The sequence below is a fragment of the Alexandromys fortis genome, unplaced genomic scaffold (genome assembly GCF_014885135.2).
Source record: "Alexandromys fortis isolate MF-2015 unplaced genomic scaffold, M_Fortis_MF-2015_v1.1 scaffold_194, whole genome shotgun sequence".
Classification (NCBI taxonomy): domain Eukaryota; kingdom Metazoa; phylum Chordata; class Mammalia; order Rodentia; family Cricetidae; genus Alexandromys; species Alexandromys fortis.
Genome location: NW_026068075.1, coordinates 643889 through 715977, shown reverse-complemented (window position 1 = coordinate 715977; position 72089 = coordinate 643889). Strand labels below are relative to the sequence as shown.

General features: G+C 40.3%; 1 protein-coding gene across 1 annotated transcript; it reads left to right on the top strand.

The window, feature by feature from the left end:
- The first annotated feature begins 18103 nt into the window (after window positions 1-18103).
- Phf6 (PHD finger protein 6) lies at window positions 18104-59530 on the top strand. The gene is made up of 12 exons (XM_050121671.1): window positions 18104-18289; window positions 20351-20440; window positions 22477-22660; window positions 22882-22983; window positions 36558-36691; window positions 36945-36988; window positions 44751-44917; window positions 45061-45204; window positions 47269-47373; window positions 50548-50681; window positions 56069-56195; window positions 56519-59530. Exons 3-11 carry the CDS (start codon window positions 22523-22525, stop codon window positions 56193-56195), a joined length of 1095 nt encoding a protein of 364 aa, XP_049977628.1. The 5' UTR covers window positions 18104-18289; window positions 20351-20440; window positions 22477-22522; the 3' UTR covers window positions 56519-59530.
- Window positions 59531-72089: the final 12559 nt, after the last annotated feature.

The following is a 72089-nucleotide window of genomic DNA, read 5'->3' as shown; positions in this document are numbered from 1 at the left end:
ACTTGTTCTTGCAGGTGGCCCGGGTTCAGTTCCCACCACCCACACGGCAGCTCAAACCCACCTAGTACTCCTTGTTCCAGGGATTCAATGTTTCTTCTGACCTCAGAGGGCTTCTACATGAACTCGGTGCACATACATACATACATACATACAGTCACATACACATACAATTAAATACAATATTTTAAAAGGTGAAATGGATTTTTTAAAAAAAAAACTAACAATGACAACAGGGGAGATGTAAAACTTGAAGAGTCAGAGACTTTGACACATAACTCTCATTGATGTGTCAAATTAGAGAAAGGGTCAAGGAAATAAAAATCTTATTTTTTTCAGTGATGGGGTAAAATACAAGGCCTTAAACATGCAAGGGACACTTCACCATTAAACTACACCTTTGTTGTGTTTTTAAAAAGACTTATTTAAGCCAGGCAGTGGTGGTGCAGGCCTTTAATCCCAGCACTCGGGAGGCAGAGGCAGGCGGATCTCTGTGAGTTCAAGGCCAGCCTGGTCTACAAGAGCTAGTTCCAGGACAGGCTCCAAAGCTACAGAGAAACCCTGTCTCGAAAAACCAAAAAAAGCATTTATTTTATATGTATAAATACTTTTCCTGCATGCATACAAGCACGTTACATGTGCCTGGTGCCCTCAGAGGCTAGAAGACATTGTTAGATGCCCTGGAACTGGAGATACAGATGATTGTAAACCTCCTGATACTGGTGCTGGGAATCAGACTCAGGACCTCTGCAAAAACAGCAAGTGCTCTTAACTGCTGGAACATCTCTCCAGTCCTTAGCCCCCAGTGTTGTCAGTCTTACTATGCAGCTATATAGACCAGGCTGGCCTTGAGCTCACAATACTCCTACCTCTGATTCCAAAGGGCTAGAATCCTAAGTGTGTGCCACTATACCCAGATGAAATAGAAACCTTAAATAGTGCAGTAAATAAACTAGCAGTTATTGCAGAAAAGCAAAATACACATTTTTTTGAAGTACAGATGGAGTGTTCTCCAAGATATACCATATGTTAAGTCTTGAAATAAGCTGTACTTTAAATATATTTAAGAGGATTGAAACCGTGCGGAGTGTGTTCTTTGATCACAAGGGAATGAAGTTAGAAATTAATAACATAAGGAAATTGGAAAAGACACAAATATGTAGACATTAAACAACATATTCCTAAGTAAACAATGAGACAAAGCAGAAGCCACAAAGGAAATTGTAAAATACTTTCAGATGAATGGAAATGCAGACACAGGCTATTAAAATTTATGGGCTATGGCTAAAGGAAGATTCACAGGCAACTTTATAGGTATAAACACTTACATTCAAAACAAAACAAGAGTCAGGGCTGGAGAGATGGCTCAGTGGTTAAGAGCACTGGCTGTTCTTGTAGAGGCCCTGGGTTCAGTTCCCAGACCCCACGTGGTGATTCACAACCATCTGTAACTCCAGTTCTGGGGACTCTGACACCTGTTCTGACCTTGGTGGGCACCAGGTGCACACACAGACATGTAAGCACAACACTTATACATATAAAATAAGTACATCTAAAATAAATAAACAAATTTTAAAAAACAAGATTCGGGGGCCAGATGAGGCAATGCCTACCTTTAATTCTAGAACTCAGGAGGCAGAGGCAGGTGGGTCTCTATGTGTTTGAGGCTAGCCTGGTCTACAAAGTAAGCTCCAGGACAGCCAGGGATATACGTTGAGACTGTGTAAAAACAAAATAAAAACACAACAACAGGTTCTGGAGAGATGGTTTAGTGGGTAAGAGCACTGACTGCTCTTCCAGAGGACTCAGGTTCAATTCCCAGCACTTACATGGCAGCTCACAACTGTCTGTAACTCCAGTTCCATGTGATCTGACATCCTCACACAGATGTACATTCAGGCAAAACACTATGCACATAAAAAATAAAATAAAACCCACAACAACAAAAAGCAAGATTCAGGACTAGCGAGATGGCTCAGGGGGCAAAGGTATCCACCTCCAAATCTAATGCCCTGTATTAGATTCCCAGAAACACATGGTAGACAGAAACCACCAGCTCCCGTATGTTGTCCTCTGGCCTCCACACATTGCTGCCGTAGCGCATGTGCACCCACGTGTGCACACTAAAATAAAATAATTAGTTGCAATTAAAAAAAAAGATTCAAGTGAAAGTGAGGATACAACTCAGTAATAAAGAGTTTACCTGGAATGTGTGATGCCCTTGGTTTGAGCTACAGCAAAAACTAAAACTAGTAAAAATAAAAATGAAAACTCAAATAATCTAGCAACAGGAGTTAACCAAACACAAAGCAAAAAGAAATGGGTAATGTAGACTAAACATTAATGAAATAAAGAATAGAAAAAGAGTACAAACTGACAAAATTGAGAATAGAAAAGTAATTGAGAAAACCCAATAGAGACAAAAATGGTAGGATTTTTTTGGGCAAAGTTCAAGAAAAATGAAAGGGAAGAAATCAGCACAAACCTTGCAGACATACAAAGAAATCTAAGGGTGTAATTCAGACAATCAAAATGTCAACAAATTTGACGATTTAGATGAAAGGGAGAAATTAATAGAAAGTCATGAGCCACAACTGATGGAAGAGAGAACAGAAACAAATCTAAATGCACTCAAGAGTTAGAGATCAAAGTCATTCAAAAGTTGCTACAAAGAAAGATGCATAGGTAATTGTTATCAGGTCTTCAGAGAGAATTTCACACATTCCTACAAAAATTAGAAGCTCTTACTGCTTTGACACCAAAATCAGACAATGACATATCAGGAAATGAAGACTAAAGACTAATAACTGTGAAAAAAATAGAAAAAAAAATAGCCCTCAACACGATAACCTTCAAACTGAGCCCAGGAACCTGTTAAACAGAATACACATAACCAAGTGGAATTTGTTCCAGGATTACCAGGTTGTTTGACACCCAAAGAGCAATTAATACAGAAAATATAAAACTCACAAGGATTTCTATGCTTTTCTTGAGTCAGAGTTTCACTATGTAGCTTTGGCAGGCCTGTGGGTAACTTAGCTATGGAACCGGGCTGGACTGGCAAGATGGCCCAGCAGATGACAGGCTCTCCTCTGAAAGCTGAGGGGGATCCCCAGAGCCCACATGTGGAAGGAGAGAACGGAACCCTCACAGGTTGCTCTCTCTGATCTACACATAGATGGATGGATGGATAGATAGATAGATAGATAGATAGATAGATAGATAGATAGATAGATAGATAAAAAGAATTATCCCACTTATCATAGCCTCTGAATAAATATAAAACCCAGGTGTGTGTACAGGATTGTAATATCAGCCCTGTGGAGGTGGAGGCAGGAGAATTAGAAGTTCAAGGTCATCCTGAAGCACATAATTTGTTTGAAGCCATCATGTGCTACATGAAACCCTGCCTCAAAAACTAAGCATAATATTTAATTATATTGGCATAAGTTTCATACATGAATCAATAGAATAGCACTGGGAGTACAGAAATCAACTCTCACATTTATGAACAATTGATTTTCACAAATGTTGCCAAATCAATTCAGTGAATGAAAAGAAATGGCATTTGCATCAGGTGGTGCTGGGCCCAACTGGAAGTGCCCGTGTGAATGAGTTCAACTGGACCCTACCTTCCCCTGTGCCCCCAAAAAAATTCACCCACAGTTGACCGGTAGACTAAAAGCACTTGAATATGGAATCAAAAGATTTTACAAAGTAAAGCCACCAGGATCTGGGGTGCCTAGGTGTAACTCGGTGGTAATGTATGTGCTTAGTCTGTTTAGGGTCCCTGGGTTTGATCTCCGACACTAAAGGGGTCTGATTTGTCGCTGTTGTGACATAAAATACCTGACGAGACAACTGAAGAAATCATTTATTTCATTTCCGTTTGAGAGTGCCATGTGTCATAGTGGGGAAGGCATTGTGTCAGGATGCTGATACTGTATTCACAGTCGAGGAGAAATAGGAGCAAAATAAATACTGATAATACTACTCAGCTCTCTCTCTCTCTCTCTCTCTCTCTCTCTCTCTCTCTCTCTCTCCTTTTCCCTGTGTAGCCCTGGCTAGCCCGGAACTCACTAAGCAGACCAGGCTTGCTTGTAGTTACAGGGAGTCTGCCACTCCAGAGCTGGAATTAAAAGCATGTGCCACCAAACTTGCTTTCTCCATTTAATTCAGTCCAGGACCTCAGCCTCAGCCCATGGACTAGACTGGCCCACAGTTATGGCCGGTCTTCCCACCTCAGTCTCAAAACATCCTCATAGCTTAACAAGACGTTTATGTCGTCAGGGATTTTACATTCTCCTAAGCTGACAATCAGTATTGGCCATCACAATAAATGAGTTTTCAGGCTTATAGGAATTCTTTTATACATCTTCAAAAGAGTCTGTTCTTAGGTATCTTCTTATTGCTTTTGGTAGACCAGATATTTGTTCAATAGCTCCTCTGCATCTATAAATTCCATGTCATGTTATTCAATATAGAATCCTACGGTATTTAAAGATCACATTTCACATAAGCGAACTTTCTCTTTCAATTAGAGTAGCCATGCTAAAGTACAGAACTAACATGAAATTGTACAGTCAAAACTAGATTTCAATTAATTTAGAGTTGTAGTAAAGGATTTTTGAAAGTCTTGTTTAAGTTGACTGCCCTTTCTGGTGACATTTTATTTTCACTTCTAAAACTGTCTGATTTCCAGAATTTACATTTTCACTGTCTGCTGAATATGCAAATAGAGGAGCAAAGTTTAGTTTGTACTTGGACAAGATGTCAACAATCTTTCTTGGCATTATATATTTGGCAGGTTCTTTATGATCTTCAGAGAAATCAGGATGATTTGGAACTTGCTTTTTCAAAATGTAAAAGCACCTAAAAAGGTCAGAGAAACGGTAATTTGACACATAACTTTCCATACAGCTGAGAGCCCGCTCTTCGGCTCTTCGTTAAGATTCGACGACGGAACCAGCTCTACACTGGAGTAGAGCAGCACATCTAATACCCTGACTTCCCGTTGTTCACCCACAAGAAATTTTGGTTGTGAAGTTTAAGTCAGGAAATGGAACCTTATTCCATGTCCTAAGTAACCCGAGGGGGCGGTGCAACAATGCACGTTTGTTTATGTGGTGTGCATTGGCTGAATATAGTAGCCACCAATTTCCATTACACATCAGTGGTTTTTGAAAAATAACAGACATTTAAATGATTTGTAAATATTTGTCAAACGTCACGGAATTTTTATATATGTCCTCTCATCTGCTATTAAGATGATGTGGTCATTTCCTTTTCTAAATGTTTTCTGTGACAGTCTAGAGCGTGTCACAATTACATCCTCTTCTTTATCTGGGCACATGGACCACACAGTCATGATATTCACAGTGTTAAAAGAATTAAAGAACTGGGCGTAGTGGCACACACCTTTAATCCCAGTACTAGAGAGCAGGGGCAAGTGGATGTCTATGAGTTTGAGGCCATCCTGGTTTATATAGAGAGCTCCAGGACAGACAGAAACACATAGATGCAGTCTCAAATAAAAAAAAAAAAATAACTAATAGGCTAGAGGGGGTCTTAGTTGGTTGTTTTTGTTTGTTTGTTTTTGTTTTTCGAGGCAGGGTTTCTCTGTAGCTTTGGAACCTGTCCTGGAACTAGCTCTTGTAGACCAGGCTGGCCTCAAACTCACAGAGAACCACCTGCCTCTGCTTCTCCAGTGCTGGGATTAAAGGCGCGTGCCACCACCGCCTGGCAGTAGTTAGTTGTTTTTCATTCTTGACTCTTTACTCTTTGGGGGTCTGCCACCAAACTCCCAAATATGTACAAGGATACTTATTCTTATTTATGAATGTCCGGCCTTAGCTTTTTCTTAAACCCGTCTACCTTTTGCCTCTGGGATTTTACCTTTATTTCTATATATCTTTTCTTTCCTTCTTATTTCATGTCTGGAGGCCTCTAGCCTCCTCTTCTCCTCCTTTTCTCAATCCTTGATCTTTTCTTTTTCTCCTATTTATTCTCTCTGCCTGGCAGCCACACCTATCCCTCTCCTGCCTTGCAACTGGCCATTCAGCTCTAATCAGGTGTTTTAGACAGGCAAAGTAAAACAACTTCACAGAGTCAAACCAAAGCAACACAAGAGAATGCAACATATCTTTGAATCTTTAAGCAAATGTTTCACAACATTAACGAATATAACACAGCTTTAGCCGATAATCCACAGCAGCGTGTAGTTCAGTGGTAGAGTATACCACTGAATGTATACGGTCCCGGGTTCACTTTCCAGCCCGACAAACAGCACCATCTCTACGCAAAGCACAGTAGTTCGTTCACAGGCAAAGTCAAAGCCAGAAAGTTAAAGTTTGTGATTGAGAGATACTTTAAGTGAACACTGAAGTTGCAACTCTGGGAGGGATGCAACCAAGGATGCCTTATTATCACACTCAACAAACCCTGAATGTCAGCATTAATAGTCAAGTTCAACAAACAACAACTCAGTCTGGACCACCTAAATCACGTCTCTTGTGCTCGATTGATTTCAGGTTCTGTGTAGGTAGACATGACATGGATATGCTATACCTCTTCTTTACAATTCAACCAACACTTTCTGAAAACTGAGAATTTTTGTACCTGAGCAAGGGTTTCTCGGGACATGGACTTGCAAAACTGAAGGTGGACCAGCGCTGTATTAGTTACCTTTTGTTGCTGTGATAAAACACCATGACCAAGGGTGTCTTACGGAAGAAAGTTTTACAGAGGGGTAAGAGTCCGCTGTGGCAGGGAAATGTGGTAGCAGGAATGGCAGGATCAGGAAGCTGAGAGCTGGCATCTTCCCAAGGCAAGTTTGGAGCAGAGAGAGCAAACTGGAAGTGGGTGGACGCTCAGAAGTCTCAAAGGCCACCCCCAGAGACATTCTTCTTCCAGCAGGGCAGTACTTCCTAAGAGTCTGTACCTCCCCTCCCAAACAATGCTACCAGAAAGAGACCAAGCTTTCAATTACACAAGCCAATGGGGGACATTTTCCAGTACAAGTACTAAGAAAATCATGCTGACTGATCCTGCTCTTAGAACTTTGGTGACTCCCAGAGCCCCAAAAGGTGCTTCCTGCATTAACACTGTCTGTCTGGCACAGCTTTGTAGCTGTACTTGGAGATGACAGTTAACTTCACTAATGCTACATGGCAAAAGCCAGCCTCTCATATGTTTTTATTAGCTGTATTCTCTTTCTGCCTCACTAAAATGTAAACTTCATGACAATACGGTTGGTTGAGAGGTTGACATTTCAAGAGGCTCATTAGCAATGTCACTGAACACGGTGGATTCCCAGAGCTAAATCAAGCACAGCCAAGACAAAAGAGTGCAAGGAGGGCAGGGGAATCTTGGCTAAGGAGTTGCTCTTCCAGGACACAGGAAGGGTAAGGAATTTTTGAGGGAGGCCTACACATGTTCATATCAGAGAGGCACTTTGGGGAGAGTACGCATGTTCTTGTACATGCCCAGTTTTCACATAAATTTTTAGCTGAAAACAAAGAAAAGGATATTCCGAGGTTGCATTAGTACAGGCACATGTCCCTGAAGGAGCCTACTTTGTTTATTCACTAACAGCGAGTTAGGGGAGTCCCCCACATTAGAGATGATAGAGATGTTCATAAGCTTGGGAAGTGGCCTTCTGCAGTGCCGCTTAGAAAGAAACCTTGCCTTGTTGAATGATAGAGTAGAGATCTCAAGAAGGCTCTGCGGTCTTGAACTTGCAGGCGTGGGTGGATTGAGGTCCCGTTCAGGAAGGAAATCATGGAGCAGCACCGCTTTCATCCACTTTCAGGCATATTGAGATTGAAATGCCTTTGGGGTGGTTGAAGCAAAAGTTTCAAACAGGCAGTTGAAAAAAATCCAAATGTGGAATTAGATGCATGGTCCTAAAATTCAGCAAAGAGCATGATGGCTTGAGAGGCAGCGGCTGGAGAGATACACAAGCGTGCCACCAGTTTCAGCAGATGTTATATAATATGATGGCTGCAGGCCATTACTAAAGAAGAGAGAGGACAGCCTAAGGTTCCACCGTCACTGCTATTCATTCACACAAATGAAAGGATGTCACTGTAAACTGGACGCTGAGTTAGGACTTGAAATCACAAAGTTTACAGACTTGGAAACACAACAGTTAGAAGAGATTTACTCATTGGATTCACCTGTCCCTCCTTAAACCTTTTATTCTTCCAGCTCAAGATCCTCCCTTGTATTCCAGAGGGCACCAAGACCAGCCACTCTTTCTCCAGTTCCAGAAAAACAAGTCTCATCACTGTACTCAGCTCTCCTGTGCCCAAAACTCCAAATTCTCTCCCTCTTCTCTTTCTCCTATCGGCTTTACCAACTTCTCTCTATCTCCAATGTCATGCTTAAATTTCCAGTTAACCACTCAGCTGTTATTACAGGGACATCACTAAACATAGAGCCGGAGGTACAAGGACCGTCAAAAGCCCAAGTGGTAAGAAACAATGAAGAATTTAGGGACATTCACAGCCCCAGACTCCAAAAACTCACAAAACCGACTTTAACATAACAGCTTTATCACTGACTACAGCAGAGTCTCCTGGATGTTAAGGTAATGGGTAATGCCGTGATGCTAAAGAGAACAAGTGTTTTTTTTTTTTTTGTTTTTTTTTTTTTTTTTTTGCTTCAAGTAAAACATTAAGGAAGCTCAGGAGACCCCCTCAGCAGCAACAACAAAAGGATTCCACTCAGGTGAAGCTTGTTGAACTAAGGAGTTTTACAGAGCAGTGCAGGAACACGGATGACTCAGGCAACTGCATCACTGAGAAGTCCATCCCAGCATGGCTGATGATAGCTCACAAAAGTTATATTTCTGGAAGTCCCTGCCCGATTTGCAGAAGTCTCCTCTCCCCAGTCCAACTGTCTAAGTGTGGTCTCTGCCCTACCTTTTTGACCTTCTCCAGCCTAGTAAGTTTTCTTGGAGCTCGAGTCTCCTGAGCTTCCTTCTTCCCTTCAGGATGGAGGCTTCAGTTCAGAGCAAATAGCTATGGAGCAGCATTTGCTTCTGCCGACTAACAGTAGCTTTCACAGGGCCCTGGGGATTCAGTCAGTAGGCAGAGTTGATTGACAGCTGGGTGTCCCTTACATCTGAACCATCGACTACCATTTATATTTAATTTCTTCTCCTTGGGCCTGAAGGAAGACAATATAAGTGGTGGGTTAACATATGAAGCAATTAGAAAATAACATGCAGTGTGCTTACTGTATACAATTAAGTGCTTAATTGCCTTGCGTGACTGTAAGTACCACAGGGAGGCAGAAGACCCAAAACCCAGAGTACCAGGCAGCAGTCTTAGACGGGAGAAAGCTTTCCAAACACAATGGCTGTCACATATTTATTCGAGAACATTAGACATTTATCAGGCCAGACGTGTGCTAGGATCTTGGGATATGAAAAGCAATAGGATATGATTTCTTTTCTCAAAGAACCCACTGTCTAGTGCAGAAGGAAGCAGAGGTAAGTTCAGTAAAACAAGGACAATTGTAAGATAGAGATCTGGGGTGGGACCAAACTGGAAGGAAGCCTCACCTAGTCAAAGGGTCAGGGATGGCTCCAGGGACTCACCACTGAATCTTGAAGACGTCCAGGTGTTAACAGGTGCAAGCCATTTGTAAAAAGGCACTTTAGGGAGTAAGAAGTGCTGTGGTCTCTTCATTTCACCGCCCAGAAAAGCTGGGGACACTCAGTGACTTGTATATAGAAGAAGAAAAAATGATCCATTCCGGCAACTCCAAAAGTAACTCTTTTACAATTCACTGAGTGTGTGTGCCCACATTGGCTAGGCATGTTCTCCCACACGGAGATCAGAGAGCGACGTGTGTAAGCTACTACCTGCCAGGTAGGTCTGAAGGAAACTCTAATTCCCCAACTATACACATATCTAAATTTAAATATCCGGAAATAGGCTCAACCTGGACTTGTAGGAGACTTTCTGGAGGTTAGATAAAAGCCAGCATTCCTCAGGAACTTTTGGATCCCCTCTGCCAAAAGGAGCTATTTACCTCATCTCTGAAAGAAGGGGCCTGTGGCTACCTGTGGCCTCTATTAGCATATCAAACTCACGCTGGTCTCACAAGTGCCTGTAAAAGTTTCAAACTCTCACCTCCTCCCCGGCCTTAAACTCCCTCCTGCTCAAGGGCTTCTGCCCCTCCAGCTCACTGGCTTCCTTCCTGTCCCTCCAGCTGCTCATTCTCCTTAGAGCCCTGTGACTCTTGCTGTGCTCTCTCCTTGTTCTTCTCCTGGTCCATTCTGCCGGCCATCTTCAGCCTACTTCTCTCTCTGCTCTGGACTCCTCCAAATGCCTCTCTCTCTCTCTCTCTCTCTCTCTCTCTCTCTCTCTCTCTCTCTCTCTCTCTCTCTCTCTCTCTCTCTCTCTCTCTCTCTCCCTCTCACACACACACACACACACACACATACATCTGCAATAAAAACCTTTCCATTAACCATACCATGGAGTGGTCGTGCCCTCAAGTTTATAAAGTACCCTCCTTTTCCCGAGTGAGTTTGGGAAAATTGAACTCAGTTCAACGGGCGGGCTTGGAGATAGGGCCTTTACCATCTTGTTGGCCTAGGCCTAGTTAGGGAGCTAACTCTTGTAGCGAATATTTATGGAGTTCTTTGGGCCAGAAAATATGTCAAAGATTTTTTTTGTTGCTCTTTAAGAATTTTTTAAAATTGTGTGTGTGTGTGTGCATGCGCACATGCGCACATATGTATACATGTGAAAGCAGCGCCCTCAGAGATCATAAATGGGCATCAGGTCTCCTGAAGCTGGAGTTACAGGCAGTTGTGAGCCACCTAGCATGAGTGCCGGGAGCTGGACTCCGAGCAGTGCACACTATTAGCTCTTGAACCATCTCTCCAACCCCAAAGGTTTTATAAATATATCCTCACAAGACTCTTATAAAAAGTGTTGAAAAAGTTACTCCCACAATTCTCAATTTATAGTTTGGAGAAATGATAAACACTGAGAAGCTGACCTTAAATTATTATTTGTGTTCTGTTCATTCCATTCTTTGCTCCCACGTCTTATGATTCATTGGGAATATCAGATCCTTAATAATTATTATCCAGATACAGTTTTTCAATACTCTAGTTTCATCAGTAGTCAGCCCTTGAAGTAGTGTAGATCCATCTGCCTGGTCATGCTAAATAACCAGCAATCAAAATCGGGCCAAATCCAGTGATAGCAGCATGCATTAGTGCATAGCCTCACTAAACTATGTGTTTAGAGATGTTTAGGGATGAATGAAGTTCCTTGGGCCTTGCAGTCTTACAAACAGATGAGATGCCTGAGATTTTCTATGTGTTACACTCTAATGGCAGCTGGTCAACACCTCTCAAACTTTTATGCTCTCTGAGCTTCACAGCCTCACTAGATAAATGCATAGCCCTAGGGGCGGGAGAAATGGCTCAGGAGTTAAGAGCACTGGCTGCCCTTCTAGAAGACCTGGGATTTGATTTTCAGCACCCACGCGGTGGCGGTTCACACGCAGATGTAACTCCAGTCCCAGAGGGTACATTACCCACTTCTGGCCTCCTTGGGTACCAGATATGTTTGTACTGTACAGACCTAACATGTAGACAAACCGCCCATGTGCATAAAACAAAGCAATACAATTTGAAAAAGAAAATTGCAAAAAAGGAGCTTTAGGAAGCAAGAAATGATGCTTGGTGAAACGAAAAGCTTTTGTCTCTTTTCCCTCTTAGAAAAGTTGGAAATGGCTATTTGTACTCAAAAACAACAACAACAAAACTCAGCAACTATAAAGAAAACTCGTGGTGTGTGTGTGTGTGTGTGTGTGTGTGTGTGTGTGTGTGTCTTGGTCAGTTGCAGAAGTCAGAGAATAACTCTTAGGAGCTGGATCCCTCCTACTGGAAGCCTGGTCCTGAACATAAATTTTGTAGCATTGGAAACAGTTTCTTTCTTTTGTTGTCTCTGTAACTTTGAGTGGTAGTTACTTAATTGCTTAACAATCTCTTCCTCCGTAAAATGCTACAAACAGTACCTGTCGGGGCTGTGGGGAAGAAGAAAGGACATCTGGGCAGGTGTCTGTTACACTGTCAGGTCTGTTACACCGTCACGTTGCAGACTTCCGTACTCTGCTTTTCAGTTACTTCTGCGAGATCATAGCAATATAGTATATTAAGTTCAGCTTCTGCGTTAATTCATCAGTCTTTAGGGGACCAGGGGTCTCTAAATAATTCCTCTGACCACAGTCACTAGTCTCCTGGGCAGTGACTCTACCAGACTAAGCCTCAAATTGTCAAGCAAGGAATGTGTATATAATCAGGTCCGTTAGAAATCCTAGCTCCGAAGTGGGTACCCGAAGAGCCCCATAGACTGGCAGACTTAGGAATGTTGCAAAGCCTCGATGATAAACTTGATGGAAGATTAAAAACGAGCAGTAAAAGCTAAGGGAATTATAGGCGCAGAATGCTTGGGGGCTAACACCAGTGGGGAGATGAAGTAGAAGATACGACAGTCAGAGAAGCCCTAAAAACTGCCTGTCATATTTGTTGGAGAAGAGACATCGTCTAAATTATTATCTGTCTTTGCACCCTCATAGAAATCTTGCAAATGGCATTTCTCTTTTGACTGATGTAGAAATTAAGCTCAGAATTTGGTCAGAAATTGCCCAAGCTTTCTTTTTTAATTAGCTTCACCGCAATGATTCAAATTCAGGCTCCTTTTCTCTTGCACTTCATCTCAGACGGAGAAATTGCCCGTTTGTTCATGGGGGACATCTACAATATTTAACCCAGGCACTTCAAAATTAAAAAAATGAGAAATATAAAAATGTCTGGTATAAAATCCCAACTAGGACTGGGAACTGCAGCTTGGTGGAAGAGCAAACAAGGGTATAGGTTCAATCCCTGGCCCCACAGAAAATGCAAACAGATGTTAGTTTTACCTCAGTTTTTAGTTCTATTTCAAGTGACATTTAAATTAAAGCTAAATAAAAGAGGCAACGCTTCTGTCATGGGTGACATTTGTTTACGAGCTTCCTCAGTGTTGCCTCTGCACAAGAATGTGCCTTCTAGGTCCCTTTCTACTCTAACACAGAGGAGGCAATTGGTGTGTCCTTGGTGAATGAATGGTGTTGATTCTAGCCAGAAGAAGCTCATAGGTACATAGGCAACTTTAGATTACAGTCTTCTGAAGAAAAAAAATGGAAAGATATCTTAACTGCGAGTTTCTTCCTTGTGAGCCTCAGGGGATGTGCGGTAGAAGAATTGAGAAGTTTAAGGAGGCTTGTATCTAGACTTACACTTTCAGCATCCAGAGGAGATGGCACAAAACAAATGTGAAAATAAAAAACTTTATTTGTTAGCACGTTCCCAAGGGCTCATTTCCATGACTTAAGAACTGCTGGCCAAGACCCAAAAAGAGGAACATGGGATGTACTCACTCATATTTGGTTTCTAGCCATAAATAAAGGACATTGAGCCTATAATTCGGGTTCTTAGAGAAGCTAAATAAGAAGGAGAACCCAAAGAAAAACATATAGGCATCCTCCTGAATATTAACCTTCATCAGGCGATGAAAGGAGACAGAGACAGAGACCCACATTGGAGCACCGGACTGAAATCTCAAGGTCCAAATCAGGAGCAGAAGGAGAGCGAACATGAGCAAGGAACTCAGGACCGCGAGGGGTGCACCCACACACTGAGCCAATGGAGATGCTCTATCGGGAACTCACCAAGGCCAGCTGACCTGGGTCTGAAAAAGCCTGGGTTAAAACCGGTCTCACTGAACATAGCGGACAATGAGGACTACTGAGACATCAAGAACAATGGCAATGGGTTTTTGATCCTACTGCATGTAGTGGTTTTGTGGGAGCCTAGGATGTTTGGATGCTCACCTTACGAGACCTGGACGGAGGAGGGTTTTCCTTGGACTTCCCACGGGACGGAGAGCCCTGATTGCTCTTTGGGCTGACGAGGGAGGGGGAATGGATTGGGGGAGGGGGAGGGAAAGGGGAGGCGGAGGTGGGGAAGAGACAGAAATATTTAATAAATAAATAAAGAAAGAAAAAAAAAAAGAACTGCTGGCCAGGGAGGAGCAACAGCAGCCCTGAACAGGAAGTGGCTGTGACCCGGGAAGGTTCTACTTTACACCAGAAAGGGAAAAGAAGATGGAAGCCTGAGAAGAAGCCAACACAGCAGTCAGAGTGACAGACCTAGCGAACTGTTGTTTGGGGCCAAGGAAGATGGAAGAAGATTCAGGGCTGGAGAGATGGCTCGGTGGTTATGAGCACGCGCTGCTCTGGCAGAGAGAAGTGTTCAGACCCCAGAACCCAAATGGCAGCTCACACCACCCGTAAGTCCCATTTCAGGGAGTCCAATACCCTGGTCTGGCCTCTGTGGGCATCACGCACACAGGTGGTGCACAATACATATCAGTAGGCAAAACACCTATGTGCATAGAAAAAAATTAAAAAATAACAAAAGATGGAAGTTCCAGGTCAAGTAGATGGTCCAAAGTGCACAATGTAACAAATATGGAAAGAAAAAAAATTAGTAAAGAAACGGGGGAAAGATGCATCATGGGCTTTGATCATATTTTTAGTAAATGCGTGACAACAGAATGTAGACTTTTCTGGACATTTTACCTGTCCTTGAAGATCCAAATCAAAGGAATGCCTCTCGGGGATGTTTTCCCTAGTTTTTCTGGGCGGAGTACAAAAATCCTTGGGGTGTGTGATTATGTTAGTGAGGTTCACCTATTTATTGCATAGAAACCCAGTGACTAGACCAACTACCTCCATTGTTTAGATCGAGAAGTACTTGAGGGCGGGACCTGTGGTTTTTTCTCTACTTTTAGCTCTTTTATTCCCTCGGTTTTATTTAGATATACCGAAAATATTTGATATATTTAAGTTGTAAAACTTGATGGGTTGTGGGGGTTTTCTTTAATTTATTTTTTAAAATTTATTCATTTTTATTTTCTATATTTGAGTATTTAGCCTGTATGTTTGTCTGTGCACCGTGCGCATGCCTAGTATCTTTGGAGGCGAGAAGAGGGCATTAGACTCCCTTGAGCTGGAGTTCTAGGGGGTCGCGAGTCAACGCGTGGGTGCTAGGAATTGAACCCAGGTCCTGTGAGAAAACAGCAAGTCCTCTTAACCACTGAGCCATCTCTCCAGCTGCACATTATTTATTTTTAAGTCAGGGTCTGGTCGTGTAGCCACATTTGGAAATCTCAAGGTCCTGCTTCCTCGAACTCTTGGGAGCAGGGACTGCAGGTGAGCACCACCACTCCCAGCCTCGGCTTGCTGTTTTAATTAGTAACTATGTCGTCGTGTTCCCTTTTAAAGCTCTAGCATCTGCCATCCGACTTGCCATTCAGAAGCGAGCTCTGTAATGCCCATTGACTAGGTGCCTGGAGAGTAAGTAGATGGATCTCTTAAGAGCGAGGGCAAGCTGGAGCAAAGCAACTGGTGCTCCAGAGCTGAGCAAGGAAGTCGGGGCTTCCAGGACCCGGGAGAGGTGGCGCAAAGCACAGCTCTAGCCGCTAAGATCAGGGGCTGAGATCAGGACAGACAGCTCTGTCAGTTTTCGCGGCTGCATTAGAGGATGCGGGTACGGAATCTTAGCTCAGAAGGTCCTTTTTAAAGTTAGTCGTGAAGTTGGGGCCTCTGCTGAGTGTGAAGTACACAACAGAAGCAGTAACTGGAGCCTGAAGGGGAAGACCAAAGAGCTTTGGTGGGAGTGCACTGGTGAATCACTAGGAGATCGGTGGTGCCTTTGTTATATCCCCAGGCACTAAGCAAGTGAGAACAGGCTGTATCCATCAGTCCTGATAATAGGGACTGACTACCAGACCTAGGCCCGAAAATAACTGAATCCACTGATAACTGTCTTTGGACCTCTGCATTTCTGTCTCACTGTCTAAGGTACTCACTGCTAACATCTCCTGTTGTGGCCATTTGTCTTTTCTTTACTAGACTTTAATCAGTTGGAAGGAGAAGCTGTGTCTTCCTCATTATTGAGTTGTAGCTCGCCACAGTGCTTTATACGCATCAAGCAGTGGACGGCTGCCTCGGGCGTGCACCTTTATCAGATTGTACTGTATTGGTTTACTTGACAGCCTCGGTATTTTCACCCTGAACTCAATGGGCTTGTACTGGATTCATCTTTGTTTCCTTTCGGTTCGGAACTTAGTTTTGCAAGCTTTTATTGAATTAAACTGTGTTCAAATAAGTGTACGAATGAAAGAATGAATTAAAGTCAATAAAATATGGGTGGGGGGTGTCAAATAAAAAAGACTACACACTGTTTAGCCACTGCCTTTTCTTTTACATCTGTGTCATTGTGAACTTCAATAAGCCTGTAAAACTTGGTGGAAGACCGATGATTTACATACAGTTTAAATGGAATACACGTTGTGGATCTTCTTATGCAAATCTCTAGTCACTCCCTGGAGCGAAACTGTAGGCAAAGGGCAGGGGAAGTAGATTATCTTTTTTTCTTCTTTGTTTTGTTTTTTCCGAGACAGGGTTTCTTCTCTGTTGCTTTGGAGCTTGTCCTGGAACACGCTCTGAGTTGGCCTCAAACTCAGAGATCTGCCTGCCTCTGCCTCCTGAGTGCGCCACCACCTCCCTACTTAGACGTTATCTTTTAAGAGTGAAGGCGGAATAGATGAATCTTTTAAGGGTGAAGGCGAGCTAGAGCAAACCAGCTGATAGCCCTGATTAAAGCCAGTCAACCCGCGTTTCAGAGCACGGGAGGGGTGTGATTAAGAGCACAGCCTTAGTTTCTGAAATCAGGACAGATAGCTCCGAGCTGAGCTAGAGAAAAGTTCCTTGTAGCTAAATGATTGATTTGTAGACCCTCATTGGGTTTCATTTGAATGAATCAATTTTAGATCACTATGGTTACTGTTTTCTTGGGCGTTGAAATTTAAGGTTGACCTTGAAAAAAAAAGGTTGATGAAACACTATGTAAAAAGCATTGGATCCAGAATGTAAATCTACTTCCATTGCTGGAAAAACAGTCACGTGAAAGACATCTTTAAAGGCTCACTGGTTTGTGACTTTTTTTCCCCTGTTCTTTCTTTTTTAAAAATGGTTTTCCTCTCACAGAGGCCAGAAGATAACAAAAGTAGACCCTCATAGAAGGTATACTATGTCCCCAGGCATTTTTCTCCTGTGCTTTGCATAAATTAACTCATTTCTTACACTCTTTTGAGAGGGATACCGTTATGTTCTCCATTTTAGAACTGAAGTCTGAGGGACCAGTGGTACTACAACGTGACCAAGGTCATGGAGCTAGAAGCGAGGGCGCTGAGATTCAGGCAAGACTATGGCTCCAATATGCCAAAAAAGAGCGCCGGTTTAGGTCTTTGGTTCATCTTTGTGGGTTATAAAGAAAATCACTCGTCTTAATCACTCGTCTTTTTTGACTACGGCAACCCCAGCATTTACAAAGAGCCGGCTATACACGGGAGACGGTAATACATGCTTCAGCCGCATCCTTATTCTCTCCGCAATAAACTTGGGAGGTTATTTTATCTTCCTTTCCAAGACCAAGAAACAAGCAAACAAAAAAATTAAGGTTGAGGAATTAAAACGATTGGCCCGAGGATTGCCGTACGAACGGGAAAATTACACTGGAAGCTCTGTCTTTGCTAGCAGTGAAATCAGGCAAAAGGAGGACCCCACAGGGATGCCAAGAAAGTACAATGAAATAATGGATGTAAAAAGGCCTCGAAGAACAAGTGCAAGGGCTAAGGCCTGTGCATTTGAGTCACTGGAAAACCGGTTCCCCAAGACCTGGTCCCAGGGTTTCTGGCCCCAACCCAGCGCCTTCTCCTCCCAGTGCCCAGCTTTCTCTTCAAATTCCTTTCTCAGTCTCCACAGATCCTGCCCCCAAAGCCTCAGCCGAGCGGCAGAACGGAGAATAGAAGGTACGCGCGCGAGCAGGAGGCGGGGCCGCCGCCCCAAGCCTTTGGGGGGGGGGGGGCTGGTCTGCGCGCTTGCGCTGTACTTCGGCGGCTTCAACCGCCCCGGCTCGGTGGCCAATCAGAGTCCCAGGCGCGCTGGAGACGTCTTAACGTCCTGTGGGTCGTGTGCGTAAGGAGGGAGGTAACGTAAGGGCGCTCGGCGAGCCCGTCTCTCCTCGAATGAAAGGAAACAACCCCCGGCGACAGAACCCCGCTCTTCGGCTGTGCCGAAGAACCGACGCCCGCCTTCCTCGTCTTCCCTCGTGGGCGCTGTCCTCCCGTCGCCCGCCCATCAGGCCAGGCTGGTGAGTTCCCCGCTGGAGCTAAGGGCCCCCCATTCTCTGTCTGGCGGGAGAAGACGAGAAGGGTGGCGGTGGCCAGGCCGCCGCCCCTGCCCGTTGTTAGGGGGGTACTCGCGGTGGTCTCCTTCATTGTCAGGGACCCCCAGAGGCGCCGCGCTTTGTCGGTGAGCGCTGCAGAGGCTGGCGACCTAGTGCCTTGGGGGCGCTGAGGAACACGCTAGGCGGCAGTCTGGACTTCAGGGGAGGGGGCTTCACAGTAGAGGAGGGAAAAACTGGGATGGGGGTTTAAAAAACTCTATACTGTTGCTTAGATCGTTTTAGGGGTAAGGAGGGTGACTCCTAGTTTCGAAGTGTAAGAGAAAAAAATGGTTAGGATGGCTTGAGGCTGAGCCCTATGGAATGAGGGGGAGAAAAAGAAAAACTCCCGGGCGAGGGGAATCGGGTGAAAGTGATGGATAAGGAGATGCTCTGGAGTAAGATCCTTAGAGGACTAACTCCTGGAGGAGGGAGGGGTGGGAAGAAAGTGCTACGACGCTATTTTCCTGAATTCCAGAGATTTGGCCAAGGACAATCGGTGTGTGGGGGGGCGACCCCTGATTATCTGGTTGAAAGGAACCTGCCGAAGTGTTGGAAAAGAGGATAGTTTTTCGAGTTTATCCAGCGCTTTGGTTAGAGGGAGATCTAGGAGTCTAGTGTGTGATTGGGGAATAAATAACGGAGAGAGTCCGCTCTGTTATGTGCCTGATCCTTTATTACATGAGCGAACAGCACGGCGTTCTTTTACAATTTCTATTCGTTTCGATATTCTGCATGAAAGTGAAAAACAAATCTTTTGATCTTTGAAAAGCCTTTAATTTTCCTCTGGTTCCTACGTAATATCAGGTCTTCTTCATACAGTTCAAATTTTTTTTTCACTACCCTTTGGCTCGAAACAACTGGAAAATTCCTTTAGTTTCCTTTTGAATAACCGCAAAAAGCAGTGCGAAGCATGTTATAATATCGTGCAACCAAATTCAGGTGCCTTTCTGGTACATCTCTTATTCGTTTATTTCTCTCTTCTGGAACTTTCCTTATAGAAAAGCTGTGTTATCTTTGGAGGATCATGCTTCTATCTGTACATTTCAACTGGCTTGCAGGCGGAAGGGATTTCATCTTCCGGAACTGCAGTTTTTGTTTTGTTTGTTTCTCTGTGGAAAACGTTCTTTTTAGATACCAGCCATTGAACGAGCTCTCGAGCTGGTTCTCGAATGCCCTCCTTGGTTGTCCAGGTGATTTTCTACCTTGGTGCTTCACAGCATCTTGAAAAAACAGCAGAAATGCATTCATTGTTTCAGCTGCGTGTGTTTTTCATACGTTTAAACAACGTATCCCATAAAGATGCTGTCTCTTTCTGCTTTAGACATTATCTTTCTTCAAAGGGAAAGGTCTCATTATCAGGGAAAAGTATTGAACTTTGAGCTGTGCCTGCTCTTGAAAATATTTAAATTAAAACGAAAGCGCTAAATAGATGCGGATGATTATGAACCCTATAGTAGTGATGCTTTTGAATGGCTGTATTCTGCTTACCCCGAGACCACAAATGTGACAGCAGTAGATAAAAATCTGTATTTTTATGATAGACAGTTTGCTGGGCGTCATTGTTTCCATGATGGTCTCTGCTGCTGCGTGTTTTAAGAAGGCAGATGTGAAAATCGGCAAGCTATGCATACATGCATTATTTGAATTTTAGTGGAAAAATCCAATTAGTCATTGCATAGCAGGGCAAAAATTTAATCGTTTGTTGCACATTTATGTGTTTCTGCTCACTTTACAAATAAAATATAAACTAATTACCAGTAAATAAATAAATATTTTAAAATGCAAAATTAAGCATATGTTTGTTCTCCTTTAGATTTTGGAATCATTAATATCTAGAAAAGCAGGTTCTGAAAATTAAGATGAACAATGTACCTGTTTATTAGTGAAATGAGGCAATATTTTTTTAAATTTATTTATTTATTTATTAAATATTTCTGTCTCTTCCCCACCTCCGCCTCCCCTTTCCCTCCCCCTCCCCCAATCAAGTCCCCCTCCCTCGTCAGCCCAAAGAGCAATCAGGGCTCTCCGTCCCGTGGGAAGTCCAAGGAAAACCCTCCTCCATCCAGGTCTCGTAAGGTGAGCATCCAAACAGCCTAGGCTCAAATGAGGCAATATTTAATAAGAATAGAATGGGGGTATGATTTCAGAATCAATTTTGGGAATAAAGAGTGATTTTTCCCTCTAGGAATTTTGCTTAAGTCAGTTTTTTTAAAAGCCAGTGGTAGGATTGTATAGGGACGGCACATTAAAGATGTCTATGAAAATTAGATTTATTTATAATGTACCATCCTTTCAGCTGGCCTGGATGACCTGGAGAAATGCTGAATACATCATGGTGACTTCACAGTGCTATTATTCATTGCACGGTAGTAGAAGAAACTCATTTAGAACTCCAGGAGTATATCTGGGTGCTATTTATGAATCTTGGATGTTTTTGCATAGCTGTAAAAACTGGAGCAGCTATATTTTTCATAAAGCAACTGGACACATACTTGCCTGAGCAAATGCAAACACACTTCCCCTTTTGTTTCTCTGTTGTCCTTTTTTTTAATGCTAAAAGATTAGCTACCTATTTTCAGTCTGTTTCTCAGTGTTCTGAAATCAGTACTATTGAGAAGTACCCTGTGGCACTTGGGAGACTGAGGCATTTAAATTAGAGATAGCATTAGCAGTTTGTTAGATCATCAAAGCAGAGACTGCAAGACCTTTGAAGTCTTGTTCAAAAGAGAATATTGGATGTAAATTAATGAGAAGAAATGTTTTCTTTGTGGCTTCCCATTACATTACATCGAGATGATCCACGTTGAGCAGAGCGGAGTGGTTGTAGATACTGCATCACCTTGCTGCTGCTTGCCCTGGTGGTGGTGGTGAACAGATGCTTCTCAGCACTAACGACTGAATTGTTAGTGAGCCAAGTCTCCAAACGCAATGTCATGAAATGTTCACCTCTATATAAGTGGCAATTTAATAAGCTAATTTGAAGACAGAAGTTTGAGATTCTATCGATTGTGATGTATGTTATGGCAACCTGGGCCTAAGCTGCTTATTCCCATTAATTGGGTGAATTATACAAATCAAAACACTGATTTGAAATTTGTTGAGTGATGGCATTGAATGATCTGTGTTAAGAACGATGATGCAAATCTGTAGACGTCTGTGTTACAGTTTTTCTTCTTCCCTTTTTTGGTTTGACTGTACAACCTATAATTATAATCTGATCAACTGCAAGACTCATTCAGAAGCATTTTCCTTCCACTGCACAGTATTGCTAACTTCTGTATAGAAGTTACTGCATGTAGAAGACCACTGTTGGTTTGGCTTTTAATAAACAGACAGGATAAATCTCAGCCAAATAAAATGGTTTGGTAACCCATTTTAAGGTCCTAACGACTGTATTTTTGGTACAATATTAGAAGCTTTAGTATTTTATTACATGGAAAAGGAACAGAATAGCAAGGATCTGAAGTCATAAACATTTTCTTAAATTTGAACTCGATTTCAAGTGTTAAAAGTAGTTGTTTCAAAGTTATGGTTAATTTTGCTTCTAATACTTTATCATTATGTGAACTGGAAGAAAGTAAGCAATTAAATCAATTCTCATTATTTTCTAGTTTAATTTGTAGTTTTTAATTGTTCATAGATCTTTATCATTTTGTTTCCTTGATGGCCATCTACCTATACTTGAAAGAATTTTTTTTTATTAATTACTAGTGTGTCGTGGTCCAGTGCCAGCCTGGACCATAAATTATTTCTCAGGACCAGAGGGGAGGCCTCATACTCATGATCTTTTGCCCGAGACTCCTAAATGTTGAGAATCTCGCCACGCACCACTGTATGCAGTAGCTTTGCTATACATTCTTCTCCGCACAAAAGTAGTTTTATCCACATGGCTCCTAATTGGAACTCATTTTGATTTCTCTCATTCGAGACTTGATTGCATTCTCTATTTCCCTCGTAATACGTATTACATATGGAAGGCATCTTGGGCTTTAGTATTTATACTAATGTTTAAGTAACTTTTAAAATCTAGGTCAGACATTAAACTACTTGCATAGAAATGTATAATGTTTAAATGAAATTAACCATTTTGTTGCCATTCTTATTCTCTGTAGCATTTCTTGAGGCTTAAAGTGGCATTCTAAAAGCAGTTTAAAAATCATGTCAAGCTCAGTTGAACAGAAAAAAGGGTCTACAAGACAGCGCAAATGTGGCTTTTGTAAGTCAAATAGAGACAAGGAGTGTGGACAGTTACTAATATCTGAAAACCAGAAGGTGGCAGCACACCATAAATGCATGGTGAGTATGTTATCAATCAAGTGACTTCAACCCTTCCTGGGAGAGAGTCTTAACACATTAGCGTTACTGGGTATGAAAGCAAAAATGCTGTTAAATTTTTAAGAAATAGTTTAATACTATGCAATGTCATTTTAATAGAAATTTCATTTTTAAGTTTAATATTTTATTCGTTGTCTTGATGTAATTCTATATGAACCTTACTGTTTCCAATGTATTTATAGCTCTTTTCATCTGCTTTGGTGTCGTCACATTCCGATAATGAGAGTCTTGGTGGATTTTCTATTGAAGATGTCCAAAAGGAAATTAAAAGGGGCACAAAGCTGGTGAGTTGGTATTTCTGCCTCTTGAGCATAAAAAATATTTTAAACTCACAAAGAAGGAAATTGCTTATCTTAAAGTGTACTACTTCGTAAATTTTAGATAAATTTAAACTGTGGGTTCTTTTTATTTTCTAGCCATTAAAATCTAAAGCTTGCTTTGTTTATAACTCAAGCAAAAGAAGTGGATCACTATCTGTACTATTGGAATATTTCTCCTTCAAAGGAAAATCTTAAAGGCTGTGATCACTTACAAAACAGATAGTTCATTTAATTTGCATGTGTCATGTTTAGAATCTTCATTCAAATGTATTTTTCATAATTCTGGTATGTCTTTCCTTTTCATCATAAGATTAGTGTGGATCATCACAAACTAAGACGGCAGTGCCTCCTCCGCAGGAAAAGGATAACTTGCTAACAAAATACTATTCTGTGGTTTGGCTATATGACACAGCATTTATGACTTTGGATAACTTTGGTGAATTTTCCAGGAGTTTTCTGAAGCTGCGCTAGAGTTATGTTCCTGTAGTTATCTTCACCACCAGTAACCAGATTGGCAGAATGGTATATTTCTCCTTGGGAAAAGTAGCATCATCTCCATTGGTATTTACAACACACGACTTACCACATAACATTTAATTGATTGACAGATTGCTTTCTCTTTGGCTGTTTCTCTTGCTTGAGCTCTTTATTGAAATTATATCCATTGTTGTAGTAAGATCTTAACTGTGAAAATATCATTCCAGCCCTAAACTGTATGTAATAATAGAAAAGATCTTTTTTAATGTGATTTTTCTTTGGTGGTTTTATATTACTTCATAACTGTAGTGTACTGTTTTTGTTTTTTTTTTTCTTTTTTTTAAGAAACAGAACATCAGTGTTTTTATTTCATGGTCCTTAAAACAAATTAAGATGCAACAAGAAAATGTTATTTACTTAAAATTATTGTTGTAAACCTTATTGCTTCATTTATTCTTTGTCATTAGATGTAAAAACCCTTTCTCTTCTTGGTGTTAGAGATTGCACCACTTAACATGCCTCCTGTAGTCAGACAGGTATGGTATTGGCCCTTGATACTGAAATAGAATTAAGAAACTCAGTGCCTTCTTTTTTTTTGCATGTTACATGAAGCAGAAGTACACATCTGTCAGTATTGCTGTAGTTAATCTAGATTCAATGTATTTGAACCTGTTTGTAAAGAAAATACCAGAACGTGATACAAGTTTTACTATTAGGAACTATTTTGTTTTGAATGTGGGGTGTTAATCTGTTAATCCCTACCCCCAGGTATAGTGTGCTATAAATAACTCAACTTGTTTCTTGATCTATTGAGTGGGATAATATGAAGGGTTAAAAGCCCAGAAATAGGAATAAACTTGGGCTTGGATCCCAGCTCTGTCACTAACTGGGTGACCCTGAATATATTATTTACCTTCCTAGCCATGTATCCTTGTTCAAGGGATAATGAACATAGTTAGTTGTTCCACAGAGTTATTATTAGGATTAAAAGAGCATATACAGGACTAAGCATGGTGCTCAGCACGTAACATAAGTTAAGACTTGGTAAATGCTAGCCACCTCTGTAGTTATTCCTTATAGATAAAAGTAAGATTCTGCTAATATCATTGAAGACTTCCGAAAGCATGCTAGGCAGAGAAGTCATGAGATCAAATATTTCTTTGGTGTTTGAGCTAGAACCCACAGTCTTAAAGATGTTAAGCATGTGCTCAACTATTAAGCTACTTCTCCAGCCCTGTAGCCTTCTTCCTGGATAATTCCCACAGACACATTGATGTTACCCGAGACAAGTCATTAACTTACTTGTGTTTTTGCCACCTATCAGTAGATATTGTTTTACCATCACATACTAGACATCAACAACAAATAGTTATAAAAGGTAGAACTATTTCCCATAGGCTGGTGGCATAGCTCACTGGTAGAACGTGTTTAAAGCTTGCATGCTGTTGCCAAGCATTAACTCTCTAAGAGCTATGACTTATTTCAAAAGCTATTTGACACCCTGGGCATCTTGAATTGTGGAATAGTTACAAAAGAGGAGTGTATCGGAGCCCAGACAGTTCTCTTCTTCCTTCATCCAAAGTGTTAGAATTTAAATTACTTATGTAATGAATTGGAGAGCAGCATTTGTTTCACCTTGAAATAACTTTATAAAAATTAAAATTTTTGTTTTTATTTTGTGTGCATGAGTGTTTACCTACTTGTATGTATGTATATATTATGTATATGCACTATGTGCATGCCTGGGGCCCATGGAATTCAGAAGAGAGTGTCAGATTCATTCAATATTGGTAACTCTTGAGAACCTGGATCCTCTGAAAGAGCAACAAGTACCCTTAACTACTGAGCCATCTTGATAGCCCCTTAAAATTTATCCTGATACTTTTATTTTTAATTATGTGTATATCTGCATTTGTGTAGCGGTATGTGCATATGAGTGCAGTTACCCATGGAAGCCAGAAGAAGACATTGGATTTCTTGGAGCAGGAATTATAGGCAGTTAGGAGTTGCCTGATACACATGCCAGTAGTAGAACTTGGGTCTTCCGCAAAAGCAGAATATACTCTTAACTACTGGACTTTTTCTCCAGGCTCTGAAGTAACTTTAGCTTTCAGGTTTTTTCCTTGCTTATATTGTTTTCTTTTTTATGAGGTATACTGCCAAGTAACCAAAATTCTTTACTGTTTTCTTTACTTTTCCCAGTGTAGATTGGTCTAGGCAATAAAAGGACTACAAATCAAATAGGAAAGAAGAAAAAATAAAGAGTTCTATATATCTTAAACTACATATAAACCAAGTAACTAGTGTCCCTGGTCAGCTTTTTAAGGCATTTGATTCTGTGAGCCTTTCTGCCCTGGCTCAAGGTCATATGCATTTTGAGATGAAAAGGGTCATGGATACCCACTGAAAACAAAAGCAGGAGCCCAGATTCATGGCAGATTTTAGTCGGTACCTGGCATTGCTTCCAAAGGTCTCCATTTGCCCCAGGGAAAAGTGGGTGCAGGTGGCTAGATGAGAGTCTTGCAAAGGTGGGAACACAAGCAAGAAGTATGTGCAAGTATGTGATTCCTTGTAGCCATGGGCAGTTCTTCACGATTTCCATATCAGCTTTAAGGATCACAGAGGAAAGCTATTTTATACGAACATGTTCATCTCTTTCCATTATCTTAAATATATAGACCCTAGATGTATGAAGAGAAAAAGAAAAAAACTTTTTGTAGTTTAGTCATTTATTTTTCCACAGTGATTTCCAGTTCTTATTGGAGCTATAAAGACACCACAACTGTACCCTGCACCAGCTGTGTTTTGTTTTTGAGCTAGAGTCTTCTGTGTCCCAAGCAGGCTTCAAACTTACCATGCAGTTGAGGATAGCTTTGATTCCTAATTCTCCTAACTCCTCTTCTCAGGTGTTGGGATATTATAGATTCTATGCTCACCTGTAAAATTTATCCTTAATTGTCTAGCCATATAGAAAAAAATGTGATTTCCAAGTAAAGCTATTAGTTATCATTGCTTTTTTGAATCTCACGAGGAGACACTTGAATGTGGTATTTGAAGAATGTATTCTTTCTGAAGCTACATGGTGAGATCACTAAGATCTACACTGATAGTTACTTTTACTAATTGGTACCTGTGTCAGATAGATCACAGATGTTGTCAAAAGAATCCAGGAGGTCATTTAGTTTACCTTCCTTACTCCTAGGCAAGATTACCTAAGTCCCCAAGATGATCTGCCCCTCTGCTCTGTTCTGCTGTTAGGAAATTGTGATTCTACTCAAGTTATATGAAATAAGAACAGCAATATATTTGAGAAACTCATCCCTTTTTAATTCAAGTATGTTTCTTAATTTCTATGTCTGTCTCCATTAAAGAAATACTTATGGCTTTTTCTCCCTTTACTTAAAAAGAATCCTTCCTATACACAGCGACCATCCTCACATGATTCCCAAACTTGCCTATTTTCAGATGAGAATTTTTGCCATACCTCATGAACTCCCCTGAATGTTTTACACTTTTTATAGTAGTAGAACTAGCTGGCACTCATTGAGTGCTCAGTATGTGCTAAGGACTAGGCTAAGTGTTTTAAATACATGATCCTAATTAATCCTCACAATCATACTTCAAGAAAGGGTTCATTCTTTTTTTTTTAAAGATTTACTTATTTATTATGTATACAACATTCTGCCTCGATGTATGCCCGCACGCCAGAGGAAGGCGCCAGATCTCATTACAGATGGTTGTGAGCCACCATGTGGTTGCTGGGAATTGAACTCAGGACCTCTGGAAGAGCAGCCAGTGCTCTTAACCTCTGAGCCATCTCTCCAGCCCCGAAAGGGTTCATTCTTGCCGTATACAAAAGGAAGCAGCCTCAGAGAAGCAAAGTAACCTGAATGTCTATGGCCATAGAGCTAGTATGTGACAGACCTCAGATTTGAATCCAGGGCCCGCACTCCTAATCACAGGTTATGCCAACTGTCCTTTTAAGCTGCTTCATGTCAAATTACATTTTAATAAAGTATGATGATAGTTTTCTAATAAAGATTGCTGATTTTAGGACATACTCAGGCTCCTATTGCTTAATCTATTCTATCAATAGCATTCATTATCTTGCTTACTGTTAGGATAGACCCTTATATACATCCTAGGTAAAAATGGTCTATTATATCGGAGATATTTTTGTAGGCTCCGACCATAAGACAACTCATTCTATATAGTCTTTACTCAGTAGCAAGGGAGTGCGTGGCACTGCAGAGGTAGGGTGTCTGTATTTATGATCTAAATAGATAACTCCTAATGTGTGTGTTCCTTCTTTTTCAGGGGGACTCTTCCCTGCTTAAAATGTTAAGAGTTTTCTAGAGGCAGTCAGGTATAGGAATGAAGTAGACTTGAGTGAGAATGATTACAGGTAGTTTGGTTGGTTGGTTTTTGGTTGTTGTTTTGTGTTTGGTTTTTTTTTTTTTTTGACACAGGGCTTCTTTGTCTAGCTCTGGCTATCCTGGAACTAGTTCTTGTAGAACAGGGTGGCCTTATCTCAGAGATCTGCCTGCCTCTGCTTCCCCAGTACTGGGATTAAAGGCATGTACCACTATTGCCTGGCCAGGTTTTATTTTTCTTATAAATATCAGATAAGACTATTAACTCAATGAGGAAAGGCAAACAGGATTTTTCTGGAAACACGTTACATACAATAGGCACTGTGGAGAATGAAGCATAATGGGAATCGGAAAAGGGGTAGGTGTTCAGACAGGCACATTTGAGCTTTTATAAAATAGGGTCTTACTATATAGTCCAGGCTGGCTTTGAACTTGGAATTCTCCTGTCCCAACCTCCTGAGTGCTAGGAGCACAGGTACCACAAAGCAAACTTTTTCTATAAAAGACCAGATAATAAATCTGTGAAGCTTTCCTCCAGCTATGTGTAATCAAAGACAATACAGAAAAAAATGGTTATGACTGTGCTCCAATTAAACTTCATTTACAAATTCAAGAAGTAGGCCATGTTGGGCTCACAGGACATCTGCCTTAGGATATTTGAGGAGGAAAAGAAGTAAATTTTCATCATGAAGATTTTTCACTTCTATGTAACTATATGTACATGCATTATGAAGGTATTAATGCTAGTGGGAATTCTTTAAAAAGCCAGTTATGGCATGCGGGTTAATTTTAATTTTGAGGTATTTTACCAGAAATTTGTATTAAAGTGAACTTTGCATTTGGGATGATTAAGTAGAATAAGCAGTGATGGAGAAAACTGTGTCTTTGGCTATTATGGAAATGCATTTATTTAAATGCAGTCTTTTTCTTTGCCTTCATTTAGTATTTTTTATAATTGGAAACACTAACTTTATATCATCTAATTCTCATTTGTGTTTGCTAATGGAGGAGACCCAAAACCAGTAAGATAAACCCAGAGCTTGAGGAGGTGTGCTCAGTGGTAGACTGTTTGCACAGCATGTTCAAGGCCCTGGGTTCCTTCCTCAGAACTGCAAAAACAATTGAGCAGCAATGGCAAATAATTTCTCTGTGCTTTAGGGGACTGTCTTGGTGCTTGAGTGTGGCTATGTTTTTGGCATTCTTCACAGATTAAATATAGCAAGCAGCCTGGCAGTTCACAGTATTCTCAGCTGCAAAGACCATAGCTGAGAAGAATCTAAACAAAAGGTCTATGCTTACAAAATGGCTGAACTTTTCAGCTGAACAGAAGGAGAAAAGAAACTTCAAATGCTCCAATACAAGAACCTGTTTTTCTTATCAGCCATTCCGGTAATTGGATAGAATAAAGTCAGAGGGGTTAGATTAGGCAAGAACTTCATAGACCGAGTTTGTTGTCCTTTTTTTTTTTTTTTTTGGCTTTTCGAGACAGAGCTTTTCTGTAGCCTTGGAGCTTGACCTGGAACTAGCTCTTATAGACCAGGATGGCCTTGAACTCACAGAGATCTGCCTCCCAAGTGCTGGGATTAAAGGTGTGTGCCACCCCTCAGCTGTACTCCAATTTCTAAGACTCCCCCCCCCCCATTCTTTTGGTTAGTCTATATGTACTCTGGTTTAAAAAAAAAGTGCCCAGAGCTTTTCATTGGCCCTATTTTTTTTTTAGAGGCACCTGGAAATTTAAAGTCTAAATATGTCTTGTAAGCAAGATTATCCTCTCATTTTTCAAGAATTTGACAATGTTCAGATTTGATTGATTTTTTTTTTTAGCTTCTTTTTAGACCTTCTAAGCAAGTTTTTATGTGCTATCGTAATAACACTGGTTTTGGAATCAAGAGTATAGCTATAAGATCACATAGAAACATTTTTGAGTTCATGCTGTACCCTTCCTGGCAGGGACAACAAGTAATTTGGTTACTGTCAACTAACTAGGTAAGCCAGAGACTACTCTTGTCCATTTTGGATATGTGAGGTAGTATTCTAAACTATGATCCTGGAGATAATACAGCATTATTGAGGCATTCCCGACTATTTGCCCTAACTGTACTGTCCTGCTTTCTGGTTTTTATGGAAGATATTGTTATTACTGTCAAAAGAAGGAGTCAGACCACTGTAAGGTGAACTTGCCTCTTATGAAAATATCCTAGATACAGTGTCCCTTTCTTTAGGTGCTTTTGACAATTTTCGTCTTTGCCTTACAGGCTCAGGACTATGGCTACTTTTCACATCTTCTTTTGCATTTTCTGTATTCCAAGCAGTTTTCTGATGCGAGTGTCTCCAGTGCTGTCAACAATATTGCTCAACTGTGACTGTGTGTCTGTGTCGGGTGTTCCTCTGCTACATTGGGCTGCACGGAACTGTGCCAGACGGGTTTCTGCGTAGCCACTGGATTCTAGCTTTTCCACAAACACTTACTTTTTCTGCTTATCCATGAAGTTGGCAAGCTCCTTTTCATTTTCCTCCCCTCAGCTATTGAGAAAACTGTATTTTCCTTTTGTTCCTTAAGACTTTGTGGAGACTCAGTTTCGCTCTTGGCCTTGTTCAGTTGACTGCAGCGCAGGTATGTTCTGCCGTCTGCTTCCTCTGGTAGCCCAGCTAAGATTTACTTTGAGTTCTTTCTGTGTCTTCTCATGCATGACTTGGTTCCTCTTTCATCTTTGGGTCAGCTCCTTGAGACTTGTTTCTGTGGTACAGCTGAACCCATGTTAACATAGCAGAACTTCTGGCTGTTACAATGACTTCTGACCATACTGTGGAAAGGGTATGCAGTTACCTATAATAGGACAGGACCTTCTTTCCCAAGTCTCCAACTTTGACTGGAGATTCATAGTTGAGGTTTCTCAGGTGTGTCCAGGAGTAAGCTGAAGGGGGTGGGTGAGAGTATCAGTGACCCTTGTTTGCCTTTTTCACACAAGGGCATGGACTAGGATGCAAGCAGAGGAGCTGGGAATGAGCATTTATACAAACTACATTGCGGGAAAGAAAACTGGCTCTCAAGAGAATATTTGATAGGTAGGTCAGCCCTGTTTTTGAGCAGGGAAAGGATACAATTGTTCTTAAAAAAGCCATGTCCCTGTCACATTAGTTTTCATTTTCCCTCATTGGAAGGTGCCAGGGATACAGAGAAAGCTTGACGAAAATGGCGACTGACAGTCTTCTTCTGTTGGATAAATAGCGAGGACGACTGTGGCAAATTGCAGAGCAAATGTTTTCTGTAAAGGCAGATACTGGGTACCAGTGCTAGCTAGGGTGCTTATGACAAACCTTGCTGTGATGGCGATGGTGGGGATGGGGGCTCTTTTGTTTGTTTTTTAGGAAAGAGTCTTACATTGTAGCCCTTGCTGGCTTGGAACTCATAGACATCTGCCTGCCCCTTCTTCTCCCTCCTTGGTGCTAAAATTGAAGGCATATGCCACCATGCCCATCCCTCTTTTAAATTATTTTTTCTTTAGTCTTTGAACATTTCATACATTTATGACATTTGTTTTTATCATAGTTACTAGTTACTGACCATGACCTTCCTCCACCTCCTTCTAATGTCCCTCACCTTGTCATCCTGCTAACTTCATGTCCTTTCTCTTTTGTTATTACTAGCCCCCTGGAGTCCAATTATTGCTGCCCGAAAATGTATGGGTGTGGTGATAGCCACCAGGCTATGGGAAAACCTATCAGCAGCCAAGTCCCCAGAACAGGATAGTGGCTCTCTCTTCCTTTCTATTTCTTTTTTTTTTTTTTAAATTAAAAGGCCTTTCCGGCAGATCTTTGTAAGTTCAAAGCCAGTGTGGTTTACAGGGTGAGTTTCAGGACAGCCAGGACTGTTTCACGATGAAATCATGTCTCAAAAAGACAAAAAAGAAAGAAAAAAGAAAAGGCCTCTTTTTTGTTCTATTTGCCATAGCATTTCAGAAATGGTTCTACCTACTTACCTTCTTTCCTAGCTTCTTTAATTGTGATATTTATCTTTAAGCTCTCAGTCTTGTTTCAAGAAGGGCTAATCTGTTCCTTCCTATACTCTGTATTCTGTCAACTGAATTGCCCTCAAGTTCACTTTTTCTAGTCCCAGATCAAACCATTTGTAGGTTATTTTGTGTGTGTTTTGTTTGTTTTAGTGTGTGAGTGTATTGCATGTGTTGTGCAGTGCCTTCATGGGTTAGAAGAGAGTTCTGGATCTCCTGAAAGTGGACTTACAGATTGTTGGGACCCACTGTGTGGGTCCTGAGAACTGACCCTGGGTCCTCTGCAAGAGCAACAAGTTCTCTTATCCAGGGAACCATCTCTCTAGCCACTGTTTGTTTCTGAATAAACCCTGAACTCAACTTGCCATCCAACTTGAAATTGCCTCAGTTTCCAGAGTTCTGCTATCAAAGGTATATGCCTACATCCAGTTCATTAGTTTTAGAATCATCTGAAGATAAATAGGTAGAGTCTTCAATTTTTAAGTTTTTGTGTGTAAGATATTCCAGTCTTCAATAACAGATTTAACAAATTAATTATGTTGACAAAATCAGCAATCTATTGAGCACTCTCTTAGTTTTCAGGGGGAGAGTGCTTGCCTACCATGCACAAAGGCCTGGGGGCCTTCTCTAGTGTTATAAAAAATAATAGAGAAGGGGTGGTTAGGTAAAAATCTATCCACTTATAAATACTAGCCAAATAGGGAGGGAAATTGTAAGAACTAAGAGGAAGCTGGTATGTACCCTGTCCTGTAGGAATGGAGGGAAGAGAGTTGCTGCAGGCGTTGGGCTAAAGTGTGGATGATTAGGACAGCACAGTGAGAGGTGGAAGAGTGAGGGTAGAAATTTCTGACATTTGGAAGGCTGACACAGTTGGGGGTAGACTGGGCTATATACTGGGATTTTATGTCAAAAAATAAAACAAGTGGATGGACAGATTGCTCAGTGGTTAAGAATATTGTATAGTGAGACTTTGGTGATGCAAGCCTTTAGGCAGAGGCAGGTGGATCTGTGAGTTCAAGGCCAGCCTGGTCTACAGAGTGAGTTCCCAGAAAGCCAGGGCTACACAGAGAAACCCTGTCTCAAAAAAAAAAAAAAAAAAAAAACAGAAACCAAACCACACACACACACACACACACACACACCCGTCTGTTATTCCAGAAGACCAGGATTCAATTCCCATGGTGGCTCACAGCTGTCTGTAACTTCAGTTCCCAGGGATCTGATGCCCTCATCTTGCCTCCATGGACAAACACCCATAGAAAATAAGGAAAAACAAATTTTAAAGTATTACATAAATACCCTCACCCCCAAATCCAAAACTCCAAAGAAATTCTATTCCTTATCTTGACAAGTATTTTCTACTCTAAAATATTTTGTCCTATTCTTCATTAAATGGAACAGACAACAAAATAAGCTTTTGATTGCTTTAAAAACATGATCTTCCTATGTTGATGTACTTGGTTATTTATGAAATTGATTTCTGTTCCCATAGCAGCTTAAACAACTTACTTTGGATGTATCTGAATTCATAGCCCCCCCACCCCCCAAATACTGGCATATTTTGGTTTCCTTTGCTTTCTCAGCTGATCGGCAAACACGAATGCATTGACTAAACTATTTCTGATACTTTAAAAAAACTTTTATAACAAAATACTTTGAATATTGTAGAGAATATGGAGAATTAAAACCATCTAAAGATAGCAACCCAGCATTTTGCTATATTTACTTCTGCTCTCTTTCCTTCTTTCAGTTGTTTTTTCTTTCTGTATTTTGAGTCAAGGGTTTCTCTGTGTAGCTCTGCCTGTCTTGGAACTTGCTTAGACCAGGCTGGCTTCAAACTCACAGAGATCTGCTCCCTCTGCCTCCCAAGTGCTGGGATTAAAGGCATGTACCACCACCACCTGGTTTCTATTCATTTTCAAAGACCATATACTAGAAATATAATTGAGATAGAAATTGACTTAGTTTCATACCCTCTGTTGGTGTTTCATTTAACATAAATAGACCCATTACTTTGAAGCTGGGTATGCACTAGGTAGTTTGAGGCTGCAGGTCCCAAATCTGAGTGCAACGTAGCTCTCTGAAGGAAAAGTTCTCTAAAGGAGCAGCAATAGAACATTCCTTCATATGGACGTGCTGCAATTTATTTGAACATGTTTCAGTTGTTTTTTTTTTTGTAATTAAAACGATTCAGAACAGTTCTGCAATGAATGTGTTTGAACATAATTTTTTATGCCTGATGATATTTGCAGTAAATGTGTAGAAGTGCAATTACTAGAACAAAGGATATAAACTTTGTAGAAACTAATTCTTCATTTTGGTGGTGCTGGAGGTGAAGGTCAAACCTAGGGCCTCATACATGCTGAGCAAGTGCTCTGTGATCTTGCTGTTCCTCCATGAGCACAGTGTTTCTTTTTATGGTAATTACTTGGAGTTTCGGTACTCATTTGAAGAAGTGGGTTATTTCTTGTGTATTAATAGTGGATAGTGGCCCTTATGATTTCTGGGAAGTACCTACATTGAGAGTATTTTTGACTTACATGAATATTTATAAAAATGATAGTTTGAGAGATTTCTTTAGAGAAATGTGGAAAATTTTATTGGAATTTATATTAGCCTCTTAATACATCAGCGTTGCTTAGGGACTAAGTAGTCCAAATGTTAGGATTATAAGTGGTGTTTGTTTTTTGCTTGTTTGATCTTGGGTTTGGATTTTGGAGGAGAGTCTCAGTAAATGTAGCCCAGGCTGACCTGACACTCCATCCTTGGTCTCCTGAGTACTGAGATGAGAGTTTAGAGCAAGGTATCTGGCAACCAGGAAACAAAGTGAAGGCTCTGTTTTTACCTTATTATGATTCACTTTGCTATGGCATTTATAGCTTAGGAGATGGCACATTAAAAGTCCACAGGGTGCAGTACACTGTGTTTTCTGAACCAAAACCATTACTAATGATTGTTATGTACTTTTAAAAACAGAATTGTTTTCTAAATATAGAGTATGAGCTGGTTAATTACCATCTAATAAGTTCAGAACATAAGATAATATCGAGTTGAAAGAATCTTCTCTCTGTTGCCTTGAATTCATAATGCAGACAGTAAGTAAAAGTAAATTGAAGCAGGCAGGCCTATTTTCACAGTATAATCAATTAGATATCACAAAATATTCTCAACTCAAGGTATTAAAACTACTTTATAATTCTTTTATCCTCTCTACTGACCTAACTTCCAATTGATTCTACCAGGTTCCCAAATAGTATAGGGGAGTTTTTCTCAACGATTTTCATTTAAATCTTTCTTAATCTTCATTTAAATCTGGTTTGAAAATTGGTTTTGGTGGTAGTACCAGGGACCACTGGTACTAGGGACTGCTGGTAGGTTTTGTGACTGAGGAAGCAGTGTATCACTGAGCTGTATCAACACTCTCTCTGATTTAACTGGAAGTTTTAAGGGAAAAAAATCTTATATGGTATTTTTCCTAATTAATTGTATCCAGCAAGTTCTGGATTGCAAAAGAAGTTAATCTTTTTATAGTGGTATTTATATATAGCTCAGATTCATGATTTACAGTATTTCGGGTATTCTCTTGACCATAGAGAAATAACAGACATTTATAATAGCCTATATTTTCCCCCCAGAGGCAGTCAAAGGAAATATCTTTGTTTCTTTTTTTTAAATTTATTTATTTATTAAAAATTTCCACCTCCTCCCATTTCCCTCCCCCTCCCCCCTCTCCTCTTCCCCTCCCTCTCCAGTCCTAAGAGCAGTCAGGGTGCCCTGCCCTATGGGAAGTCCTAGGCCCTCCCCCCTCTATCCAGGTCTAGGAAGTTGAGCATCCAAACACACTAGGCCCCCAAAAAGCCAGTACATGCAGTAGAATCAAAACCCAGTGCCATTATCATGGTCTTCTCTGTCAGCCCTCATTGTCAGCCACATTCAGAGAGTCCGGTTTGTTTCAGTCCCAGTCCAGCTGGATTTGGTGAGCTCCCATTAGATCAGCCAGAATGTCTCAGTGGGTTGGTGCACCCCTCACGGTCCTGACTTTCTTGCTCATCTTCTCTCTCCTTCTGCTCCTCATTTGGACCTTGGGAACTCAATCCAGTGTTCCAATGTGGGTCTCTGTCTCTAGCTCCATCCATCGCCAGATGAAGTTTCTATGGTGATATGCAAGATATTCATCAGTGTGGCTATGTGATAAGGCCAGTTCAGGCACCCTCTCCTGTGCTGCCCAAGGACCTAGGTGGGGACATCCCCTTGGACACATGGGAACCCCTAAAATGGCTCCCTTAATTAAGATATATACTTCCCTGATCCCATAATCACCCTTCCTCCATCCCAACCATCCCATTCCTCCAAGTTCTCCCCAATCCTCCCCTTTCCCTCACCTCCACCACCATGCTCTCAACTTTTGCCCAGTGATCTTGTCTACTTCCAATATCCAAGAGGATAAATATATGTTTTTCTTTGAGTTCAGCCTATATTTTTTAATCAATGAAAAAAGTACCAACAGAATTATTTTATTCAGATTATTTTTAGGAGACAAAATAAGAAAACTAATATGAATTAGAATTTTTTTCAATAACCAGCTTGCTTTTTCTGACAGAAATTGGAATGCCCCTCAGCTGTTTGTGACAGTATTAGCAAACTCACATTTGAATATTGTTTTGTTGTTTTTCTTTAGATGTGTTCTTTGTGCCATTGTCCTGGAGCAACAATTGGCTGTGATGTGAAAACCTGCCACAGGACATACCACTACCACTGTGCATTGCATGATAAAGCTCAGATCCGAGAGAAACCTTCACAAGGCATTTACATGTAACTGTTTCATTTTGCTTTGTTTTAAAGCAATCATACTTTCCTTCAGCTTTTATAGTTTCTCCTCATTCAAAGCATTTCATTGTCACTATAAAGGCTGTTTTGATATGTAATAGTTAAAGAAATGATTTAGGAAGTGTAACAGTGAGATTTAAAAAAATTCAGTTTATGAATGGGGTGGACTGTGCTGCTCATTTTTGTAATTTGGAAGCTGAATTTAATTTAGTTCATGATTTTGTATTTTCCCCCTCAGGGTTTATTGTCGAAAACACAAGAAAACGGCACATAACTCTGAAGGTATGTCTCATCAGTCAGTCTCATGTTTCAGGAAGAAATGTAAATAAAATATGAATGGTGATTTGTTAAGGTTTTTCTCAAGATAGTTCACACAGAAACTCTATTAATTAAACACTTCTTGGCCTATTAGCTTATACATATTTCTAGCTAGCTCTTATATCTGTGCATCAACATGAGGTTATGGCCTACTGGCAAGGTTCCACCATCTATTTCCTCCTGTGGCTACATGGCATCTCACTGACTCCACCTACTTATATATATCTTCCAGCCTGGCTGTGTTCTGCCATGCTATAGGCTGAAGCAGCTACTTTTATCAATCAATGATAAACAGAGGGGAGTCCCACATCAAGGGACATCATTAGAACAAACTAATGTAAATAAGAGCTAATTTTTAAAGAAAATTTTTACCTCAGAGATCTTATAAAGTGTACATTGAAAACTTAAGTCACATTAGAAAGAAACAGTGGTAACAGTGATGTTTCTGGAAGGATGCTAATTGGGATTCTTGCTTTCATTAGCTCTTATAGACAATGTGAATGTAGAAATACTAATGTACTTTGGATCAGCATATGTTCTAGGAAAATTTCAACACATTGTGGTAGCTTTATGTGGTAGCCTTATTCATGATTTTGCTTTCCATTGTTTCATTTACTTTTGGGCTCTCATGATCCAGAAATATTAAGTAGAAATTTTCAAAATTAACAAGTTTTAAGTTACTTTTGATTACAATATGTTTATGTTTCATTAATAGTTATTGTTGTTAATGCTTTATTGTCCTTAATTTATAAGTCAGACTTTATCATAAGTAGGTATATGTAGGGGAAAAAAAAGTTTAGACTTATTCATGATTTTGCATATTGACTGGGAATTTAAAAACACATCCCTCACTGAGAAATATGTGGAGATATATTATTTTTTTCCAGAAGAAAATAGATACTTTACAAGTAACTAAGATTTAAAAATAGAAGCTTATTTTGTTTCCACTTAAATTTATAAAACTACATGTTTACATATTGTTAGCTAATTTGCATCTGGTCCTTAAAGCATGAGGAAGTTAGTTCTCAAGTTGGATTCTGACTTGGGTCAAACCTTTTATTTTTCTGTTTTAAGTGTGTGGGTGTTTTGCCTGCAGGTATGTCTGTACACCATGAGCATATCCTGTACCCATGGAGGCTAAAAGAGCATGTCAGGTCCCCTGGAGCTGGAGTTACAGACTCTTGTGAGCTTCCATGTGGGTGTTGGCAATCCAACTTAGGTCCTCTAAAAGAGCAGTTAGTGCTCTTAACTGTTGAGCCGCCTCTCCAACCCTGGCTCAAACCTTTCAAATAGATGGTTTTGATAATGTCTACTAGCACTATGAAAATGTCTACTAGCAGTATAAAATGAATGAGATTCAATCTCAGATTAATTTTAATTTTTCATTTAACTTGGACTTAAGTCTTTAAATTTTTTTGTTAGCTTCTAAGTCTGTTCTGTTCAAAATTAAAATGGATCAAATACTGGTATTTTAGGAAGTTGATGATCCTTTTGAGACTGGGTCTCTCTATTATGTAGCCAGATTCCCTTGTCCCTGCCTCCCAAAAGTTCTGGGATTAAAGGTGTCTGCCACTATGCTGGTCTTGTTGCTGATCTTTTTAAAGACTTAGCTAGGGCCTGGAGAGATATAAAGCCTTCTTGAAAAGGATCAGAGATGGATTCCTTTGGTGATATTTTGTTTGTAATCTAACAAATAAAACTTGCCTGAAAATCAGAGTGCATAGTTAGCCACTAGTTTTTAGCTGTAGAGGCCAGGCAGTGGTGGCAGAGGCAGACAGACCTCTGTAAATTCAAGGCCACCCTGGGCTACACTGAAATTGATCCAGTCCAAAAGAGAAACAGAGCCAGGCAGTGTTGGCTCATTTCTTTAATTTCAGTACTCGGGGACTCACACACCTATAATCCCAAAACGAGGGAAAAGTGGAGGCCGGAAGGGATATGGCTGGGCAGAGAGAAGACTATAATGCAGGGGTGGGGAGGTGGGGGTAATCAGAGCTCGAGGCATTCAGTCTGAGGATTCATGGAGATAGGATCTTGCCCCTCAGTCTAAGGATTCAATAGAGTTTAAAAGTCTCTCTAGTGGCTGGCTCCTTTACTTCTCTGATCTTTCAGCATTTACCCTGATATCTGACTTTGGGTTTTTATTATTAAAACCAATTAGAATTTACAGAATAGATTCCCAACTGCCATGCTGGGTAGTTCCTAGGGTCTGATTCCTCTGGCCTCCATGTGCACCTGAACTCATGAACACCTAACTACATACCTCTCTCTCAACATACACATACACACACATACACTAAAAATAAATCCTTAGAAAATCCACTTACCTGATTACTGGTATAAATAAACTGGTTTCCCTTTCTGATCTCTTATACTTTGCTTTTACAGTAGAAAACCATACTGTTTTCGCATCTGAAGTCCATATTAATTCATGCTGCTTAAAAATACAGTCATCATATATGTGCACTGAAATATGCATGATACTTAATTAAAATTTTTGGAACAAATGATTTAATAGCTACACATGCTAACTGTGATTTGGTCATCATACACTGTATCCATGTATAGAGTTATTATGCTATATTCTACAAATACATACAATTAAAATAATAGTTAAGTATAAATTCAACATTGAATATAGATAAGCAGGCACACATATACATAAGTAAAAATAAATGAATTTTTAACAAACTTTTTTGTGTGCTCTTAAAAAGGAGAATATAGGGCTGGAGACGTGGCTTGTAGTAAAGAGCATTTGATCCTATTCTAGAAGACTAAAGTTTGGTTTCTAGCATCCATATCAGGTAGCACACATCTGCCTGTGACTCCTAACTCCAGGGGATCCAGTGCCCTCTTCTGGCCTCTTTGGAAATGACCGGATAAGCAATAAGAACAAATACTTTTCGAGGTGATGAGTGTGATTGAAAATCCCATACAGCTATTTTTCTATTTTTTTCACTCAATTCTAGAATTCTTAATTAAAAATCTTTTGTGAAGGGTTCTAAGTAGGGGCTGGCAGTGTATCTCAGTGGAAGGTGGCTTGCTTGTTATGTGCAGTGCTGGGTTCTAACCTAAACACTATATGAAAAAGGAAGAAAACCATTGTAAGGAAGCTTTCCCATCATTCACTTCCTTCAGATTTTAACAGTGTATCTATACAGCACCCTTTTATGATTAGTGTAGCCATCTGTGTTAAGAGCTGAGGATTAAGATTCAGTATATGAATATAGTGGGACAGGATACTTGATATACTTAAAGATGATTAATATATGCTGATTAATATAGCTGGCTCTTATTTTATTTTCTGACCTGCTGAAACCAGTAGTACCATCTAGTGGTAAAAAAAAGCCACTGCAGTGCAGGGCATACTAAGAAAGGTTATTAAAAATTGTTTTGTTTTTACATTTATTTATTTAGTATGAGCCTGTGTTTGTGTGTGTGTATGACAAAAACAATTTTTGGGAGTTGGTTTTCTACTTCTATCATGTGTAATTCAGGATTGAACTCATGTCTTTAGCCTAAGCAGCAAGTGTCCTTACTGCCTGAATTCTCTCAAAGACCCAACTAGAATTTGCTGAGTGAGAGAATTCTAGTTATATTTCATACTTTATGAACAACTTCAAATTAGTTTGAGTTTCTGGGTTCATGGTATACTTCTGTAGACTATCAGGCCCTTTTGTTTTCTTGGTATTTAGTATATGTTTATATTTATATTCTGGAATTTGAGGCATAATCTTATCTTTAGTTTTAGTTGTATTTTTTTTGTTTGGCTTTGGTTTTTTGTGACAGGGTTTCTCTGTGTAGCTTTGGGGCCTGTCCTGGAACTTGCCTTGTAGACCAGGTTGGGCTCGAGCTCACAGAGATCCGCCTGCCTCTGCTTCCCGAGTGCTGGGATTAAAGGCTCACGCCACCACTGCCTGACCTTAGATGTATTTTTATCTTAGGTGCCTACATGTATGTCTGTGCACCATATGCATGCCTAATGTCCATGGAGGCCAGAAGGCAGCTCTGGATAGTTGCAAGCCACCATATGGGTGCTGGGAAAGCAAACAAGTATTTCCCAAAGTTACACAAAGGGAAGCATTTTAGGTGATACTGAGGTATCAGGGTCTGACTTTAGGAATTGGGTACTTGATGGAGGACATCATTGAAGGTAATGTAATTGAGTGGCTAGTTTGCCCATATGGTCAGTTCAAACTAGCCAGAATGAGGACTGTTGGAACAGAGAAGAGCTGTGTGCTAAAGAAAGCCTGTTGTGTTAGGTAACATGAGCAGGAGAGTTCGTAGTTATTAGCAACTGGGAGAGGAAGAAGTGAGTGTCATAGATCCTTTTTACCCAGAGTGTAGTCTATAGGTCAGCAGGATGAGCAACATCTATGAGTTTATTAAAAGTGTCTAATCTTAAGCCTTACATTGACTTTCTAAAAAGGACTGTCTTTTAACAAGATCAAGCTTGAGAAGTTCTGGCTTAGCTAAGTGGTGTGGATGGAAAGATACCTGGCTTTTTACAAAGCAATAGAGATCAAGCTTTGAGAGATGAATGACTTGTCAACATCGGTAGAATTTGCTTGATGTTCCTTCTTTGCATCATCTAGTGTGGTAGCTATGTGTGATATTGACTAGTGTTCTTAAACTTTTCTATTCTTAGTGGGAAGTTTATGCATTAAATACGGGCAAGAATGAACAGAATTAAATCCTATGTAATTCGTCTAGTTGTGCTGTTTTGAAACAGGGTCTTATTATGTAGCCCATGCTGGCCTCCAGCTCAAGATCCTGCTGCTTGCAGCCTGAGTGTTAGTTTTATGGATATATTTTACCATGCTTAGCTAAGCACTATTTCTTTACATGCTTTTCTTGTATGTATCTGAGTAGGAACTATATTGTTTATTCCCCTTTTTTTCAAGACAGAGTTTCTCTAAGTAACAGCGTAGACTGTTCTAGAACTTGCTTTGTAGATCAAATTGGCCTTGAATTCCAGGAGATCTTCCTGCCTCTGGCTCCTGGGTGCTAGGATTAAAGGCATGCACCATCTCTACCCAGAAGCCTTTAAATTTTTTTTTAACTTGATTTTATGTGCATTGGTCTGAAAGTGTCAGATCTCCTGGCCCTGGAATTACAGATGGTTGTGAGCCACCATATGGGTGCTGGGAATTGAACTCAGGACCTCTGGAAGAGCAATCAGTGCTCTTAACCGCTGAGCCATCTCTCCGGCCCAGCCTTTAAATTTTTTAAATTATTTTTCTTTACTTTTGTGCGTTTGTGTTTGTGCATGCATGTGTATGTATGTACATGCAAGGACTAAACTCAGATTGTCAGGCACAGTGGCAGACATCTTTACCCACTGAACCTGAGCTATTTCTCTGAACCCTCTTTAAAGCAGCATCTTAAAAGCAGTAAGTACAGGGCTAGAGAGATGGCTCCGCAATTCAGAGATCTAGGTACTCTTACAGAGGACCTTGGTTTAGTTCCCAGCACCCACATGGCAACTAACAACTGTCCGTAACTCCAATTCCAGAGGGTCTGACACTTTATTCTAGCTTCTGGAGACACTGATACACTTGGTGCACAGACATATATTCAGGCAAAACACACATACACATACAACAAAAAGAGATACAACTTCAAAAAATTTTAAATTAATCAATTTGGGGCTGAAGAAAGGATCAGTGGTTAGGAACACTTGCTGCTCTTTCAGAGGACCCGAGTTCAGTCCCCAGTACTCACATCAGGTGGTTACTCCTTACTCCAGCTCCTGTGGGTCCAACATTTTCTTTAGGCCTTTGCAGAACCCAGCATGAGTGTGCACATCCATACACAAATACAAAAAGAAATCTTTTAAAAGCTGAGTATTGATAATAGCAACTGGCTCTAGCTTATTGCTACTAGTCTATGTTTGTAAAAGTACATTAATAGACAGTTTATAATCCCTAAACATTTGATTATCTATAAGGAGCTATGATTATGAGTGGTGGTTTGTTTAAGATCACTTTTAAGCTGTGGATATGGTCACTCAAACCTATAATCCCAGCACTCAGGAAGTCAAGGAATTCGGGCAGTTGCCATAAGTTCAAGGCCATCTTAGACTACAAAGTAAAAACCTATCTCAAAACAGGTTAAAGGGGGTTTGGAGAAGTGCTGCTGTTGAGAGAGCCTGAGTTTCTTCCCAGCACCTACATGGTAGCTCGTAACAGTTTACCACTCTAGTTCTGGGGCACCAGGCACACAGGTAGTAAACTCATTACATGCTGGCAAAACATCCGAACACATAAAATAAAAATAAATCTTTTTTTAAAGGTAAAAAAAGTAAAATAGAATAAAAATTGTGCTAACTTACATTCTCATAAGTGATGGAAAAAGAATCCTCATTCTTATGATTAGAAAAGCAGCACATTGCTTATTTAAAACACTAAAGAGAACAAAGGTGCAATTAAAATTACCTTAAAACTTGCTACATTTACGTGTGTGTGTGTATGTGTATGTTGGAGGTCTCTCCTTCCATCATGTGAATTCTAGGGATCGAACTTAGGTTGTCAGGCTTGGCACCAAGCACTTTTACTTGCTGAGCCACCATTTCTCTGGACCTAAAATTGGTTTCAAAAATTCTCTCACCTTACTCTCTGGAACTAATTGGTATAACTACCTTATAATCTAATATTAGTGTTATCCCTGAGTTTATATGTATTCAAACATACTAAATGAGTTGTTCTTTTCCCTATCATGAATCATGAATGTATATCCTAAGAAAGATATTGGCATCTGAGAATAGAGCTGATAGAATTTCTCATTGAGAAATTAGTTTGTAGAATTACAGTCAGTAACATACTAAAGGAAAACCAATGAATGTATGTATTAGAAGGTTTTGTCTAGAACTTATAGGTTGGCCCCAAGGCAAATTAATGTTTGTTTTTTGTACCATTCTTAATACTAAATACATTATCTTATAAGTACTTATATTAAAAATGTTTACTAAAACTATGTCTATGTATGTGCCAGACAGCAGATGAGGATAACAACTTTGTGGTGTTTCTTTCCTTCTGTCTTTATGTCAAATCTGGGGCTTGAACTTAGGTTGCCAAGCTTGGCAACAAGCACCTTCACCCACCAAGCCATCGCATATCCTCAAATCTTGGGCCTTTAATAAATAAATATTTATGGTGAATAACTGAATGAAATACTTTCTGTTAATTGTAGAATTCTTTTCTCATTTATGGGTAAAGTAGTTGTAAAATTCCTAAGTGTTTAATGAAAGTACATGCAGCTAACTCACTAATGGCTTTTTATTGCTTGTGTTAGAGCTTCTTTTTGTACTTAAGATATGTTTAACTATTTATCAATTAGTTCAGTCATAAATGGCTTTAAAGATGGAGTTGTTTGTTCAGTTATCACAGTGGATGAACTATATCCATATCAGTGCTGTCCATAGAACTACAGTGATGGAAATTAAGGTCTCTGCTAATGCTGTTGCCATTTGCCCAGTGTGTCTAATAAGTTCTTGAGATGTGATCAGTATGTCTGAGATTATTTTATTATAATTGTAATGATGCTGAAAAGCCACACAGCCAGTATCACAACACTTATTTTTAATATGCCCCAGACCAGTCCTCTGCATTTCCAGGGCCCATTTCATGCTAATGAGAAGCATAGCTCCCAGACCTAGCAGACCTCATGGACCTAGTGCTGGTTGTTAAAGTTGATCCATGTAAAGCTTTGCTTTCTTTCTGAGCAGCTGATTTAGAAGAAAGTTTTAATGAGCATGAACTGGAGCCCTCATCTCCAAAGACTAAGAAGAAAAGTCGCAAAGGAAGACCAAGGAAAACTAATTTTAAAGGGCTGACAGAAGACACCCGATCTACATCTTCCCATGGAACAGACGAAATTGAAAGTAGTTCCTATGTAAGTAGAAAACTAGTGAATTCCTCCCGTTTGTTGGAACATGAATAGTCCATTTATACTGTGTCTACAGGTAAGATATATTGTTTGAAGTGCTAATAAACTTTGAATCCATTTTAAGTGTCTTTTTCCTTTTATATTTACAGCGGGATAGATCTCCACACAGGAGCAGTCCTAATGACACCAGGCCTAAATGTGGATTTTGCCATGTAGGGGAGGAAGAAAATGAAGCAAGAGGGAAGTTGCATATATTTAATGCCAAGAAGGCAGCTGCGCACTATAAATGCATGGTAGGCATGGTTCTTAAGGTTTTTTAAAAAAATCTTTTAGCTGGTAATCAAATCTAGTGCTTTTGTTTCAAATATTGTTTTAGATCCTTGCATAGTGAAGTATTAGTTACTTTCCTCATTGCTTTGACAAAATACCTGAGCAAAGCAATTTAAGAAAGGAAGAATTTGGGCTGGATGTAGTGGCGCATGCCTTTAATTCCAGCACTAGGGAGGCAGAGTCAAACACTTATCTGAGTTCTAAACCAGAGAGCTACATATTGAGACCCTGCCTCAAAAGACAAAAAGGAGAGAAGACAAAAAGAAAAAGAGGAAGGGTTTGTTCAGTTTGGATTGTGGTAGGGAAGTGGTGGTATGGCTGGGGCATGAGGCAGCTGGTCACATTGAATCCACAGTCAAGAAGCAGAGAACGGTAAATGTTTGCTTCTCGTTTATTCAGTTTGGAGCCTCGGCCCATGCAATGATGCCACCCACCTCAGCCTAATCTAGAAATTGTCTCACAGACATGCCCAGAGATTTGTCTACACGGTGATTATAGATTGTATCAAGATGACAATTAGTACAAAGCATCACAAATGTTATGCTCCCAAATCTTTTAGTTTTTTGAGACAGGGTTTCTCTGGGTAGCCCTGGATTTTTTGGAATTTGCTCTGTACACCAGGCTGGCCTTGAGCCCAGAGAACTTTGCCTCTGCCTCCCGAATGCTGGGATTAAAGAGTGTGTGCCCCAAATGTTAGTATACTTCAGATTTTTTTTTTTAAAAAAAAACAAACCCATATTTGAAGTAATACTAATTATAGTTACCATATGAAAATACTCTGTAAGTCTAAGAATTTCATCTTTATAATCATTTATTAAATACAAATGTTTATAAATGCCTTGGGCTTCACATATAACTTAATAAATATCATTATTGTAGTATTTAGCACTCTGTATTGCAGTTGTTTATGAATGTACCTTTCCTAATAGACTATAAAATTCCTTGGAGAGATTCTCTTCTTGCATCCTTATATCCTGGCCTTATTTATCTTTTGAGCTAGGTTGTATCGAACTAGTCATCTCACTTAAAATTAATTTTGAGGGCTGGAGAGATGGCTCAGAGGTTAAGAGCACTGCCTGCTCTTCCAGAGGTCCCGAGTTCAATTCCCAGCAACCACATGGTGGCTCACAACCATCTGTAATGAGGTCTGGTGCCCTCTTCATGTCCAGCAAGCATACAGACAGACAGAACACTGTATACATAATAAATAAATACATTTTAAAAAAATTAATTTTGAAAAGTTATTTATATAATAAGTTGTTAATAGATGTGAAATCACAAGCCTATGAGCCCAGCACTTGGGAAGCTGAAATGGAGAAAACATCTTAAGTTTGAGTTCAAGGCCAGCCTAAAACACATAGTCAGATACTGTCTCAAAATCTAAGTAACTGGGCCTGGGAAATGACTCAGCAGATAAAGGCACTTGTGCTCCCAGGACTTGTGTGACAGAAAGAGAGAACTGACTCCTGCAAGTTCTTTGACCTCCATCCACATGCCGTGGCACATATAGAAATATATAGTGTAATAAAAAAAATTAAGACCATATCGCCCCAAATAAACAGAATTCTGGATTATAGTACATACTAGATTTACCCAAAATTTTCTTTTTCAAAATGTGTTCTCTCCAAGGACCCTCATGGAGTAGATTAGATATATATCTGTTTTGAAAACAATATCAAAAAGGATTCTAATCTGTATTGCTAGTTGAAGTTTGCCAATTTAATATATTTTTCAAAACTTTCTGGAAATATTAATAGTTGGGCAAACAGGGTAATGGTATTATTGAAATCTTTGCTATTTAAAGCAGGTTATAATCTGAGCTCCAATTGGCAATCTTCGTTGGGTTTTTATTTCCATTTTGGTTTATATTGCAATGAGACATGAAAATATTTAAAATACTTGAGTTGATATTATTTAGGCAAAATCTTACTCTGGGAGTTATAGAAATTAATGACTTGTTACTGCACTGCTTAAATTTTTCTTATAAGAACTGCTAAGTGGTTATGTTCTGCATTTTTCTTTTGTAGTTGTTTTCTTCTGGCACTGTCCAGCTCACAACAACATCAAGAGCAGAATTTGGAGATTTTGATATTAAAACTGTACTTCAGGAGATTAAACGAGGAAAAAGGATGGTCTGTGATTTTTATATATATATACATATACACATATTTATTGCATTAGATTCTGCTTTAAATTTAAGGCAAATCTCATATTTATCCAGTTATCAGAAATTTAATATGAAGTCTTCATAATTTTCAATATAACCTGATTACTGGTCAGTAGCTTTCAGAAGCACAATGTTAGAGCTGATGAATGTGGAGGGCCAGTGGAGTGCAAACCTCTTTCAAGTTTTATTGTGAAAATTTCCTCTATTCCAATTCATCAGTCACTGAGAATTTATAGCACTTATTTCACCTGTGATTTTTATTCTTACTGCTTGAAGTCTTTCATTGGGGTGGAGGTGGGGAGTGGGTTGCTCATGCCTATGTGAGTGCATTTGGAAAAAAGTGTCATATGTCCTACCCTGCCCCTCTCCACCTTGTGCCTTTGAGATACAGTATTTCTCTGACCCTGAAGCTAGGCTGGTGGACAGTGAATCCCAGTGGTCTTCCTGTGAATTGTCACATTTGGTTCTTTCCCCTTTTTAGATTTTATCTTTGTGTGTGTGTGTGTGTCTGTATATACATACATGTTTCTGCATGTTCCTGTAGAGGCCAGAAAGACATTAGATTTCCTACAGCTGGAGTTATAGAAGGTTGTGAGCCACAATGTGGATGCTAGAACCAAAGCTGGATTCCCTGCAAAAGTGGCCATCTCTCCGGCCCCTACATTTGCTTCATATATCCCTTGCATAACACAGGCCAGTGCCTCCTCTTCCAATCTCTTTTGTCTTTTATATGTATATAGATGTTTTGTTTACATGTATTCATGCACATTGGTGCCCAGGAGGTCAAAAGATGGTATTGGGTACTCTGGAACTGGAGCTAAAGACAGTTAATTGTGAAGCACCATGTGGTTGCTGGGAATTGAACCTGGTTCATCTGGAAGAGCAACTAGTACTCTTAACTGCTTAGCCATCTCTCCAGCCCCCTCTGTCTCACTCTCTCTGACTTGTTGAAAAACACAAACTATACATTTGTTTGCTTTTTAAACTTGTTTGTCCATCCTCCATATTTCTATCTAAAGTGGGAATTACAGAGACTGGAGAGATGGCTCAAGGGTAAAGAGAATGTACTAGTGTTTGAGTTTTGTAACTCTAGCTCCAGGGAATCCAACACCCTCTTCTGATTTCCACAGGTGTCTGCACTCACATGTGTATGTTTCTGCACATAGATACCCCACATATACATGATTAAAAATCTTTTGAAAAATAAGTGGCTGGAGAGAGGACTCGGTGCTTAAGAGCCCTTGCCACTCTTCCAGAGAAGCTGGGTTCAATGTTTAGTGCCCACATGATGGTCCGCAGCCATCTTTAAGTACCATTCCATGGTCCCTCCACCCTCTTCTGGCCTTCGCAGACACTACAAGCATATGGTGCATAGAAAGACATGCAGACAAAACACCCATACACATAAAATAGAAGACTGGGCAGTGGTGGCACATGCCTTTAATCCCAGTACTCTGGAGGCAGAGGCAGGCTGATCTCTGAGTTCAAGGCCAGCCTGGTCTACAGAGAGAGTTCCAGGATAGTCAAAGCTACACAGAAAAACCCTGTTTCAAATAAATGAACAAAACAAAAAAACAAAATAAATATATAAATATTAAAAAGATCTAAAAAATAAAGTGAGTCATTTGAAAAATTAAATAAGGGACTGGAGTGTTGGCTCAGCAGTTAAGTCCTTTGCTCTTACAGAGGACCTAAGTTCAATCCTCAGCACCTGCATGATACTCAACTGTAACTCTAGTTCCAAGATCTAGGCATGCATGTGGTGCACATACATGCATACATATATACATATAGGCAAAACACTCATAACACAAAATAATTTTTAAAAAGAAGCTGGGAATTACACATAAGGGTATGAATAGATTCAGTTTCAACACTTGGGGCCATATTAGTATTGTACAAGAAGGACTCTATCTTCCCCTGGGTTAATTATCGAGTACATTATGGCTGGTCCTAGATGGGGTGATCAGTTTGTTGTGAAGTTCTCATGTGGTAGCTTCAGATATTTATGGTCCTTGTCCAGCTCCACTAGAAATGACTTTTTCTTTGTGGAACTTCTTATTTTCAAATGTGACAATTATCTGTTCTTTAGATTCAGCTCATTTGGTTGTTAAATTTGGTTACTTTGAAGCTGAAATCCTTAGTACTAAACATATAGGAAAGTCACCTTATCCTCCTGTGTGGTGGTGTTGTGTTATCTAGACAGAAGTCTAAATAAGTGAGTGGGACAAAAATTCAGTTCTCTTGATGAATTTATTGTATGACTCTGTTAAAGGTTAGGGTAAATGCTAGTCCCCTGTGTCTACTCCAGTAGAAATTAGTGCATCATGGTCCTTTCCTACCAGTCTAAACATAAAAGGCTAACTGCAGTGGAGAAGGGCTATGAAACGTTCTGGGGAAAGACAATCTGCCTACCTCTTGTTTGTCAGACTTACTGCACTGTGAGACCTCTTTTACAGTGGGCACCTGTTAATCTCACAGTATTATTTAGGAGAAGCTGAGAAGTTTTGAAAAGATTTCAGCCCCATAAGTCTCCCTTTGCCATTCTGGAAACTTAGTAGTGAGCCTCCTAATGGAGGGATTGCTTTCCTGTTTTTCTCATTTTTTTTTCCAATCATAATAAGAAAGGATATGATTTCAGGAAGGAAAACGTGTCAAACCACTAAAATACCTAATGTTATTTTTGTGCTGGGCAAAATTAAGGAGTGTCATCTGTATTTATAGTCCAACCATATATGTTGTCACAGCTTTGATTATATGCTATATAACTGTGCTTTTTTTGGTGTATTTTTTAGTAGAAAATATCTGCTGTGTTTTTATTTTTAATATTTATTTTTGTTTGTGTGTATGTGTGTGTGGTTTATGCATACATGGATGAGGGTACCCATGGAGGCCAGACGTAGGCATCCGGTGCCTGGAGTTACAGGCATCTGTGAGCTGTGCAACATGGTTGTTGGGAACTGGACTCTAGTTCTCTGCAAGAGCAGCAAATACTCGTAATCACTGAGTCATTTCACCAGCTCCTGGCTGCTGTTTCTATAGAAATGGAAGTAGTTGGCTAAAATATACTTAAAATAGAATAAATAAGATTGCCTACACCTTGAAGCACTGCTTCTAATTGTTCTTTTTCTTTAAACAGAAATGCACACTTTGCAGTCAGCCTGGTGCTACTATTGGATGCGAAATAAAAGCCTGTGTTAAAACCTACCATTACCACTGTGGAGTACAAGACAAAGCAAAATACATTGAAAATATGTCACGAGGAATTTACAAGTAAGATAACAACTGTCTGTTTCTTTAACATGCCAGTGAGTTAGTGCCCTTAGAAAGATGCACTACTTTCTTCATCTCTATGCTTCAACAGTGTTTCAGGCAATTTTACAACACTGATGCTGTTGTACCAGGAATGAGGACTACAGTTAGCATTTTTCTCTGACTGTATGCGCTGGTCATTCACTAGTGATCACTCAGGCACAAGACTGTCGTTAGGAAACTTACAGTTTGTTAAGCTCTCCCAACAGCTCTACCGTTTAATTAAATGACAGACAAGTCAATGCTCAATTATACATTATGTAAGCATCTAGATGAAAAAGCTAACCTAACCTGTGGTAAGAAGTGTTTGATATTTTGCTAAAAACAGAAAACAGAATTGCTGGAGCTGAGATGTAGAAGACAAAGGTAAACACGGCACAGGTGTTCTGCTGTACACATGCCAAGTAAGCACTCTAGCACTGAGACAAATTCTAGGGTTGCTTTTGTTTTATTTTTTCTAAAACAAGGTTGTCCTTGCTGGCCTTGAAATCACACATATCTGCCCCCTTAGTGCTGGGACTAAAGGTATATACACCTTGTCTAGCCTTCCAGTCTTACCAAGACGTCTTTTGGCTTTATCTTCACAACTGCACCCTAGTTGAGATTATCCACCATTTTCACCTGCTTCATCAGCGATAGCATGGTAGTTCATCTTGTCTCCTTTCTGCTTCTGCTTGACATACTTGGATTAAAGTACTTGCTTGGTGTGTATGAAGTTCAGTCCTTGCACAAGACAGGGAGACAGAATATCTTCTGAAATTTGGGATTGTATATCACTTTTTGTAATTGGTCTTCCACTTACTTGTGTGTCTATAGTAGCTCCATTCCTTTCATCAGATGGAGAATGAATTTGCTAGGAATCCCTGGAACTTGATTTGCCCTTGAGAGTTGTGAAACACTTCCATGGACTTAATATTTAGGAAAACAATAACTAATATGCAATTAAACATACTTCTGGGTCTCTTGTTTGTAGAAAAAGCAGTTGTACGTTGAGTCATCAAGCCCTTTGGGGGCACATATAACATGCTAATGCTCTCAGGCCGCTAAGCAACAGATAATGCAAATAATTATATAGAGAGCTAACAAGAGATGGGAGACTTCTGTTTTATTGTGTAAGACTTGCTTAACTGTAATAGCAAACCATTCAAATCAAGCTGTACCTGTCTCATCAGTGCATATGTTTGCATAAAGTCAATATAAACTATAAACATAAACCCAGCTCTGTAATCCGATGTTTAAAATTGGAAAATAAGTGTTCATGTGGTCTATTGTAAATTAGTAAAGAAAAACCATGTCATCACCTTCCAGGTAAATGGATGAAAGGCCACTTTATAACTTTGAGTGTCAGTTTCAGAACCTTAGAGTATCATCTCAATGATACCTTTGCTAAGTTAAGAATCATGATAGGGTGTCCAGGAGAAAACAACAAATAGTTTATTTAGCATTGAAGGGAAAGAACAATGACCCCTGATGCAAGGTGGGCCTTGGAATTACAGATGCAGATTGGGTCTTTTTGGAAATGTCCATGTCTGTAACCTACCAGACATGTTTCAGTTCAGTAGGGCTGCAATGAGGATCAAACTTGAGGTGATTCTTGCTCATGCTCATTTCTAATGGAACAATTAGACTGAGCATATGTATTCATTCCGATTAGGAACAAGACAAAGGTGCCAGCTACCAGCATTACCTTCAATTGCTCTGGAGGGTTAGCTCTTGCAACAAGAAAAGAAAGGGGCTACAGCATAGCTCAGTGGTAGTAGCACAGTTGACTAGAACATTCAAGAGGCCCCAAGTTTCATTCCCAGCACCACACACACACACACACACACACACACCAACCCAGATGTACAGTGCAAAGGAATCAAGTTTAAACTCAGGAAAATAAATGAAAGCACAGTAAAATTGCACTGCATGAGATAGATGCCTTTTAAAAGGCAATTTCAGTAATAATTGGTTTAAAAATGTGAAGGAAAAATGTCCCCCCCTCGGTCCCGCTCCTCAACTTTAACCAATTTTAAAAACAGTTGCATTTTGCTAAGCACTCAGATGAAGCATATTACATTTCTTTTTTGTTGTTGTTGTTTTTGTTTGTTTGTTTGTTTTTGTTTTTTCGAGACAGGGTTTCTCTGTGTCTTTGGAGCCTGTCCTGGAACTAGTTCTGTAGACCAGGCTGGTCTCAAACTCACAGAGATCCGCCTGCCTCTGCCTCCTGAGTGCTGGGATTAAAGGCATGTGCCACCATCGCCCGGCATCATATTACATTTCTTAATAGATGGACTTGGCATTAAAAGATACCTAGTCAACCAAATTAATCTAGACACCAATATAAAGTTAAGCAAATCCAAAAATGTTGACAGTTTTCTCTTAGTAGTAATCAGAGCATAGTTTCTGTCTCTAGTAAATTGGTGTGCTCTGTGTAGCAAAATTGCAGCTTAAATAAGATTGATATTCTTCATCTATAAGGCACTAAGAGGGAAGATGTCAGATGCGGGAGGCAGTTGCTTACAATCTGTTTTACATTTATTCTATCTGAGACACTAAACAACTCACAACAATTTTAATGGTTGTGTGGTTTTCCACTATATGGGTTAATTGGCTTTTTATTGGTTCCTGGTTTAGACATTTAGATTAATTTTTTAGCTGTCAGAAAAGTATTTCAGTGCTGGGTTGGCTTAGCTGGTGGAGACCTTGCCTAGCATGCATAAAGCCCTGTGTCTGAGTTCAATCCCTATCATATCATAAAACCAGTTGTGTATACAGTACTTGGGATGTGGAGGCAGGAGTTCAGCAGTTCAACGTCATGCACTACTACATAGCAAGTTCAAGATCAGAATATGGAGGCTGGAAGCTCAGGAATGCTAGGGCAGCCGCAGCCACAGTGAGTTTGTGGTCAACTTGGGCTTTATAAAACTGCCTCAGTGAAACAGAACAAAAAAATCCCAAATTGGTATCACTTGTACCATGTTTGAGGCTCAACTAGGCTACATTTGAGTTCTAGGTCTGTCTGTAGGACTGCTTGTTCTCATTGGCTACATAATGAGACCCTGTCCCCCCAAAAACCCCACATAGCTTGTATTCAATTATAGTACTCCAAGTCCATCCTTACCATCTGTTCTATTCAAATGTTGGTTTTAAACCTAGTGAGAAATAAATTTTAATTGATTCTTTGTGGATGGCACCTCCTGCATCCTGATCCCATTCATCTCCCTGTTCCTTCATATCCTGTCCTCTGCCCCCGACCACCCAAAAATAAAACTTAAAAGAAAAGAAAGGGAGAAAAGTGGGGGAAATCTCATCATGGAAGCCACAACACGTCACAGTGAGTCACACAGTGTGCCCTTTAGTCCATGCGTCTTTACTTGAAAGTATTCATTCGCTGCAATGAGTCATTCATTGGTCTGGTTCCAGGCCTCTGGCTTCTGCTGGGCCCTCTCTCCAGTACTGACCACAAGAGGGCACTGTTCCATCATTGCTGTAAAAATTACCTAAAACCGAGTTTGATTCAGCCCACCACCATCATCTTCTCCCCAGTCTTTTTTCTTCTCTTTTTTTCTTGTTACAATATACTAACTGTATAAAGGGGTTTTGTTCGTTATAGCATGCATGTAACATACTTTAATCACATTTAGCCCTTCGATCTCCATCCTTAATAGTCTCCTTTTTTGTTGCATGGTCTTTCTACCCCCTAGCTTCCACACACTTGTCTTTGTGAAGCTGATCTTAATTAACAGAATGATCTCCACTTCCCTCCATTTTCCTGCACCAATACCAATGCATTTTTTTCTAGCTAGGTAAAAGTCTATTGAGTGCATGTACCATCAGATCACCTTTTCTATGATTGTGTCTGTGTGTGCATGCGTGTGTCATGTGTGTTTCTTGGAATTGAATATGTACATGCTAGGTAGATACTCTAGCATTGAGCTATATTCTTAGCTTTCTCTTTCCTTGTTTCTTTACTTTTTTTTTTTTTTTTTTTTTTTTTTGAGCCAGGGTCTTACTAGGTTGTCTACTCGGGCCTTGAACTTGCATTCCTCCTTCCACAACTAATTATCAAAAGCTACCTACATCATTTTCCCTTAAAAACTTCTTGACCCGACGGGGACCCAAAAATAAAAAAAAAAAAAAACTTCATGACTTTCAAATATACAGTCTAAGAAAAAAAAATCACTCCAGCAAGCACTTGCTTGTTTTCAAGGGAAAGCTACATATACAGGGACTAACTCTGCCTTGGGCACTGCTGCCTTAATCATATAATTTAAGTATAGCACCATTAGGGGGACAATTGGAAATCACATGCCCCTAGAAGTGGACAGGATCAGTTGTAGAGCATCCCGATTGACAGACTGAAGCTGATCAAACTCAGCTTTATTCCTGGTTTGTATGAAAAGGAGTGAGAGAGAACCAAATAAAGTGGTAGTAGACAAATCCAGTTTGCAGCTGCCAAGCTGTTCCAATGCCGTCTTAAAAGGGTTGGTGTTCTGAAATGAAAGGAAATTGGCAGGGCCAGTGTAGATGAAGAGACAGCCAAGTACAATGCAGGGAAATGACAGATTCCTAAAGAAGGCAAGGAGGATGCTCATGATGCAGAGGCACTGGAGGACCTTGAGGAAGGCTGTGTCATGAAATACAAGCAGAAAGTCACAGGGTGTAGAGAATGGATCTCTCTTTCTGTCTGCTCATTTTTCTTCTTTCACCATGTGGGTCCTTGGGATTAAACAAGGGCATCTGGAGGTCGGGGCAAGCACCTTTAATTATTCTTTGGCCAGAGAGATGGCTCAGTGGCTAAGAGCACTTTTTGCTTTTTGAGGGAGGGGATCCAGTGTCTTTTTCTGGTTTCTGGATACACATACATACAAAAAACACAAAGTAAATATTTTTTAAAGCTATAGTTCTCAAAATGTGAATGTAAATTATGTAATTGAAGTAAATTTGTAACATTTCGTTAGTTCATTTGTTTACCTGAAAGTTGATTTTTGGGTTGTTTTAAAACAGGGTGTCACTCCGGAGCAGACCTCACACTTGAATAGCTCTCCAGAGTGTCTAGAAAAGTTTTTTTTTTAAAAGAAATTTGTTACTTTTCTTCTATTTATTTGTTGGAGGCACATGTGTGGCATTGTCTATGCAAGTGGAGACCCTTGGGGAGGCCAACTTTGGGGAGGCCGTTGTCTCCTTCCAGCATGGGGCATCCTCAGGTGCCCTTCCCTGATGATGATGGATCTCATGGTACTAAGCGTGAATGAGGAAGCCCATAGTTTATAAGGGAACCAACCTCTGCTAGTGATGATTTTATTATACTCTCATCAACATTTGACAAAGGACTGTGAGATGTTTGTCTTTTGTCATTGTAGACTATATTGTAAAAACCATAGTGGAAATGATGAGCGAGATGAAGAAGATGAGGAGCGAGAGAGTAAAAACCGGGGAAGATTAGCGATTGATCAGCAACTAACCCAGCAGCAGCTTAATGGAAACTAGGTATGGAAGTGGATTTGACGAGCTCTCTTGTGAGAATACCATGTACACTGAAACAGAAAGACAATGTGCAGCAAGAATTTTAATCCTATTGTATTGAGTTACGAGTGTAGTGCCAGAATGCTGAGGATTGTCTAGGCCTGCACAGTTGTGTTTTTTTTTAAGCTGGTCAGTTTTAGAAGCATAAACACAAGCTATCTACTTTATCAGTAAATATAGTCAGAATGTGAAATCAATAAGCTATCCCTATTTATTCCTCAATAATGTTATATTCGTTATATCACCTTAAGCATCATATTTTACATGTTTTATCATCTTTTAAACAGGTTCCTGGGACAGAGAGAGTTAGAAAACTGAGAATAAGACATCTGTAACTCCTATGCTTTTTTGTTTTTCACTCTTTTCTAAATTAAAAAAAAAGGGGGGTTTGTAACTTTTTACTGCCCCACTCTTAGATCCTTTATTGAACTGCCGAAAAACCTGTTTGTTTTCTGAGCCACTAGATGGCCGAATTTGACATATTGATATTATGTAGCTGTAGTTTGCAGTTTCTGGGAAGCAAGCGAAACACTATTAACCATGTGTATACTGTCAGCAGTTAAAACAGACATTGGATGAAGTAAACTGTATTTCTGGACTGAACAAAGTTCTGCTATTTAGGATGTTTAAGTTTGTAGTGGATCCATGCTCAAAGGAAACCGGAAGCAAAGTTGTACTTCACCATACAAGCACGCCTCTGGTGGCGACACCTGGTAACTTGTGAACCTTTTTTTTTCATACTCAAGCAATGGAAACTACAAATGAAAAGAACCTTCTTTTTATCTTGGCTTCCACAGCAAATGTTAAACGTTTCTTCCAAGAAGTGTGCTGAAGCCTTCCTATGGTCCTTTTTAGAGTTGTTCTCACTGATCAAGCATGGACTCTGGGCAACTGGGGATGATAAGCTCTGAGCTCTAGCGCATCTTCCAAAATTCTCTTGTCAGTACACCTTTCTGTGCTGTACAGAGAACTTCTGGCAAAATAATCTTTGACAGCAGCCAATTAAACCTCTGTGAGATTAAAGAGGTTACCAACGCGCTAAGGACTTTGGACACCATGTCCAAAATGAGTTCCTGTCAAGTGCCCTGTTGTGTGGAACACTTCACATCCTGGTCCAAAGTATATCAGGAGGTCTCCTGTGCTAACAGAGTATAAAGAAAAAGAAAAAAGGCTTTGAGGAAAACAGTATTTATTTTTGATTTTGTGACCACTATTTTAGAAACTTTATTTAATGCTTTCAGTCATTGGTTTGCTTACATATTGAATAGGCTTCTGTGCCCTGCTTTCTTCTAGGGCTCGGAAGTGTTTCTTAATCACCAGGTTTTTAGAAAGGATTTCCACTGGTGTCTCTCACTAGTGGCGCTCTTCCACTTACCTGCTGAAGCACATTTATATATTTCTTTATGGCAAAACCAAAAAAAAAATAGTTGTGGTCTGCCTAATATTACCATAGCACCTCAGTATGAAAGGTAGGGATTCTGAGCTCTGAATTATTAGTTAACCTACCACAATGACCAGATTTGCAAATAACAACGTACTAACTTGACTGTACATTGATCTTTTCTGCAGCTGGTTGAACAGCATTTTTAAATGTAACAGGTGGAAAATTACACTGTGCTTATTGACTGAATTTTTAAACTGCTAGTCCCTTAAGATCATGTTTGTTAAAGTGTGTACTTACACATTTACTTAAATCAAGGGACTCGATGCTTGCTTTATTTTAACCATCTTTTATTGTTATTTTAGAAGGAAACTAGCTTTAGTAGTGGATTGCCTTGTACGTCTTCTCCTTTTGCTCTTAATATGCCATGATGTGTATGTGATTAATTTTCAAGGTTCATCATGACTTGAAGTGCAAGGACAGATCTCAGTTTGTTTACCAAGCGATGTGACTTTTTCCAAAGGATCTGTACTTTATTTCCTTATAACAGCTTGAAAACATTATTTTTTAAATCTTTAAATCACTGTGTCTAGGTAATTTTTACATTGTGTGCCATAGAATTTACCCATGGAGAAATAGAGCTCCTTCATTTTTGGACAACTACTGTAATGAATTTTTTAAGAAAAATGGAAGGTGCCAGGGGTAATTATGGCCAGTCAATAATTATATACAGGACTTCAAATACTATAGCTGTCAGTTGATGGATTTGATATGTAGTAAATGTATGACTTTGTATGGGTTTCTTAGCCCTTTCTCTGCCACTAGCAACCAGAAAAGCACTTTACCTTTTGGTTGGTTAGATAAGTGGCTGACTACCTGTTTTTCTCACTGTGGTGTGATTGGCTAAATAACCTTCATTTAAAACTGAAGTCACATTAAAAACTCATGTTTGGGTGTAAACTTCCAATATTTTGATTCTTTGTTTCTGTTTTCATTCTATGCTGAGTAAAAGTGCCTTACAATGTAAAAATTGTACAGTACTTGTGTTCCCAAGTAGCATCTTCATCACCTGGCTAGTAATTACATTGTGGTATTAATATTTAGATAAATGGACCTCAGCAGTGTATTTACTGTACATCTCTTAAGTCCTTAACTGTAGTTTTAATAAGCATGACATTATTTGGTAAATATATGGCATTTACATCATTTCCAAAAATACTGCCATGGCTGTCTTATGCGTATTTTAGCCTGAAATTTTGATGCGTCTTTTTTCCTGTTTTTTTCTTTGTTTTATTCTTTTTTGTCATTATTAATATTAAAACGTGTAATCTTTGCAAGCGTATATGGAAGATTATTCTGGTGTGTTTATTGCCTTACCAGAAACGTTAGTAGGAAATGTTCTTTAGAGTAGAAGGGTAGACTTGAGTTTCTATACTTTAATTAAAGTTCCTGGGGGGAGGGGGTGTTTTATTTTCATCTCATTGTTTAAAAACCCACACCTGAAGTAAATTTCATTTCAAGGATCAGCAGTTTCAAACTTGAGGTGGTACTTGTTCAGTATACACTACTCAAGATACTAACAGAACAACGTGATCTATACATCTGCTATTGAATCGAATCTATGTACTTGAACAAATGTGTGGATCTCAAATATCTCAAAGCAAAAGTGTTGTAGAATGTTGTTGCTTTTTGAAAAAGCACTGAAGTTAGACCAAGGCACAGTTTTGTTTTAACAGGCATTTAAGTTGATTGTAAAGATAAGGAATGCTTCATGGGTCAAAAATCAAACATTCCTCACATGTTATGTATATTTTGTTCCTGTTATATTGGCTTTATTTTCAAAATTGTAGTTTGTAGTATTAGTTTCCTTTTATTGGTATTCTTGCATATCCGTTCAATAAATAAGTTCTGAATTTCAGATCTGTGTGTCTTTTTGTAAGAGTGTGTATCCACGGTTGTTTGGTAATAACAGTAGTGCTTTCTTGGTTTGTTTACTCTCGCTTTACTCCAAGTGAAATACAAAAATGTAGTATGTTTAATCGTTTGAAGATAAACCAATATAGGAGGAGGGCTAGAGAGGTAGTTCAGTAGTCGGGATCGGCCAGCATACTCTCGGCGCTGAGTTCAGTCCCCTGGTGTGATGCATACCTCAAAAGCAGTTGGACTGGAAGAGTCTGGTTGAAAATGAATGTGAACAGTTTGGAGTTTGACAATATAAAGATGGCGTCATGCAGAGGAACAGCAACCTTTTAAAGACAATAGAGTCGCATTCTGTCTTGGTCCTTCTAATACATGGTTCAGATCCCCAATACAAGTCCGCTGCCACCAAGTCAGTTTGTAAACTCTGCAAATGAACACATCAAAACACCCAGTACAGATTAGCTGACAAGTAATGGTCATTCAGCTATTCCACCTGCTTACTGCTGGAACTTTGTTCGTGTGTTGAGCTTGATCCTACCCAGGTCAGGAATCAAAGCTTCAATTCATGGACTGTATGTCTCCCATATGTAGTTTCTAACTCTGCATTCTTATGGAGGGATAGCTGAAACGTACAATGATGTGCTTTTCTACAAATGCTACCTACTGGTTCCTGGCACAAGTTTGTCTCTATGTATTTAAAATCCATGATTAAGTCTCTCTAAATGACTAATAAAATATGGAAATGAAGAGCTATATGGGTTTTTTTTTTTTTGCTAATACAACTGTTGACAACTTGCTTATTGTGTCCATCTGCAGTTCCTAGCAATTGCTAAAGGTCATATTGAAGCCCTGCTACCATTTCCTAGGAAAATTCAATAACCAGGCCATTTATTTAGAGATAAGGTATCATATAGCACAGGTTGACCTGTGATCTCCTCATTCTTCTGCCTCCACTTCCCAAGTGCTAGTATTACAGGTGTGCACAGCCATGCCTAGTAGACCTACTAGGTCTACTAGGCCCATCTCTTTGAAAAAGGATGTGTGTGTGTGCGCATGCGTGTGCGCGCGTGCACACATACACGTAGGAGAAAAAAAGAGAGATGTTCCACTCCTTAAAAAAACCAGAAAACAATTTTGTCATGTGCTGGGGACCAAACTTGCATCCTCTGCAAAAGCAACAAACTGAGCTGAGCCCCAGGTCTACCCTTTATTAAAGATGCCAAAACAAAACCTCCTATTTGTATATTAAGTGTCTAGTTGTGAAGGCAAGTGCTAGTTTCTGTATCACCTAACCGCCTTGTTTGGATGAGGATTCAAGTGGACATTAACAATAGACAACACAAATATATGGTTGACTTTATTTAGAAGATGGAAACTGTCAAGTAACTCTCGCTTGGAAAAAGTTACATTTGAAAATGTTACTATAATGTTACTATGGGAGGTGTGTTGTCCATGAGGTCAGCGTGGTGAAGCCAGTCAGGCCTGACATTTTGTGAAGACAGCAGAGAGCCAGGCATGGTGTCACACATTTTTAATCCCAGCAGTAGCAGTTGGGAGGCAGAGACAGGAGGGCCTTGTGGACCTCTGTGAATTCAAGGCCAGCCTGGTCTACAAAGCTACATAGTGAGATGTAACATCCTATAGAGAGGGAGAGAGGCAGAGGGCAAAGTGACTCATAAACATAATCCCAGCACTGGGGGCGGAGGGCAGAGGCAGGACGATCACACATTTTAGGGCCAACTTGAACTACCTGGTGAGACCCAGTCTCAAAAATAAACAGTGGTGCACAGCTTGTAATTCCAGCACTTGGGGGATCAGGAGTGTAAGACCACCCTCATCTACCTAGCAAGTTCAATACTTGCCTGGCCTCCTTAAGAATTTGTCTCGGAAAAGAGAACACATCACACACTTCCAAATTATGCCTTTGCCTTCTTCTGTGGCTATGTTATGATGCTAGCGGGGAGATAGGGAAAATGAAAGCCAGATGGACAAGGCCCTAGCTAGGTGTATTGTATGACTGATAATACTTGAATAAAGCGATGTGAAAACAGTAGGGCTGTTTAAGGAGCCTGTTAGAACCTGTCTTGAGAGAGAGAGAGAACTGTGATGTGCTGGGTAATCTTGGAAACAAGACCTGTTACTAGGTATTAAGAGTTAGGAATATCGAGGCAGAAATAATGTAACATGGATGCTGGGTTTCAAGATGTTCTTTTGTTTTCCTGTAGAGTGATTTCTCCAGAAGGGTGAAGTGCTTCCACATATTTTAGAAATCAGAACCACTTAGGATTTTGAAATTATTTATAAGAGTAATCTAAGGACTGGAGAGATGGCTCAGCAGTTGAATTTATACATTGAACAGCTCAACCACCTCCAATCCTAGTTCTAGGGGACCCAGCACCCTCTTCTGGGCTTCTTGGGCACCTGTACTCATGCACACATACCCACATATGCATATAATCAAAAATAGAAGTAAATCTTATGGAACATTAGTTTAAGATGTGTTACATTTGTTTATGCCGTGGAACATTTGTTTAATGATGCAAAGATGTGTTGCATTCTTTTATGTTGCATTTGTGAAGCTGTGTTCCTTTGCCTTGCCTATCTAAAGCACCCAATTGGCCTAATAAAGAGCTGATTGGCCAATAGCTAGGCAGGAGAAAGCAAAGATGGGGCTGGCAGGCAGAGAAAATAGGAGAAATCTGGGAAGAGAAGATAGGAAGAGCAACAAAGGGAAGAGAGGACGACAAGGGCCAGCAACACAGCCAGCCAAACGGAATAAGAAGGAAAGAAAAGATATGCAGGAATAGAAAAAGGTAAAAGCCTAGAGGCAAACGGTAGAGGGGATAATTTAAGAAAAACTGGCAAGAAATAAGCCAAGGTAAGGCTGGGCATTCATAAGAATAAGCCTCTGTGTATTTGGGAACTGTGTGGCAAAGAGTTTTTTTTTTTTTTTTTTTTTTTTTTTAAAAAGAACAAAACAAAAAAACTAACCACCAACAAAGTCTTTTGGTTTGATTTTTGAGACAGGGTTTCTCTGTGTAACAGTCCTGGCTGTCCTGGAACTCATTCTGTAGACCAGGCTGACCTGGAACTCACAGAGATCCCTGAGTGCTGGGATTAAAGGCGTGTGTCACAAGCACCAGATAGAAATAAATCTTTTGTAGCAGTTATCTGTAGAGACTGGAGAAATGGCTCAGGAGTTAATGCTTGCTGCCCTTACAGAGGACCCAAGTTCAGTTCTCAGCACCCATGTTGGGCAGCTAACAACCACCTGTAAAGTCCAGCTCCAAGAAATTCCACCCCTCTTCTGGACTCCTCAGACACTTGCACCCATGCATGTACACACACACACAATTTTTTAAAAGTAATCTAGGGTCTGGAGAGATGGCTTGCAGAGGGACTGGGATCAGTTCTGAGAACCCATACCCTATGGCTCACAATCTTATGTAAATCCAGCTCCAGGGAATCCAATGGTTTCTTATGGGCTCTGCAGGTGTCCACAAGCGCGTGCATGCACGTACCCACATAATTAAAAACAGAAAAAGTAATCTATAGCCTTAAAATGGAGCAAATTCTTGATATATGCTTAGTGGTGATGAACCATGAAAACATGCTTAAAGAAGCCAGATACCAGCCAGGCAGTGATGGCACACACCTTTAAATCCCAGCACTCGGGAGGCAGAGGCAGGTGGATCTCTTGAGTTCGAAGCCAGTCTAGTCTACAGAGTTTCAGCACAGCCAGAGCTACACAGAGAAACCCTGTCTCAACAACAACAACAAAAAGAAGCCAGACACAATAGATCACATTCACAAATGGTATGACTCAATTTATATGAAGTTCTCAGAAAGTCAAAGGTAAAAGGTAGATTATTATTGGTTGCCAGTGGCTACAGAGATGGAGCAGTTGAGGGACTATTAATAGGTGGTTATCTGTTGGCAGTGACGAGTGTCTTAAATAAGATAATAATAATTGGTGATTGTATGACCTTACAAATATGCTGAAGTTATGAATAACACACTTTATATTTTTCAATTAATTTCTCTTTTAGATTATAATGATAATTTTATCATGTTACCCTTTCCTTTCCTCCCTTATAATCCCTCTTTGTTCCCTTTCAAATTCATGGCCTCTTTTTTCATTAATTGTTACATGCATATGTGTGTCTCATTCTGTATGTTAGCCATATGGCTATTTCAGGGCTGAGCACTGGGTAACCAGTTGGCACGCTCTTCCCTGAGGAAGACTGTTTCTCCTGCTCTCGGCACTCCTCAGTTGCCTATGGTTCTTTGGGTAGCGTTGAGGCCTCCTGGGCTTTCCCCCTTCCATGTTAGCAGGTCTATTGTCATTGTCCTTGTTCAGCTGATGTTCCTGCTGGTGAGACTTCGAGTGTAGCTTCTGACATTACTAGAAGACACACTCACATAGCACACTCCCCGGTCCTCTGGCTCTTAGAGCCTTTCCAGCCCTCTTCTGCCCTCATTTCTGAACCTTAGCCGTGAGTGAATGAACACACTTTTCAAAAGGAATTTTATGTTGTCTGCCTTTTATCTAAGCATTTTACAAAACTAAAGCTGGGAATGAGATCACGTGAGTATGGTCCCTAGCACCTGTCTTACCCAGGAGGACAATTTTGACTACCTGAGACCTCTCTTTTTTTTTATTATTTATTTATTTATTATGTATACAATATTCTGTCTGTGTGTATGTCTGCAGGCCAGAAGAGGGCACCAGATCTCTTTACAGATGGTTGTGAGTCACCATGTGGTTGCTGGGAATTGAACTCAGGACCTCTGGAAAAGCAGACAATGCTCTTAACCACGGAGCCATCTCTCCAGCCCCCTACCTGAGACACCTCTCTGTCTCTCTGTCTCTGTCTCTGTCTCTCTCTCATCAACACAAATAACAACAACATAACCAAATTTAATGTGTTGTCATACACATTTAAAATACAGAAAGGTATATGAAGCCGAATTTGAAATCTCCCATTTCTGCTCAACTGAGTCTCCAAAATTATTGCATACCTTGTACATGCTTTTATACAGATACAAGATATACCCCCACTCACTCTCTCTGCCTATCTTAGGGTTTTTATTGACTGGCAACTCTTATAAAGAAAAACATTTAATTGGGTAGCTTACAGTTTCAGAGGTTTAGTTCATTATCATGGCAGGACATGGCGACATGCAGGCAGACCTGGTGCTGGAGAAGGAGCTGACAGTCTTGATCCACAGGCAACAGGAAATGAACTGTGACACTGGGCATAGCTTGAGCATAGGAGACCTCAAAGTTCACCCTGACAGTGACACACTTCCTCCACCAAGGCCACACCTCTTAACAGTGCCACTCCCTTTGGGGACCATTTTCTTTCAAAGCACCCCTACCCCCTCCCCTCCCCGGTGTGTGTGTCTAAAGACCTTTAGGTGCATGGGAAGGCCAGAGATCAACATGAAGTGTACTCTTCAATTGTCATATACCTTCTTTTTTGGAGATAGGGTGTTCCACTGAACTTGGAGTCCACTGACTCAGCTGCTTTGGCTGGCCACAGAGCTCAGGGATCTGCCTGGCTGCCTCCTCATGTTAGGATTACAGCTGTGCACCACACCTGCCATTTTGTGTGGGTTTCGGGGATCTTAACTCTGCCTCGCACGTGTGCACACAGCAAGTGTTTTATCAGCTGAGCCATCTCCCCAGCCCCAGTTTTCTTTGAACATGAATAGGATCACACTTATTAATGTTGAAATGCTACTCAATTCTGTACCTTGCCTTTTGCACTTCAGCACATATAATGTCAGCACATGTAGTTTCTCATGTTCTTCTTAGCAGCCCTATTTGAAGGTGTGGATGAACTAGATTTTTTTCTACCTAGTCTTACGTACACCATTACATTTTTAGGCAAGTAACGTCTTAAGCTGAGTTTCCAGATGTGGAGCTATGTATGTTTCATGGTGTGATTAGAATTGCTATCCAAAAATTCCATGCCATTTAAAAGGTTAAGTTTACCTGCTTCTCCACTTTAGAAGGATACAGGCAGCCATAATGGCTCAAACCTATAAGGTGAGACTGGAGGATTGTCATCAGTTTGAGGCTAGCCCTGGCTACCTAGTGAGTTCTAGCCAGCCATGACTATAATATGAGACACTGTCTCAAAAAAAAGGGGGTGCTAAAATTAGTGGAGGGAAAAGCATGGTATAGTTCTTTTTTCAAAAATACATTACATGGGTTTTACATTTTACTGTGAAGGCCGAAGAGACAATATCTCAGTAATACATGAATTGTCCTTGGGAAACCTGGCACTGTTTCATTTACAAAAGAATTCAAAGGCTTTATCCTGGCTGGGAATGATGACTCACCCCAGAAATTTCAGCATTTGGGAGGCGGAAGCAAGGAGAATGAGGAGTTCAAGGTCATCCTCAGCTATACAGCTTGTTCAAGGGCAGCCTAGGCTGCTGTGGGACCTTGTCCCCACTCCCCCCTAACCCCAACACACATTGATTTTCTGCTTACTAACTATGCTGGTCAGTCGTTTCCCTTTCATTGGATTTCTGAAGAGGCTAGTGTTTCCAGTTAGGCCTGCTTCTCCACTCAGGGTCATATTTGCTTTAGTTCCATGGCTTGACAAGGCCATACTCGTTTATTGAAGAACTCCCATAGCCTTTCTTCCTGTTGTGTGGTGGCTCTTATCCCCACAGTTATGACTGTGTCTAACAGCTGGTCAGCTTTGTGAAAAAAGAAAGCATCATCTGAACTTCTAACTTCAGCTGCTTGTTTTGGCTTTGCATAAATACAGTCTAAGACTAGCCAGGAAATGAGCTTTTGTTTTGTTTGCTAAAAAATGATTTTTTATGTAGCAGGAGCAAGCAATTTCAATTTAGCAATGTTTACATGGCTGAAAAGAAATTATTAGTTAAAAGAAAACCCAGACAAACAGGGACCCATTATGCTGGCTAGCCAGCATGAAAGTGTCTAAACGAATACAGTCAAGGGTGAATCAACACGGCTTTTTTTCTAATTCCTCATTGCATTTTATGCTAATTGGTACTATAACATTAGTGAAACATGAAATTTTTTTCAAATGTTAAAACGTTATAAAAATAAGGTTTGGTGCCAGGCAGTGGTGGTGCACGCCTTTAATCCCAGCACTTGGGAGGCAGAGACAGGTGGATCTCTGAGTTTGAGGCCAGCCTGGTCTACAGAGTGAGTTCCAGGACAGGCTCCAAAGCTACAGCAAAACCCTGTCTCAAAAAACATAAATAAATAAATAGGTTTGTTGTTTTACTAGTAAGCCAGCCTTTGATCATGTTTCTGCTTAGTTGATCTTTGCCAGTTTGTTAAATAAGGGAGGCAACAAAATCAAATGACTTCATGAGAGCACTTTTTGTAACCTAGAACTTCAGTAGTTGTGGGGCCCGCAACCATTTACCTTTCAGAGGGAAGCCAGACAATTGAAGACAAAGACGTATTCTCAAATGTTCCTGATCCTTAAACCCCAATAAGCTTATGTTCTATAGTTAATGCTGCTTTATTAGCATCTAGAAGCAGTGGTCCATTGGAACCTGGTTTCATGTGGTTTTGGTTACAGAGCAAGCACACAGGAAGATACATGGTTTAGAAAAATACTAATCAGAGAGTTGGAGTATGTGTGATAGAGAGAGAGAATTGGAAGTGTATGTATGTGCACGCACACACATGCACGTGCACACACACTTTCCAAGACAACATATACGGAGGTCAGAGAACAACCTTGGGTGTCAGTCTTTGCCTTGTGCCTTCTTTGCTGCTGGATACCCCAGGATAGCTGGCCTGTGGGTTTCCAGACCACCCCTTATCTCTACTTTATAGCTCATTGTTGAAAGACTGGAAATACAGGCTTGTATTCCAGACTTTACGTAGGTTCCTGGGATTTAAACTCTGGTTCTTGTGCTTGCACGCAAGTGATTTATCCACTGAGTCATCTCCCCAGGCCTCCAAAGTGGCCTTTTGTTTTTTGAGACAGAGTCTCACTATTACAGTCCTGGCTGTCCTGGAATATGCTCTGTAGACCAGACAGGCCTCAAACTCATAAGGATCTGCTTGCTTCTGCCTCCCAAGTTCTGGGATTAAAGCTGTGTATCCCTACGCCAGGCTTAATGTTATTTTTAAATACAACATTCTGTGTAGGCATGTCTTAAAAGAATTGTTCTTAAGCATTTCAACCTATCATATGTACCCTAATAACTTAGGAGAGCTATTGTGTGGCATTTTACTCTTTTTGGTTTTTTGAGGGGCCTACCACCCAGCTCCCAAATAAATCACACACAGAGACTTAGTCTTAATTATAAATAGCCAGCTTGTTTCTAGCCAGCTTTTCTTATCTTAAATTATACTACCTCTTCCCTTTGTATATCTTACTTTCCTTCTTGCTCCATGGCTGACTAGGTGGCTGAGTGGCTGGCCCCTGCTCATTGCTCTCTTCATTCTCAGGTCTCCTAGTTTTTCTCTCTTCCTGCCAGCCCCACCTATCCTTGCTCCTGCCTCACTATTGGCTGTTCATCTCTTTATGAGGACCATCCGGCATTTTTAGACGGGCACAGTAACACAGCTTCACAGAGTTAAACAAATGCAGCGTAAACAAAAGTCACACACTTGAACATACTATTCCCCAACAACGAGCTAACCAGAATATTGGGGGTATGAGAATAAAATGTCGAACAAGACAGTTTGTGTTTAAAGCTAATGACAGAGCTCAATTGGTAGCGTGCTTGCATATGTATGAACTCTCAGGTCTCATTCCCAGGACTTCATAAACCAGGCATGGTGCTGCGCTGCCTACCTGTAATCCCAGCATGGAGGAGGTGCATGCAGGAGGGTCAGAAGTTCAAGATTATCCTCTGCTACAGTTCCATGGCTGTGGTGGAGATGGCAAGTTGCCACAAAAATAGTAGTGGCATTATTTAGTTATTTATTTATTTCATTTATTTTAGGCTTATTAGTTTTTTTGAGACAGGGTTTCTCACTTTATCCCTGGCTGTCCTGGAACTAAAGCAGTTTTGTATACAAAGCACGATGCTGGGGGCTGGAGAGATGACTCAGGTTAAAAAGTACTTGGTGCTCTTAGAGAAGACCTGGATTCAGTTCCAAGACCCACATCAGGCAGCTCAGAACCACCTGAAACTTGGGTTCCAAGGGAGCTGTCCCCCTCTTCTGCCCATTGTGGGCACCTGCACACACCTGGCACACATGCAGACAAGCAGACATATGCACACATAAAGATAAATCTTATTTGAAAAGCGTGTTGCTTAGGAAGAAGGCCCGACATATTTCCTTTCTCCCTGAGGAACAGGCAGGTAAGGAGGGTGAGTCTACAGACTGCCTCTGCTGTGAACTTTGGAACACTTCAATAACAATTCCAATCCAGGAATTGGAAATGTAGCCAGGAGCTCATAGATCACCTCCTAGAAAGAGCAACACAAAACCTGAAATAGTCACTTTGTTATCCATTTATTTGAGTTTTTCCTGGAAACTCTCACTTTGATTTTCATTCCTTTAAGACAGCTCCACTCCTTTTCTGACCTTTTTCCTTCCCCCTACCCTAATGTCCCATGATTGTGTCGTTTAGTCTTCTGCCACTATAAGACACTACTTAGCTCGGCATGATAGTGCACACCTGTGTAAGCTTAGCGTTTGCCAGTGTTGGAAGGCAGAGGGAAGATAATCAGGCCTTAAAGATCATCCTCGGCTACATAGTGAGTTGGAGGCCTACCTGCGCTATATAACCCTTTATCTAAAGAAACAAGGGAGGTGGAGGAGGAAGTCTGTGGAGATCAGTGGGTAAAGTGCCTGATGCGTAAGAATGGCGATTCAAGTTTGGATCCCCCAGCACACATGTCAAAGGTAGCTAGGTGTTGATGTGCATGCATCTAATCCCAATGCTGGGGCATGGAGCTACAGACTGAGTCAGCAACTCTGTCTCAAATAAGGTGGAGAGCATTAAGTAAAGATGCTGGACACGGATTCATCTCTAGACTCAAAGCACCTATGCATGAGTGAGTATACACAAACATACCATGTAACACACACACACACGCACACACGCACGCACACACGTGAAAGAAAAAGGAGGGGCAGGAAAGATGGCTCAGTTGGTAAAGTGCTGCTCGTGAAAGCAGGAGGTCCTGAGTTTTTTTCCCGGCACCCACATAGAAAGCTATGTATGGTTGTCATGTGCTTGCAATCTCAGCTCTGGAAAAGCAAGACAGGAGAATCTCTAGGGCTTGCTGGTTGAATCAGTAAGCTCCAGGTCCAGTTAGGCACCCTGTTTCAAGAAACCAGCTGGAGAGTGACAGGGGAAGACCTCCAACATTGACCTCTGGCCTTCCCATGCACATGCACACACATGAACATCTATGCATGCGTGTACTCCTTCCCCAAGCACACGCCATGAAAAAGGGGTTATTTGTGCTGTCAGATTTGGAACTTCCAGGGCAAGATGGGTGGTGCATTCCTTTGGGTCTCTAATGAGGCCTTCCATGACAAGAGCACGTAAAACTGCTCCTGTCATACACTGGCACACTCCTTAAAGGTTCCACAGCCTCCTAATAGCACTATCTGGTGAACGAGCTTCAACCAGCAAGTTCTAGAAAGTCTTCTCCCGTGCTTCTGACCATGCCTAGTTTTTACGTGTGCCTCTGGGAGACACTAGCTCAGACTATAGCACTGAGGTTCCAGTCTCTGCCATGCCATATTCTCAGCATCACCTGTGTATTCCACACATGTATCCATTATTCAGAGAAGCCCCACACTCTCAGCTCCTCTAATGGACATTTCTAGCCAAGGTGATATCTACTCAAGCATGAGTTCCAAACTAAATGCTCCTGACCTGAGCTCTTGCTGTCTGCTAGCTGATTGTTTCCATCTCCAACTCCATCTGCTCCTAAGTTTCTCAGACTCTGTCCCTCTGTCTTTTAGATCCATCCTCTCTTCTTTTTTATATCCATCCATCCAATCTATTTATTTATTACATGTGTGTTAATATGTGGGCTTGCATGTGCCATGGCATGTGTTCAGAGGTCAAAGTGTTATAGGAGGCTACTTGTTTGTTCTCTGCTGCTCAACCCCAAAATAACCACACAGAAACTGTATTAATTAAATCACTGCTTGGCTCATTAGCTCTAGCTTTTTATTGGCTAGGTCTTACATCTTAATTTAACCCATTTTTATTAATCTGTGTATTGCCACGTGGCTGTGGCTTACCAGCAAGGTTCCATCTGGCTTATGTCTCTGATGGGGCTACATGGCTTCACCTTGACTCTGCCTACTCTCTCTATATCTCTTTCAGCGTGACTTTACTCTGTTAAACCATTAGCCAATAGCAGCTTCTTTATTAACCAATGGCAATAAAACATATTCACAGCATACATCGCCTCCCACATCACCTACCCTTTTCTGTCTAAATAAAAAGGGAAATTTAACTTTAACATAGCAAGATTACATATAACAAAACAGGTATCAAGCAAGATTTAAGGTTACAATATTTATATCTACTTTATCTTTTATCATAACTATGGAAAACCATAATTATAACTATCCAATCTTCAACTCCATCAAATATAATATTACATAAGTAAACAGGAAGTGCATTGTAAGCAACTTCCAAAATTCTAGAATTGACAGAGACATCTTCTGCCTGGACAGTTACCCAAAGTTCTTCTGTAATGTTGGATCATCCATCTTCAGCCTACAGGCCCATAGTATCTGGTAGACATCTCCATGAAGCAGAAAATTTCAAAGACAGTTCTGCCTATATTGGCAGTTTGTCAATCACTTTCTTCTGTGCCCTGCAGAATGTCTGGCAGTCTCTTACTTGAAGCAGGAACCCCAAAGGATGGTCTCACCTTTAGGTAAGTTCGTCAATAATTTCTCTGTGGGTCCTGCATGTCCAGTTCATACAGCAACAGCATAACATCAAGCAGTCTAGACAAGAGCAGTTTCTTGCCCAAATAGCTAGCAAACTCCATAAGGAGCCTCTTCAATGCCCATTTTCCTCTTGATTGGTACTGCCAGGATCAGATATGTCGCATTGTCATGAAAAGTCTTAAGTTAATAATTTAAACATTTTAAATGCCATATTCTGAAGGTCTCTGAAAGATTTGAAGAATACCTATCTAACTGAAATATATCTCTATATATCTATATATCTAGAAAACCTAGCTAACATGACTACAAGCAAAAAATCCTTAGACCCAAATTCTGAAGTCAAGATAACTTTAAAACATATATGCTGGATTAGCTTAGCAGCTTTTACAATGAAATGTCTCTCTGTACTTTGCTCCTTTACAGTCAAAAAACTCAAAGAAAACACAATAATATACATAACCCAGGCTCTCTGTGTTTATTCCATCTTTACGTGGCTTATTTTTCTTTACTCCTTTTATTTATGGCTGTCTGTCTCTTTAAAGACTTTACCTTTTTTAAAACCACTTACTTCCTTTTATAACTGTCTATATTTTTTCTTTTCTTTCCCAAGCCTATGTACATTTATCCAACACTGACCCATTTAGAGGTGTTTTTTTTATCTGAA

Bases quoted from the DNA above. Each gene is read 5' to 3' on its own strand.
- Phf6 (XM_050121671.1), top strand. From the start codon at position 22,523: ATGTCAAGCTCAGTTGAACAGAAAAAAGGGTCTACAAGACAGCGCAAA. The intron at 36,989-44,750 runs GTATGTCTCATC...CTTTCTGAGCAG, and splicing joins AACGGCACATAACTCTGAAG to CTGATTTAGAAGAAAGTTTT. The intron at 44,918-45,060 runs GTAAGTAGAAAA...TTATATTTACAG, and splicing joins AAATTGAAAGTAGTTCCTAT to CGGGATAGATCTCCACACAG.